The 60,948-nt window shown below is 39.2% G+C and overlaps 4 protein-coding genes and 3 long non-coding RNA genes across 8 annotated transcripts; 1 reads left to right on the top strand and 6 right to left on the bottom strand.

Annotated features, from left to right (window-relative positions):
• Positions 1-321: 321 nt before the first annotated feature.
• Positions 322-3,389, top strand: LOC128635325 (uncharacterized). Its single transcript, XR_008398273.1, has 2 exons — positions 322-442; positions 723-3,389. It is a non-coding gene; the product is annotated as an uncharacterized LOC128635325 (long non-coding RNA).
• On the bottom strand, positions 1,476-8,607 carry LOC108278925 (septin-5). The gene is given in 14 exon segments (XM_053687648.1): positions 1,476-1,728; positions 1,832-2,476; positions 2,580-2,728; positions 4,081-4,177; positions 4,256-4,357; positions 4,464-4,581; positions 5,541-5,675; positions 5,756-5,884; positions 5,886-6,051; positions 6,933-7,029; positions 7,239-7,493; positions 7,589-7,614; positions 7,763-7,819; positions 8,083-8,607. Coding segments are annotated over 13 exon segments (1,365 nt in total). The 5' UTR covers positions 8,105-8,607; the 3' UTR covers positions 1,476-1,728; positions 1,832-2,464.
• A 1,188-nt stretch (positions 8,608-9,795) lies between these two features.
• Positions 9,796-17,588, bottom strand: limk1b (LIM domain kinase 1b). 2 transcript variants are annotated; one of them, XM_017492679.3, is made up of 15 exons: positions 17,281-17,588; positions 15,356-15,494; positions 14,874-14,983; positions 14,505-14,678; positions 14,315-14,420; positions 13,530-13,696; positions 13,192-13,381; positions 12,724-12,810; positions 12,501-12,632; positions 12,316-12,375; positions 11,547-11,612; positions 10,980-11,151; positions 10,815-10,870; positions 10,579-10,736; positions 9,796-10,476 (listed from the first exon to the last, which is right to left on the bottom strand). In XM_017492679.3, the coding sequence occupies exons 1-15, from the start codon at positions 17,322-17,324 to the stop codon at positions 10,317-10,319; spliced, it is 1,821 nt and encodes a 606-aa protein (XP_017348168.1). In that variant the 5' UTR covers positions 17,325-17,588; the 3' UTR covers positions 9,796-10,316. The 2 variants fall into 2 exon arrangements, with proteins under 2 accessions (XP_017348168.1, XP_053543621.1); XM_053687646.1 differs by lacking the exon at positions 12,501-12,632.
• A 1,420-nt stretch (positions 17,589-19,008) lies between these two features.
• elnb (elastin b) lies at positions 19,009-34,828 on the bottom strand (the record flags this gene model as incomplete). The annotated part of the gene is made up of 37 exons (XM_053687976.1): positions 19,009-20,332; positions 20,967-21,023; positions 21,389-21,445; positions 21,999-22,058; positions 22,953-22,994; positions 23,135-23,185; positions 23,276-23,413; positions 24,091-24,144; positions 25,217-25,378; positions 25,513-25,551; positions 25,940-25,978; positions 26,106-26,156; positions 26,645-26,782; positions 26,921-27,337; positions 27,430-27,477; positions 28,699-28,728; positions 29,122-29,205; positions 29,347-29,406; positions 29,500-29,523; positions 29,645-29,707; positions 29,825-29,926; positions 30,028-30,084; positions 30,156-30,269; positions 30,394-30,426; positions 30,522-30,614; positions 31,099-31,140; positions 31,484-31,516; positions 31,641-31,844; positions 31,933-31,965; positions 32,050-32,472; positions 32,575-32,604; positions 32,932-33,222; positions 33,586-33,789; positions 33,987-34,016; positions 34,107-34,328; positions 34,559-34,588; positions 34,690-34,828. Coding segments are annotated over 37 exons (3,741 nt in total), but the record flags the coding sequence as incomplete, so codon positions are not given.
• Positions 34,829-34,865: 37 nt separating this feature from the next.
• LOC128635323 (uncharacterized) lies at positions 34,866-36,112 on the bottom strand. The gene is made up of 5 exons (XR_008398271.1): positions 35,969-36,112; positions 35,851-35,880; positions 35,397-35,648; positions 35,266-35,295; positions 34,866-35,031 (listed from the first exon to the last, which is right to left on the bottom strand). It is a non-coding gene; the product is annotated as an uncharacterized LOC128635323 (long non-coding RNA).
• A 16-nt stretch (positions 36,113-36,128) lies between these two features.
• On the bottom strand, positions 36,129-36,793 carry LOC128635324 (uncharacterized). Its single transcript, XR_008398272.1, has 3 exons — positions 36,657-36,793; positions 36,531-36,557; positions 36,129-36,268 (listed from the first exon to the last, which is right to left on the bottom strand). It is a non-coding gene; the product is annotated as an uncharacterized LOC128635324 (long non-coding RNA).
• A 2-nt stretch (positions 36,794-36,795) lies between these two features.
• Positions 36,796-45,939, bottom strand: LOC128635361 (uncharacterized; the record flags this gene model as incomplete). Its single annotated transcript, XM_053687975.1, has 18 exons — positions 45,722-45,939; positions 43,990-44,244; positions 43,724-43,759; positions 43,380-43,583; positions 42,303-42,329; positions 42,052-42,138; positions 41,791-41,943; positions 41,498-41,524; positions 41,110-41,391; positions 39,965-40,024; positions 38,883-39,314; positions 38,704-38,790; positions 38,574-38,621; positions 38,439-38,489; positions 38,324-38,356; positions 38,157-38,234; positions 37,635-37,676; positions 36,796-36,992 (listed from the first exon to the last, which is right to left on the bottom strand). Coding segments are annotated over exons 1-18 (2,175 nt in total), but the record flags the coding sequence as incomplete, so codon positions are not given.
• Between the last annotated feature and the right edge of the window lie 15,009 nt (positions 45,940-60,948).

Genomic DNA, 60,948 nt, shown 5'->3' with positions numbered 1-60,948 from the left:
CTGACGATTAGTATCATCCAATACGAGGTAAGGGTGCTGTTAGGACATCAGCCTGTAGGAGTGAGAGTTGCTACATTCCAGCCAATGGGATGGCTGAGCCCGCCTCTCAGCTAGCGCGGGAGATAGGAATGTCAGTAGTAGCTGAGTCATCGTAGTGGTGTGTTGATGCTGCTATTACGAGTGTAAAGTGCCACGAAAGAGTCTAAGTTGGAAGGCATGCTAGAGTAATGTGCCGTTCTCTTACACTTGTGAGTTTATATCCGCCATTTTAGATTACTGACCTCGGTATAAACGGCGCTAGCCGCCGCCGCGTCTCGTGTTGCTGTATGCTAGCTGTAAGCTAACGGCTAAGGTGCCTTATCTTTGTTAATAAATTATGTATTTATTAATTGATAAAAACAGGATATTTCATGGTATTCTGTATTTACGACTGCTACCACTGGTAAGTGGAGTAGCTCCGTTGAGATGCATGTTTTACTTATATTTTATGTCTAATGTTAAATTGAGTGAGCTATCCGTTACGCCTTGAGGCCTAGTAACTGTTGAAACCCTGATGTTAGTGAATATTAGCGGATAGCTAGTTTTCATGCCCTACATTCACGCAGTTAAATTATGAAGTGTATAATGAATGTGGTTACTGAGTTATTGATATTAACTCCAGTTACGCTGACCATGTTAATAGTTAGCTGTTAAAGTGATTTTGTGTGACCTCTCTCATGTAGGTCAGGTTTTAATGTCGATTGACCGCAGATACAGTGGAGTCCGACCCGTCGGCGAAGGTTCTGGATTAACCTCGAAGAAACTGTTCCAGTAATGGATGGTGAGCCCCGCCCACTTGATCTAGAACCTGATTGCAGCTAGGAGACTGCAATTTCAGCACGCTGCATCCGAGAGCTTTGATTTATTTTCCCTTGGCTAAAAGGGATCAGATAGAACTGTGCGCACATTGACACTTGTTTCCTTCGGAGGAGGACACTCGGACTGCACTGACTCGGTGCTCGGTGAACCTTCTCACCAGGACTCGAGTTTAGTTAAGTGAGTAGTTCAGTGTGATCTGATTTGAGTACCACTTTGTTTGAAGGATGTTGTGTTAACTTAATAATTGTGTAGTGTACATATACTGTGTTCTTCTGATAATTGTTTAGTGTATAAGTTGGGATTCTAATTTATTTTTTATTTCCTTACTGTTATAATTGTTCCTATTGGTTATTTTATACAATATGTGAAGTTATTATTTATTATTATTATTTCTAGAACATTAGATTATTTTTCTAGAACAGCATACCCTGTCGTGTTGCATTTCCTACATATTTTCAATTTGCCTTTTTAAAAAAAAAAAAAACAAACAAACCCAAAAAACAGTCTTACTATTACTTAAGATTTGATACCTTTTTGCTACAGGTACTATTTTTTAGATGCCATGTTTTATTCAAATGTAGACACGCCGTATGCGCATAAAACAATGTTATTAACTCTTATAACCCAGAAATATTTATTACTTGCTCAAATGTATTCATCACTGACTGAACAAAAACTGGATACTGTATGGTGAAGGATAAATAGTAACATCAGAAATTTACGTGTGAACACGATTAGCATAAACTCAAACAAAGAAGACTTCCTTGGAAATAATGGTCCTGGTAATTGCGTTCTTCCTGACATTTTATTTGTTCTTACAATATTCCCAGAAGTGTGTCTTCCTCCTTCAACATATCCTTAAGATGCATCCTAAATGGACAAAAAGAAAAAAAAAAAACAGTTAAATTAACTACTTGCGCTCTTTATAATGAATCAAAGGCTGAAGGCAGCTTCTGAGAGCATGGTTTCCTACCCGATTAGCAGAGTCTTGGTTCTGGCACATGATCTGAGTACGGTAGTTCTCATACAACGTGTCCTCAGTCACGTCTTTCAGGTCCTGCGTGTGTGTATGTACCAGCATGCTCCTCAGATAGACAGTGTCAGAGTGAGCAGGGTTCTCCACTTCGAGAAGACGTGTGATGAAGAGAATGGAGCCGCTGTAGCAGGATTAAGCATTTCTTTTTATAAAAGATTATAAAGGAGCATACAAAGTTAGGGTCCGAGAACCATCCCATGTCTCCAAACTCATTAGAAATGACAGTATTGTTTTGTTATTGCTTCTAAAACACGCTTGATGAAATTTTTTTGATTAATTATTATATCTATTTTAAAAAAACAATTCACCTCTTGTGTCTTGCCTTAAATCTGATAGAGTGCGTTTATGATACTGTTCAAATATAGTAAAGGGAAAGACACTTTGGTTTTTGAGAAATGGCTGGAAAAGAGTCGCAGGACGACCTGAAAGCAGCAGGAACACCAGTTACACAGTGAACAGTAAGCAATGAAAAGCACCGCAATCAACTTTTTATTTTTATTTATTTTTTTTACACCCCACACTCTGCTGGAACAATAACAATAATAACAAAGCTCCTCCTTCAATATATCCTTAAGATACATCCTAAATGGACAAAAAGAAGAAGAAAAAACAGTTAAATTAACTACTTGCGCTCTTTATAATGAATCAAAGGCTGAAGGCAGCTTCTGAGAGCATGGTTTCCTACCCGATTAGCAGAGTCTTTGTTTTGGCACATGGTCTGAGTACGGTAGTTCTCATACAACGTGTCCTCAGTCACTTCTTTCAGGTCCTGCATGTGTATATGTACCAGCATGCTCCTCAGATAGACAAAGTCAGAGTGAGCAGGGTTCTCCACTTCGAGAGGACATGTGATGAAGAGAAATGGAAAGCAATTTACTTGAGAAAGAAATACATACTATGAGAGATGTCTTACAATACTATTAACTGGAGATGCACCGATGTACCGGCCAATAAAGGCTGTTATTCCCACTATCGGCCGATAGTTTAAAAACGTCCGACGATCAGGGCCGATTATATCCTGTCAACAAAAGAGGGCAGGAAAACACATCATAGGGTCTAATCCCACAACCCCCCAACCCACTCACGCTGAATTAAAGGGCCAGTATGCCGTTGAAAGATTTAAATGAAGTTGAATGACAAAAAAGTAGTATATATTGCACAGAAAAATATATTTGTAGTGTATTTCATATGCAGTTAATGTTAAGGAGTTAATATAATCAAAAAAAGGTTATATTAGGCCAATATAGTACCAGTGTAATGTCACTGATGAACTAGAAATGCTTTTGTTGCGAGTGAATGTGAGCCTAACAGGAGTTTTTTTTTTTTTTTTTTTTTTTTTTTTTTTTTAAGAATTCAATGAGTTAAGAAATCTTAATTTAATCTTCAGAATTGAGTTCATGTGTTAATGTTAATGTGAGTCATGTGTTTTCTGTTGATGAGACCAGTTACTGTGAAACAACTTGCTGAAATGGAGATAATAAAGTTTTTATTTGCATTTCTTTCAGAATTGTGGAATAATTATTCATTTAAAAGAAGGTATAAAAGGCAGAACTATCGGTAATCGTATCGGCCGATATCGCTCTGAATAATCTGTTATCTATCGGCTGATTTAAGGGTGTTTATTCTGTTTCAATTAAACCCTGGTGTCTTTCCACCTATGCGTGTTTCGGTTAGACAGGTGAGAACACCGAAATCGCACTCGGGTGTGGACCAAAATGACCAGCCCTGAATCATCCCGGTTACTGGAAGTAAACGATGAGTATTACGACGCTGCTATTCTGCTAAACTGAGCTGCACGGTGCAAACTATGATACCCGAGACATTTAAAACTAGTCATCTGTATAATTATCTATTCATGCATTTGGTGATTTTCGTGATTTCTACAGGCATTTGGCAAAGGTTTGTTTATCTTTGTCCCGTCCGCGTATTTCTGACCGACCGACGAATGAACAAGTTTTACGAGTAGGTTTTAAACCATACGTGCATCTCAGTCACCTTTCTTTTATATTTTTGGTTCATTTTTAATTATGTGCACTATGAATCCAAACCATACAGCAAAACCAAATGCATCGAATTCTCTCTGATTTAGACTCAGACAAATGGACTAGCTGCTGTGAATGCACCCTGAATGTGTTGTTCCCCCCCCCCCCCGTATAATCACAGATGATCCATCCAGTACCACGTACCTTCCACAACACCCCATGGATAAACACGAGCTCGAACTTTCCTGCCGTTGCTCTCCACTATTGTGTTGCTCCCAACTACTGCGAATGGTATGCATCTCTAAAACAGCACAATGAGAATTAAACTTCTGTGTATATATGACCCCGTAGAGCGCATCATTACACAGGCAAGATGTACCTTAAGGGAAGAATTGTGCTTTCTTAGGAGCTCATCGTCACTTGAGTCACATTCTGGGAAGTCGTAGATCTTGATCTGGTGTCTATCGATCTCATCCACAATCTGAGGGGAGAAAAGGCTAAATATACTAAAATATACTATTAATCATTCTAACAGCCTAGCATCTGCCTTTCTTTGCCAAGAGGAATTTGACATTTATTTTTCTCACCCTGGTTTTCATATACTGAATCTCTGAGCGAGTGAGCGAGTCTGCTTTAGCCAGAACAGGCACTATGTTGACCTTCTTATGAAGTGCCTTCATGAACTGGATATCTATCAGCCTGAGTCTGCCACAACAGAGGAACACCAAGACCACATTAATATTCTCCTCAAATCATCCTGACAAACAAGTGCATCAGCGTCTATGTGCATGGGAGAATATAGAAATCATGCATGTCCTGGGGGGGAAAAAAAGCATGCTCATTTTCAAAGGCTAATACCTAACAATCACCAAAAATACCCAACGGGTACTGGGTTCAGATGGGCTGACATGTCAAACGTGTCGGGGTTTCCCTTGTTTCCCCGAATGAATGTGGTCAAATCGTAAAATGTGCGAGTCATAAACTGTAGGTTATTTATTGACCTTGTTTTTCCGCACTGTTTGTGGACGTGTCGTAAGACATGTAAAGAGTCGAATAGGAGCAACACAAATGGAACTATGGGAATTATGTTGTGGTGATAAAAAATCCAAAATAAATCAATATAATTGAGTATTTTCGCATCTTCAAAGTCGACGCCCTTTTGGCCTAGAATTTCCAGAAATGTATTCTTGGCGTTTTCTCACCCGATTTCTTGAGGAATTTCCCCGAGATGCTTTTTAAACAGTATTAAAGGAGTTCCCACCGACGCCGGATGCTTATCGCCTGCTTTTCGGAATATATTTCGCCCCGGGGTCTTCGGTTTAATAAATAATTTTTTGGTAAATAAAATGTTAGTTTTCTAATGAAAGAAACGAACATATTCGTCGGCACGATTATATTTTTGTCTACGACGCCGATTTCAAACATTTAATCACACACCTTCAGATCAGAAGCTTTTTAAAGATCATGAGAAACATTTCAGTCGAGTGTCCACAAACTTTTGACCGGTAGTGTATATCTAACTTAAGGTACAAAACTAAATTCTGGCCACACTATTAATAAGAGAGTTCACACTATTAATTAATATATTACAGTACATAGTGGTTCAATAAGAAAAGAAAAAAAGAAACATGAAGAGAAAACGCATTGAAAATCAGGATTATTACCCGTGTCCATTAGGCGAGATGAAATACAGGCAGCAATGCACCCGATTGTCCTGAATCTTCTTACGGTTTAGTCGGATGTCTGCCTTTCGGTACTCCTCAAACTGCTGGTTAATATAATCTACCACAGCTTTCCAGCTAAGGGCACAACCACACAACTTCTAGTCACGTTGCTTTATAATAGCGCTTTAGTACTTGGGCTTTAAATTCGAAACTACCTGTCAGTGTTGTCGAGAGCATCTCCAAAACCTGGAGTATCCACAACGTTGAGCCGTAGCTTAACTCCCTTTTCAACAACTTCTACGCTCCTCTTGGTAATTGCTACAGTCTTTTTTATCCTTTCTGTGCACAGACAAAATGTCTTTCCGATCAGTCTTGTGAAACTGCAGCGAAGTTACACACAAATTATCATTATGATTATCCCCACCTTCAGCATTATGAAGAGTCCGCTCCTTGTACAGGTCTGTGAGAAAGAGGCTGTTGATAAGAGTGGACTTGCCCAAGCCAGACTCACCTGCAACCATGAAAGACATTTTCAAACTTGTTTTTACATTATTTTTGCCATCATTGTAACCCTAAATGGGAGTGGTTTTCTCATGAATATTGTGTAGGACAAGAGCAATGCATAATTATACTTCGAACAAGTAAAAGCTCTAACCTCTATAAACTGCTCGCTGTGGACGAATTAATTCCCTGTAATGAATAAGACTATATCGCTAATTTATCTTCAGTAAACCACAGGGGTGTGTGTGTGTGTGTATATATATATATATATATATATATATATAAACTCATTACTCTTAGTAGCTAAAATGTTACCTAAGGCTAAATTAGTGAGAAATGAAAATGCTGGTTTTGTCGCGATAAATGAAACTGTACTGAAAAACGCAGTACATTTGTTAGTACATTCATCTTCACTAACTGTTTTATCCTGGCCAGGGTCATCACCTGGACTTTTTCCAACCTTCGCACTATTCTCCTCTGACCTCTCTCGTCTACAAGGCATTTCTACATGCAGAACCGCTACTCACTTTTGTTTTTGTTTTTCCACACTATTCTGAAGCTTGTCTGGCAGTCAACACTCTTGCCATGGTCACTGACATCACAGATTTTCCCCCATTCTGATCTTTGATGTGAACATTAACTAAAGCACTTGACCAGTACCGACATGATTTTATGAACTGTGCTGCAACAAACATAATTGGCTGACTGGATAATTGCATGAATGAGCAGGTGTACAGGTTTATCGGGCTGTTTTTGGGAGACGGACCCAGAGGAATCTCGTGAAGGCATGAGGAAACTCCATACAGACAGTAAGATGAACTCAGGATAGACCTGGGGACCCTGGAGCTTTGAGGCACCCCATGTTTTTTTTTTTAGTATATGTATACTTGCCTACTACCATCAGCGTGAACTCGAATCCCTTTTTCACTGCTTTTCGTTGGACTTGGCACAGCAGCGCAGCACAACCGACATACTCCTTCCCTTGGTCCTTGGAACAGAATAGAGATGAATAATTAACTCCACACTTAAAACTATTTCCAGCAGGCACACTGTGAGAACTGGAAGTGACCAATACTACATTACAATTTCTCATTTGTTGAATTGTGTGTCATTTATGTGCATTTTTTTGTTTGTTTGGTTGCCCCTTTGTTGGGGGGGGGTAAAAAAAAGTTTGGTGCTTTGTTTGTGTACTAGTACCTCTAAGTGTTTATATGGATTGGAGCATCCACAGGGAGTACATGGACTGTTTAAGAGTGGAAAAGTGTTGTCATCAGTTGGATCCCCCACATGAACCCACTTGTGCATAGGCAAGGGGGACGTATAACGAAGTATGCCCTTGGAGAGGGTCTCCACTTTGCTCTCTGTGCCCTGACTGGCCTCATCAGAACAAGAATCCCTGAAGCCGCTTTCTAATTCACCTTCACTCCTGTCTTTTAATGGAGAGCTTGTATGCTGGAATGAAAGTGTTTAATGTTTCCATTAAACAAGCAGGTGAAGTTGATGAGGTAATGTGTAGGCTATGGGTGTGTAGATTATTCTAAACTCACCATGAACTGATCTCCCAACTCAGCATCTATAGAGGACAAGAACATAATGAGCTCTTCAGCAGTAGGAACTTTAAAATCACATCCCTAACCAACATTTAGGAGCATTTATCCCCAAAGTGACAAACAGTAATTGGTGTGTTTATAAAGATTTAAATTTTCTAATGATTGGGTCACCTGTAACGTTCAGCAGGTAGCTGCTACCTTCAAGATCTGCATCTTCGTCATGTTTATCTAAAAAATAAAAATAAAAAACATAGAAAACACAAAGAAATACTTAGGTCAACGTTTTCATTGCGTTGCTAAGTATTTATCTGGCTATTTAGCAATGTAGCTAGTTGGGTTTTTTTGTTTGTTTGTTTGTCTTAGCTATTTAGCTTCTCTTCTATCGAGCTGTAGAAATTAGTTAGTCCATTTCTAAATTATATTTATAATATTCAAGGACTACACTAATGATTGTGTTGAAAATACAGACATAGGCCTGGAGAGCTACTCACTTTTGTTATCTATTGGATCCATATTTGCACACTAGCTAGCTAGTTAGCCTTGTCTAATCAGTCCGTTAGTCCGAGCTTCTCAAACTGAAATAAAGTTTGTTTGATGTTGGACGTTCGATATCCGCGGAAATTCGGAAATTATGCGAATATCGAACGTCCAACGTCAAACCAACTTGATTCCAGTGCTTCTCGAAGCATCTATTGATTCGTTATGATATGAATTTGAATCGAGTTTTGCAGCGTGAATCATAGAAATAGTTTACGGCCAGTTCCATCATAATCAGAATGAAACGTAACTTGTTTGAAGTATACATAAATAAAATATTTATTTGTATTACAATTTTTAAAAATGTATTACTAGTAGTGATGTGTCGCTCGTGAACGAGTCGGCTCTGTGAACCGGCTCTTTTAGCTGAACGTTGAGAGCCGACTCGCACGTGAGCTAGTTTATAAGATTAAAATAATAATAACAATTATTTGAAGGCAATGACGTTACTGTTTCAAAATGCTTTCCTGATCAGCGCAGACATCTGAGCTGTTTGTTCGTTTGCTCTCTTTGTTTAGATATGGCGCTGAAACCTCTGCTGAATTATGTTTAGGACATACATGACAACCCGTTTGGAAGCCTAAAGAGTCGACTCTTACTGACTCTAAATGAGCTGAGCCAAAGGATCTGACCCATCACTAACTGTCTAAGTGAAGAATTAGTCGGATTTAACTAACTTGTTTTATTGTGATAACACACCCAATGATCAGACGTTCACATACCACTTTAAAAATCTTGTTATTTAATATTTAATAATTCATTTAAAAGACAGTGCACAGTTTGGTTTCATTAAAATAGTTATTTGCATAGTTTGCATCGTTTTATGGACTATTAGGGAAAAGGCCTATGGGACTAGTGTGTGACATTATGGATCATTTCGGGAAATTGGCCAGTAAGCGTAACACCAATAACTGACTGAATCATCTAAAGAAATGTCTAAACATAGACTCCGAACATTATATTTAAGACAGTAAGCTTTACAGTGCAGGGTATAGAGATTGAATTAAAATTTTAAATAGCTCTTGGGGAAAAAAATGCAAGAAAAACAATAGTAGTCCATTTCTTTTTACATACTGGGAAATATGAACGTTATAGAGCTAAAGCGGATGGATGGATGGATGGATGGATGGGAGAATGGTAGGTAGATCTATGGGTGGGTGGGTAGGTAGAAATTATATGACTCTTTATGTTATACAGGATTTATTTTGTCTCTTTGTCCCATCTTTCCTTTTAATACTCCAAGGTGCCCCTGGACTAGTGAAGGAGTTAGCATATCTTTGTGAGAACAGGACAACAAGCAATACCTAGTAACCCCGCAGCTCCAGATTTACTTCGATTAGCCCTCCAATCAGGCAATCTTATATCTGTGCAGGTTTTTACCATAATGTAAGTCTGGATTCTCACTGGCATTGCTGGTAGACGATTTCTTCTTGAACAGAAACACGTTGTCTGCAACAACACCAAGACTATAGCTAATGAGATTACTGTAGATCCAGTGACACATACATGAGTAGCTACTCCAATCAGGTTCCTCCCCAACTGTAGTTCTTGTATTACAGTCTTAAATTACTATTCAATGTAACTGATTAGACAGCTGAAACATATAGTGCGAACTATTTTACTAGGTAGTAAAATAGGAGTAGAATACACAGTAAAGAAATGGTGCATTTCTGAACATTTGAAATCGGTTTTTATTTCAGGATCATAAAATCTTTAAGAATTTTACCATGGTACAAAGTTCAGGGGTTTTAAAAAAATCTTCACTTAAAAATAACAACACATTGTTCATATAAATAAATTATGTGTAGATATTATCTAACATTAAAAAAAAAAAAAAACAGTTAAAACTATACATTAGCCAGGTTGTACCTGGTTTCATGCAATGATTCACATTTTGATAAGTTAATTTTTTTATAAGTTAAAATCCTGTTTACTCCCAGCATTTAGCTTAATTTGATCAGTATATTTCTTTTCTTTTTTTTACTTACTACCTTATATGGCTACAGGCTCCCTTATTATTGCTAAATTCAATTTCTACAGTAAAAAATGGCCATTAAAAGATTGTCCTGAAATGACCACATCCATGAACGAATTGTCCCTTCACAGTTTGTTTTAGCTTGTCCACAGTTTCTTCAAACACAGTGATGAATAATCATCCACAGCGTTGCTCCTGACATGACTCTCGCCTCTATTTTTGTTCAGATTGTAAACCATTTTCATGCTGACGATCGCTGTGGTTTTCCCAAAAAGCTTTCTGCACTTTATCTATTTCTGAGATTAGAGGAAGCCTGATGTCCAGATGCATCAGCAAGCTCTGTAGCCATTCTTCTAGCTTTGCAAATGAGGGCCTAGAACAGAAAGTGGAAAACAAAAAACAAAAAACCAGCAACGGTTAAACTGGTCATCTGCGTGTCTGTATTTTGCAGAAGCGAAATAGATTTGAACCCTACCGTTTTTCAGCTTCTGTGTCACAACAAAGAGCTGCAAGAGGAAAGAAGGCTGATGGACATTCTGCTGGATAGTAGCGCTTTAGAAATTCCTTAACACCTAGTCCATATTCAATAGTGCGTGGGAGATAGTCTGGATCAGCATACACTCTGCCAATAATCTAGTGCAAAGAAACAAATATATGTTTATATTGTATTTTTTTAAATGTATATCTAATTAATATTTAATAATTGGTTACCTCACAGAGAATGATTCCGAAGGAGAAGATATCAACACGTTCATCATAGCTAATACCTTAAAGATAAGAAGAAAAATGACCATGATAAGAAGAAGAAAAATAGAGCTCATGACCATGAAAAATCTGTGCATGTTTTAGTCTGTTTGGTTGGTTGCCATGGCTCACCGCGGATCATCTCGGGCGCCATCCAGTATGGGTTCCCCACCACTGTATATCTTTTTTTCCTATGTGGCTTACTCAGCTTTGATGCTTGCTCAGGAGAAGAATTCTTTGTCTGAGATTTATCCTCCTTCAGGAGTCGGGCTAACCCGAAGTCTGCCACCACGACAGAATGGTTCTGTAAATATAAACCAAGACTATAACGTTCTTAGGAATTCTCACACCAGTCCCAGGACTGGCTCCAAATCCACCGTAACCCTGACCAGGATTAAATGGTTACTGAAGCTGAAAGAATGCATGAATATTTACAATAAACAATTCTTCTGCCACACAATGTAATCTATTAACAGTAAGCTTTGGTTGCTAAGCAACGTAATGGACAACGATTAGGGTATTCTGTACATTTTATACAGTAGCATAAGTGAGATGATTTGTTTGGTTTAAAACCTGGTGCACTAATACAGAACTCAGTTATTGAGGTGCGGTCACAGGTGTGGCTTCGTGGCTCAGCCAATCAGAGCCAATCCATTTTAGAAAAAGAGTTTAAGCTTCATGATTGTTTTGCATCCTCACCTCTCTGACAAGGCAGTTGTGTGAGTTCAGATCTCGATGGATGACGTTCACGGAATGCAGGTATGCCTAAACGAAGAAAACGAGACAGTCTGCACTGATAAGTTGATCCATTTGGTCTTCGTTACTGCCTTTCACAAATTTATTTATTTATTTATTTGTTTGTTTCTTTATTTATTTTCAATGGGTGGCCAGGGAAAACCCTTCATGTTCTACTTTATATTATAGTTCTGAAAACTAAATTAATTCCTATCCTGGAATTTATTTATCTGTTGGATGCATCTCAAACAGAAATAATGTTTTAAAATAATGGTTAAAGTGAAAAGGATGAACATTTTTATTTAAAAAAAATAAAAATCTGATACCACTTTCACACTGTAGCATTTTGGTAGCTGGTATATGATTACAAGCTGAATTGATTTGGCCTATGTAAATTTCACTGTGGCATACATCTTTCTCAGGAAAATAGCCTAGACTTAATGAATTAAAGTTCAAATTAATTAATTGTTTTAATCAATTAAAACATTTCCATGTCATTTTCTTGAAACATATTTGCTGTTTCTTAAAGTTAAGTGTGAAAAAATGTTATAAGGAGAAAACCTTTCTCTATGAAAACCTTTTTTTTTTTTTTTTTTGTCAGTTTGACAGAATTCATCCTCAGTGATACCCAACAACTTTTCCCCAAATTGCCACACACACATCTGCATTATATTGTTGCAATCTGAAATAAATACAAGCACAGGAATCTATGTTTGTCACAATAAGTGCTTACCATTCCTGCAGAAATGTCCTTTGCATAGCTTACTCTGAGTTTCCATGGATGATCACTGCCCTGTTGGATAGTTGATAAAAAATGTATTGCTTATTGGCATTTCACCACACACTTTTTATTGCTTTAGAAATATAATATATGGCCCAAATATTAAAAAAAATCATGGATCAGAAATGTGTTTAGACCATTTTCTGTATGGTTTCCCTCAAAGTCCCTCCTGGCACATACTCCGAGATTAAGTTTACTCGCTTGTCTTTGTAAAGAACTCCAATAAATTTCAGGACATTTGGGTGATCCAGACAGCGCATCACTTTTACCTAGAATGATAGTAAATCAAGTTACACTGAGTGGAAACCCTGTTGAGAAATCAGATATCCGATACATGAACATAATACAACGATCGCAAACCTCCTTGAGAAATGTTGTCTGGGTCTCTTCATCAAAACGAAGAAGTTCCTTCATCACCATGACTTCGCCTGTTTGCTGATGTGTCACCTGATAAACAGAGGTAAAAACTCTGTTAATGTAACTTTATCTTTTGGACTCTTTGTTGTAATTCAGTGTAGCTGGATTTTCTTTAGGGCGCACGGTGGCTTAGTGGTTAGCATGTTCACCGCACACCTCCAGGGTTGGGGGTTCGATTCCCACCGTGGCCCTGTGTGTGCAGAGTTTGCATGTTCTCCCCATGCATGGTAGGCTGATTGGCGTGTCCGTAGTGTATGAATGGGTGTGTGTATGTGATTGTGCCCTGCGATGGATTGGCACCCTGTCCAGGGTGTACCCTGTGCCTGATGCTCCCTGGGATAGTCTCCAGGTTCCCTGTGACCCTGAAAAGGATTAAGTGGTGTAGAAGATGGATGGATGGATTTTCTTTACCTTGATGGCTTGTCCGAAGCAGCCCTTGCCAAGAACCTCCCCGTATATGAGGTCGGAGGGACGGAAAATGCGCTGTGTTTTGTCAACTGGATCGTCACGCAGAGATACGGAGCGATTAAGGTTTCTTCTGTGAGAGGGCAGCAGCAAGTAGCTTTGTGAACAGGGGCTTTTTTCAATGCTGCAACTGCGCCTACACAGGAACAAAGTGACCTCAGAGATTATGAAAAATTATAATCATAGTAGGTAAGTCAGTAAAAGTGTTCCAGGCACTTTTATTTCATAAACATAACATTGACATGTAATAAATGATCATTTTGTTTGACTGTATTCGTTCCTACATAACGTGTTTGGAGCGGTGGCGGATACTGTGGAAGTCTAATTTCCCTGGTTGGTCTGCTTCTTCGTCCAACAGACAAGATTGATCCTCCTGACTAGAAAGGCCATCAGGGTTGTGTTCAACAGTGAGTTTCAGGCAGTGCTCAATGTCACGGATCATCGAATCAATCTGTTAGAGATTAAAACGCAATGTATTATCATGTCCAAGGAATAAAACAAGACGGGTGCGATGTTATAGAAAAATAATCATTGACAGGTTGGTCTTATTTTCCAATAACACCAAATCCTGACGTGTTTTATTCCTCTTATACAACAGCAATTTGCCAATGCTTACAATTAAAAAAAAAATAAAAAATTTAATTAAAGTGTGATGTAGGTTTTATTTGTTTATAGGGGGGAGAACGCTGCTTGTCATGTTACTGAGAAACTGCAAACACTCTGTCCTGAAGGCTTTTCTATATCATAATTTACACCTTTACTTCCGACTGTTACAAAGTGCTGACACTGGAGACTCCTTCCATCAACGTCAAATAAACACTTCTCCTTAGAGAAACCCTCACCATATCAACAACTGTACACATTTTACACATGTTTGTATTGAGCATCCATCACACAAGTGTTTGTTATTATAGAAACAATAGCGTATTAGAATGAGCACATTATTATAATTTGCCTTGTGGCTGGAACTATTGTGATAGGAAAATAATTATCTTCTGACCAATCAGATTAGAGAATTTCGACAGCACTGGGGTATAAGATATATTACACTATGTACATGATATCTTACCTCATTGGGTGGAATGTTTTGGACTGAGAGTCCATTGATTTCAAGGACAGAGTCTCCAACATGAATCATTTCCTTAATTTCAGGACTGGTATTGGACGTATCTAACCTGGAAAAGGTGGATGGTGCAGAATGAGGCATGATAGAGAGAGACGGTTGCTAAAAGCTGCTGCTGTGTAATATGCAGACTCACTGGGATATTTTGATAATGGGGCTGTTTCCATTGACAGGGCACTGATCCACAGCGAATGAGAGACCACTCCTGCTCTCTGCTGAAGGAGGAAATGACACCAGAGCCACGGTGTGAGGAAGCCTGGAACTTGACCCCGGATGCCTCGCTGATGCGAGTTGATAATAACAGTGCTCACTAAAGACGAGGTAAAGAAAGACAGTCACTGGACACATCATGGGAAATATTAAGATGTTAATATTAAAAATGTATATAAACAGTGAATGTCATTTGTTCTTTACATTTAAAAGGTCTATGAACGGCATCCATATCACCCATACACACATTGCGCTCAATTAATTTCTCTATAATGTGTCTTAATTCCAAACAAACCAGTATAATTTGGAATGCTCCACTAAAGTGTATGAATCCCCATCTCCAATGAACATGCTGCATTGTTCACAGATGAAACATTCTGAATGATATTTGCGCTCTCCCGCCACCTACGGAGGAAGGAAGCAGATTTTATTTATTTATTTTTTTTTAAACAAAAACTCAAAGCAAAACACAATGAAAGAGAGGATGTAGAGGTCAAGCATTAGGGAAGGGTGGCGGTGACATCAGCACTTGAAATATGAGCTGGATCTGTACAATGAATGAAAGGATGCGAGAATGAGAATGAGTAGAAAGCTTTGTGTGTCATTTGAGAACAGCTAGGGCCTTAAATGAATGATCCCCACAATAATATTATAGGATCATGATAAACGAGCTCTATACATTCACAACTAAACTATTTCGAGAGTCACTGTGTGTCTTAAGTAATCTTGTGAGAGTATCATTAATTGGATTTTTGTAGCTATATTACATGTTCTTACCATAATGACGCCAGTGGTGATGATCTCTGAGCATCCACAACACTGTTCTCCAAAGCGAGCCCAGTAGTCCTTTTTGCAGAAATACTGTCCATCTCTTTCATAGTACCAGTGAGAGAGTGCAGAATTACACTCGCAGCACCTTCATGTGGTGAAAACACAAGGAGTGAATCGGCAGCAGCTCGTGACCTTACATTTTGGTGCTGCAGGACGGCATTAACAACGACATAGCCTCAAACTAAATGAAGTCGAGAGGCTATCCCAATCGACTTATGCTATAGGCTGCTATCTAGTAAGTTTTCAGAGTAACTCCGTAATAGGCAGTTGAGAATCGACAACATACAGTCATCCAGCGTACCGTCTTGCAGCTTGTTTTGAGCGGTTTTAGAGGAACGTTTGTTCAACTGTGTTTGATACAGCAGGTGTATCATGTCACCAGTGTACTAATATCATAGCCCAACTACATCTGAATCAGGTCACCAGGTCACTGGTGCACACGCTTTTCTGATGTACACACATTATCCACTCCCATAATCCCTCCTTTCCTTCTCCTAATCTTTGCTACATATCTTACAGTAGAAAGGTGGGGCACATCATAGACATACTGTCTGCACTTACACACTGCCTTTGTTTGTTGAAGTATATTACATTTAATTCTGGTTATTTGCTAAAGCAAATCAAGTTCTCAGAGGCCCCTAGGTATTTTTAAAAACCGCGACCTTGACAACCCTGTCATTAACAGTCCGGTCTGCTGCTCCTTCACCGCTGAAAATGTTCATAGAGAGAGCATGCGAGGGCACCATGATTCGTGCCCCAATGGGCCTCTATTAGTGTTTGTTGCAGTTCCCATTTCTGACCACTAGGTGCAATAATAACTCTATGGAGCTAAATGAGGTAGGGAGCAGACTGCAACACAACTGTGCAACATCTAGAAAGGCAAGAAAATCAATACAACATCAGCTTATGTTTGCCAAATAGCACCAGTTTTAAAATAATTGGTCACTCGAAAGTGGTAATTAGCATTTCCACGGAGTCTTAAATGTATGGAATTGTGAGCTGTGCTATTGTTACTATGCTGCTATTCATATGAATGAAAAGGCTTCAGACACAATTATAGATATTTAAGTTCTAACTCATATCATATTTTGCATCTTTGATGATCATTTACGGGTGTTGTCATCAAAACGAACTGTTGACAGCACCAGGGGATGTTTACCAAACTCTGTAACATCTGTACAGGAAATTTCCCCTTCCTATAGATATCGCTTTTTCTTTTGTTTCGTCTCTCTACCAAACAGAAACCCCGGGCATGGCACGGACTCTTTCATCGACTCTTTAGTGCTGCTGCTCTTTAGTGCTTCCGCTCACAGTGGATTGAAAACAGACCGCAGTCTTTTTTTTTCTTGTTGTAATCTCGGGTTGAATGTCATCTGTCTCCTCCCATTTGTACTTCTCTCATGTAAACATTCTTCAAATTTCCCTTCTTCAAAAAAAACAAAAACAAATCCAGAAAACGCCCTTTTTCAAGCAAACTAAAATTACCCACCAGCCCGGCACATGATCAGACATTATTTCTGTTCCGTGTCATGTTTTTGTATCAGAGCAGGCATTTATGGATAAAGAGGTGGGGAGACAACAGCGAGACAAGCTGGATCTGATTAACGTGCGCGATCTGTCTGTACTACACAAACATGCGAAAGAAAAATGTAAACTCTCATAAGCACGTTGTTTAGGTCACAATTTAGGAGTTATAGTAATAATCTGCAGGATGTGACCTGAAGAATGAAAAGTATAAGCCATTTCCTGTTACACAGCATTAATGTAACTGTAAAAAGACAAACATCAGAAGTAGACCATCGCTCATTTGAATGATTTCAAACAGATTTGGTGAGATTTGAGATTTCAAACAGAGTTGTGATTCAGCCTACCTTGCGCTTCTTCTTCTCATGTAACGTTCGTCCTGTTGAGACATGTGTTTCAGTAGTATGAACCGGTTAGTACGCTCTCTCTTTTTGTCTCTCTCTCTCTCCCTCTCTCTCGTTCACACTACATGAAAGGGGAAGTAGAGTAAGTGGGAGGAGAGGAAACACCAGCTGTACGGAAATACTCTCTCTACCGCTCCAAATACATCTGAATTCTACTGAGTATCTGTCTTTCTTTACGAGGTTGCACACCAGATGAATTTGAACGTTCTTGTGTATGCAAGGAGAACTTAATCTGTGCACACACTGACCGTGTCACTGTGTCTGTCCCTAACTTTAGCTGACCCCCTGTATGTCAGATTGCTCTGGTCAGCAGTTAAAAGCGGGGGATAAAGTTACACTCCCTCCTGATAGCTGATATCCTACAGAGAGCTGGAGCATGTAGAGACCTGCTCATAAATCACCAGATTTCCTCCTCCTGTGTGTCAGGGAAGAGGAAAGTAACAGGAATTCAACTCCAGCTGGAACACTGGTCCTTACAGTCCTTAACATGCAAACAATTTAATATGAAGGCATAGAGTCGATCTGCAGATCCCATTTGCAGATGTCTTTTTTTTTTTTTTCTAAAGCAATATAGTTTCCACTCTTTGATACTTTCACTTAGAGTAGCGCCATTTCACAGACATCCTCGTTCATCACATGTCAGCGGTAATCCAGCTTAATCCAGTTCTTCAATTTTTTTTTTTTACTGCACCAATACTTTCGAATTTTTAGATGTAAACGAAGGTTAAGGTTTCCTAAATTGATTGGAAATTGCGTTTTTGATGTCGGATTTAGTGTTGTTTATCTGAATTTAGTGACCGTGCATATTTGCCTTCCTGGACACCAGACGTGCGGTGCTTTAAGATGTCAGAGAGTCATTTTTGCAGGACAGTTATATGTTCAATATGCACGTTAAGATGTACATGAAGTTTGCATGAAGAAATCTTAACTAGAAATTCCGCTTAGTCCGCTCAAATTATGTCATGCAGTGTGGAAGAATTTCATTGACTGGTTTTTGCTGTTTGGAAAATGATATAAAAGTAACCTAAACGTTTTAAAAATGTGTTTTTTCTGATGAAACTACTTGTCAATTCTATTTTCCAGATAAGATCTCATAAATATCTATAATCCCTCTAAAGATGATGATGGTCTTTTAATTGATTTTTAAGACATTTTCTACAACTTAGACTGTGTAATCATATTTAGGAACATGTTTAAGTCATACACTCTTTACCTGAAGTGTTTTTTTAGAAACACCTAATCATCCATGATCAAAATGACATCAAGCTGGTATTTTCAGAATTTTGTGAACAACACTTGCAGCTTGTGTGTTTTTTTTGTCCTATATATTACCACTAAATGAGTTAGTGGGTTGGTATATGGGTTAGTACTGAACACTTTGACAGGCTGGTCTTAATGTGTGATGAAATAGAAGCCTGTTTTAAATCTGCACAATCTTTTCTTCTTGATGAGGGCAAAAGTATAGATGTTTCTCTGCCTGTTTGTGTTGTTTAATGACCACCACTACATCAAGTAATGTGCGATAGGATATATAAAAAAAAGGTGTTCAAAAGAACATTTTGGGTCGCATTAAGATAGTTTGCATTACTTTTCTGAAAAAAAATGCAATCGCTACTGATGAACTCTTAACAAACAAAGCCCAAAGTCACACCGTGGAACGATTTCCGGCAATTAAATTTCCTATCCTTAATATCCTTTATTTTGCTATTTAGTTAAAGGCAAAAATATATATAAAATGCATCACATGAAAAGAGTTTTATATGATTTTCAAAGATTGTAAAAGAAAAAAAAATCAAAAAGTAAACATTGCAAACCTGCTGGTAATGAATAAGATTCGATGATTGAACCGTCATTCCCATTATCGCAGGTTTCTTTTCCAAATACTGATACATGATTCACAAATGTAAAAAATAAAAACAAAAACAAACAAACAAGCAAACAACAACAACAACAAAAAAAAACAACCCAAACACATACAGTGAGAAATCACACAGTAAGAAAATCGCACATCGCTAAGGTTAAATGCATAAGGAACACTAAATCCAAAATGGATTTAATTTAATGGAAGGTAAGTGAAAGAAAGAAAATTCAGATCTCACTATATCAAAAACTACATGAGAGCTAGCTTAAAATCCTGAGGTGCCATGAACTTGTATTCCTCAGTACTTTGATAATATACTTCCTACAGCAGAATGTACTGTTTGTTCATTGAAATGTTAATACACATGGCAAACACAATGACGCTGAGCACATCTGTGTTTAAGAACAGCATCGTGCACTCATGAGGAGGTCGGTTTCAGCTCCCCTTAATACAAAAGAAAATGAAAAATGGCACCATCAAACGAGAGAAAAGCAAGTGTTAAATAGCCTATGTGATGAGGTGGCCTGAACCACTTAGCTTAATGACAACTTGATATTGCTATCACAGTTTGTCTATTACAGTACATAGCAGCAACGTTTCCCCATACAGCATGACTAAATATGCAGTTATGGAAGTGAAAGTGAAGGCTGAAGGACTGAGATTGGCTGAAGTGTAGCCACAGAGTTAAACACATCAGAGATCCTGGTGTTTTCTGTTGGTTGGTAACACTTTTAGATCATTTAGGTGAGATTACAGTGAAAGTAGTGACATGGTGAACATGGTGAACCCTTGGGTGCTGTGATAAAGCCTGTCCTTTAAGTATTAACTGGTGTGTGTAAATTGGACTTGGGGTTTACATTGTGCCACACATGCATGAGTAAGTGCACACTGCATACATCCTTGAATCAAAGTTATGTGTTAAGAAAAAAAAAAAAAGGGGGGATTTGAACACTGAACGTCTGTCTCGTGTTACGAGGTGCACTTTGAGCGGGAATACTTTTACTTTTCTCCCACTAGAAAACGAAAAAGTACATTCGAGATTATGCAGTAGCACCACTTCATGAGGTCACTTCTCATTGCAGGGCTCTCATTTCCTCCTCCTCCCACAGTATTTGCCTTGGCACCCAGCACCTCCTGCAGTCACAAACACAGCCAAAGTGAGCACTTTCTTTAAACGTCTAGTGGTTTGGAAACATGTTATGCAATGGTAAATGCATGATATGCAAAAAACAAACAAACAATATTTTATTATACATTTGGAAATGCTGAGCCTTCAATCAGATGGTACAGTACATGCATTAGGGATGTATTCAAATACCCGGTTAACAATTTGAGATGGAAGTATTTGAATACTGTAATTGCTGTTCGGGTAATTGTCATGCTTTATGTAAAGTGAAACAAAGTATGAAAGGGAAAAGGATTGTCTGGCAGGATTCTGATACAGCGCTGTCATGCTGAGCATCTTAGAGGTGTCTAACATCAGGGCTACTCTCATGATATTTACTTATGTCATATTAAAGGTTTTTTTTTCTCTCTCTCTCGCTTTACATTTAACATGGATATCCATTCATTAAATCCCGTGGATATTTGAATATCACAGTTTAACAATAGAAGGCACATCCCAAACATGCATGCACACACACACACACACACACACACACACACACACACATATATATATATATATATATATATATATATATATATATATATATATATATATATATATATATATATATATTTAAAATAAATGTGCACTATACTATACCTCTGTAGCCTCTAGCACCTAGAGCACCCTGGAGAGCTGCATATTTGGCTGCTTTAGCTGAAATAACAATCATCATCATCATAAAACATTTACATTAAATCTTTTGATTTAATAAAATATGAAGTATGGAAATCTTTTACGGGACCCGACACAGTCAGAATGACTGATGCTCTATTCACTGGCAGTGCAAACACTTTTACATGTACTTTCCATACATCTGGCCCAAACTGGATACCTTGTCTGTGTGTCCACTGCATCATTAAATCATAGCTTGCTATATGTATAAAATATTATTAAATGTTTTTTAAAAATGCCTTACTATTACTACACTATATATATATTTTTACTATTATTTTACTATCTTGCACAAAATCTTGCATTCGTTATATGAATGCATCAGGTGAAACTGAGAAATAACCTACATTGTTGAGGTGTAAGTGGTGCACTTCCAGCTCCTCCTGGTCCAACTCCTCCATAGCCTAGTATAAAGGAAAATGAATGCATTTATGTAGGCCTGTGATTTCTTTTTCAGTTTGGTCATTGGCCAATTACCACCCATTAGCTAACATATCTAACCCTATCTTAACTATCATATGCTGTGTCACAGAGCAGCGTATCACACTCAGAAGAATGCACTATCTGCGCTCTTCCGCATACATAAGCTCGCACAATTGGCTGTTGTCGCTGTCGTGGGGAATGTTTCCCATCTCCCACGTAGGTTCAAGGATAAGCAAGGAAACCAAACTGCTTAGAATGAGCAAGAACTTTATTACCAAGGTAAACCCAAGCAATAAAGGAGGTCGGTCTCGAGAGCGAACAGTGAAGAGTTGTCCATGATGTTAAAAAACCCAAGGGTGTCTGATTATGATTATGATTAACAGGGGAGAGAGGGATTTTGCTGTTCCTCCCACCCGTAGGGCAAAGCATGGAGTTTAGCACGGAAAGATGTTTATTTTTAAATGGTGGTAAAGGAATGAGTTTGCCTTTGCTTTCTCACAGCTGCTTTTAAGGAGTAAAACAGAGCTTCTTTACCTGGGAGTGGCTGCTGGTAGACGCCCGCACCACCACCACCGTATCCTGGCACTCCACTACCTGCAGGAGTAGATGGCTTATTCAACTTGTACCTCATTACAATTCATTATGTATTATATTGGTGTATTTATACTTTACATGCATATTGAAATTGAAAATGTAATACATACTCACATAATTCCACGAAAAAAAAAATACTTTTTCCTCCTTACATTATTATTTAGACCTTTAAAATACAAATCTCGACAGTCTCTTCTTCTCTCATCCACCCAATGAGTGTACTTTATATGTGTGCATTTGACCTCAGTAAAATGTTTCAGTATGCTTCAGTAAGCAAAGACTAAAGACGTATAAAATGCGGTGTCTTGTTTACCTCCCTAGAAGACATCTAAAAACATCATCGAAAATTTACTAACATTAACTAGCTATGGTATATTTAACTAATTCTGCCTGTTTTCTATGCTAATGGCAGGTTAAACTAGCATGGATTCCAGTAATTGGCTATGCAGCAAGTAACATTTTAGCTAATGGTAAATATAGGTTATTTACAGGGCATTTTCCTTCTAACGAATTCCTTAGCAAACTACCTAGTGTTACTCATGCATATGAGCAGCGAACACTACAGAGATTAAATGCTTTGACGCAAAGTGGTGTAGTTGCTTTAAAATAAAAATAATCTTCTAACAATTTTAGTAATAAAGATACTTTCCATATGAAAACATGATGTTCATTTCATCAGTTATTTTTTAATACTACATTATTAAAGTTCAGTACATATAACGCCATTTTTTTGGGGGGGGGATTATTTATTTATTTATTTTTGCCTGAGTACATTTTTGGCTGGATACTTCCACTTTTAACTTGTCGTTAATTTCACTTTCATTTAAAAATAATATCTCTGTATTTTATTTATAATGTAGCTTGCATGAGAAGAAAATAAGAATGCTGTCTTACCTGGCTGGTAACCTTGACCCCCCAAGGCACCTGTGCCATACCCTGTAACAAAGGGGAGATGAAGCAAAATACATGAAAAGAGAAAGGGTTGATCAGTGTGATTTCGGGGTGGGGGGTTAAAATTGTATCTGAAATTTGACCATTAATACTGGATATTGATTATTTTGGGGCACCTGATTTACCAGGCTTCCCAACTCCAGCTCCCAGTCCAGCACCGCCTGGGTAGACGTAACCTAAAAACAAAAAATTGTAATGGCTTGTACATTAAAATGGTGGTTTTACTGATGTTAGACCTGAACAGTTCTTGAAGCTATATAATATACCGCCTCCAACTCCACCTGGCCCACCAGGTCCTCCTCCTATGCCTCCTAGCCCTCCACCTACACCACCGGGACCTCCTCCTAAAGTCCCACCTGTACCTCCAAGTCCTAGGCCTCCTGCTCCACCCAAACTGCCAAATCCTACAAACACAGGAACATGTTACTGAGCACATAATAATGATTATGATTTATCATTTAGCTAAGAAGTGACATTTTCAATTATCCCATTGTATTTATTTTGTTCTTTTTCTAGGTCAAAATTTGAAGCATTGACACATAAGTATGCATATTTATGAAATCAAAAGTACTTGTTTTCATGTTCACACTGAAAGCAGTAAAAAAAAAAAAAAAAAAAAAAAATACCCAGGATTTTTTTTTTGTTTTTTGTGAATCTTGAATTGAGTCTTAAAAAAACAACTGCTCTGCCATCTGTAAGTGGTTGGTTCATACGCAACAAATCATTTGGTGTAATGAGATTTAAACCTAAACGAAATATAATATAGTACCGCAGATTTTAATACCATTTTCAAGTGTCCAAAATGGATTTTAAAGACCTGTTTGTAGTATTTAGCATTTAGAAGATGTGTAATAGTAAGTTAGTCATGTAAGTGTGTATTTTTTTTTCCATGTAACATGCTTGTACAGGTGTCACACATCAAGCATATAAGGAACACCAAGCTACCTTTAATTGTAAAGTTCCACTTTAATTCATCCATATTCAAATTCATACAGCAAATTGTTTCAGAGTAAATATATTATTGACCACAGACAAAGTTGAATCACCATCACAACTGTATGGCTATTCAAACAAGCAGCACCTGATTTCCCAGGTTTCCCAGCTCTTAGTCCTGCTCCGCCTGGGTAGCCCAAACCTGAAAATAAAAAAATATAGAGCTCTTCTACTGCAGATTTGATAATATGAATAGTAAATTAGCAGGATTAGAAGGTGGAAATTTAAAGATACAACTTGTTTAGGCTGGTAATTCATTAATTAGTTGCATAATTCAAGGTATATTAAAGGGATTTAATCCTTAGAACTGGGATTAGGAACTACTCATCTCCTGGGCCTTGTTGATACATAATAATATACACTCACTGACCACTTCATTTATGCAATTATCCAGTCAACCACTCATGTGACAGCAACGCAATGCCTAAATTCATGCAGATACATGAAGTTAATGTTCAGATCAAACATCAGAATGGGGAAAAAATATGACTTTGACCATGGCACGATTGTTGGTGCCAGATGGGCTGGTCTGAGTATCTCAGAAACTGCTGATCTCTTGAGATTTTCCTGCACAACAGTCTCTAGAGTTTACACAGAATGAGGCGGAAAAACAAAAAACATCCGGTGAACAGCAGTTCTGCAGGAAAAAAAAGCTTCCTTGAGCTGACGGGAAGGCTATGGTAACTCTGATAACCACTCTTTAAAACCGTGGTGAGCAGAAAAGCATTTTAGAATGCACGACATGGTGAACCTTGAGGCGGATGGGCTACAACAGCAGGAGACCACATTGGGTTCCTTTCCTGTCAATCAAGGACAAGAATCTGAGACTAGAGTGGGCACAGGCTTGATAATTGAAGATAGGGGGGGAACTACCAGATGACATTTTTCCAGTCTTCACCTGCCCAGTTTCTTTATATATATTAGTCAGCTCTAGAGAGTGGTGTACATGAAAATCTCAGGCAGTCTCTGAAATATTCAAACTAGTCCATCTGTCACGAACAACCATGAAATGGAGAAAGTCACAGAGATCACAATTGTCCCCCATATTAATGTTTGATGTGAACATTAACTGAGGCTCTTCACCTGTATATGCATGACTTCATGCATTGCCTTGCAGCCACACCATGTTGATTGGATAATTACATGAATGAACAGGGGTACAGATGGCTGCTGAGTGTGGGCAGGCTATTACAGTAATATCTGCTGTTATATACCTCCTCCTTGACCACCCAGACCACCTCCAACTGCACCAGGTCCTCCACCAATGCTTCCTTGACCTCCACCAACTCCACCTAAACCAGTGCCAACACCTCCAGGAACTCCTCCAAGTCCTCCTGGGCCTCCCACTCCACCCAATGCTCCAGTTCCCCAGTAGCCTGATGTAAAATAATAATAATAATAATAATAATAATAATAATAATAATAATAATAATAATAATAAAAGAAAATTCCATTTAAATCTTTTCCTGCTTTACAATTGGGATATAAAGTACATATGCTAGTGACATACTTTTGGCTGGCTTTCCCGTTCCAGGGCCATATCCAGGACCTATAAAAAAAAAATAAAAGGGGGAAAAAAGACAATTGTCACTGGCTGCATGAGAGATTGTTATACAATGTAGATTGTATTTTAATGTAGAACACTGTTTTAATTGATCACTGTCTAAAACTACCTACTACCTAATAGACTCATTTAATAATAGGTTAACCAGGTTCAACTTTATACAGTAGCTACCTGCACAGAGCCAACTGCCTCCAAGATCACCAGTCTCCAACATTAACCTCTACCCTACCTCAATGTCTGCCTAGTGCTCCATAAGCTGATGTCATGGTCTGAGTACAAATCATATGAATACATTCCACATTTCTAAATAGTAAAACGAAGGCTAAATATCCTAAATCTTTATTATTGAATTGAGGAGATGAAAACAGCAAACCTTTGCTACCCACAGCAGCTCCACTTGGGAACCTTTGACCTGGAAAATATGAGATTATTTCACAGGAGGCATTTTTAGATGCCTAGATAGCTTCTTTTGAGATGTAATGAAATCATATTATGAAAAAGTAATCATTTTTAGATTTTTGGACAAATCATGAACATACCATTTACTGGAAAAAGGCCGCTGGTCCCTAAACCTCCAACCGTTCCATAACCTAGAATCAGCAAAATTGCTTTTAAAACAGAATCATGTAAAGTAACAAAACTGGCGAAAAACAGAGCATTAAATTTAGATGCTGTAACCATATTTCTTTCCAAAAGAACTAATTTAGGGGTTCATAGCAATGGGGATGAGTACTTGTGCTGTATTTCGTGTAGATTCATGACATATAGGCCAATCCAAGGGAGGTGAACACTTCTGCAAGCTAATTTATATATTGTAATGAATTGAAGTCTGTTAATCTGTTCTGTAGGTGATATATGCTTAATCTGTTTATGAATTTAGATGAATGCCAATAAATGAACATATCTGAGAGCATTTGTTGATGTGTTATTGCTCGCAGAACTGATTTCTTTGTTTCTGGCCCACTTGACATTGAACAAAGAGTAATGTGGCCTGTTACATAAAATGAGTTCAACACCCCTGAGCTAGATAATTCACTTTATGCATATTTGGTATGTGTAGTTTTGCCAGAATTCTGACCTCCAGTTCCTGCTCCTGTACCTCCTGGCAGTAGACTGCCTGTTCCAGGCAAAAAGCCAGTTCCTGTTGTCACTCCAGGCCCTACTCCACCTGGACCTCCAATGCTACCAAGAAGTCCGCCACCTGTACTGAGGTATCCTGAAGCAGAACCATTTTATTTAGACAAGAGACACATTTCATGAAAAGGCATTATTTGACACATATATCGAATGATCATTATATTAACATACATTATATATTTTGTTAAAAGGAGCATAGAGTATTATGTATGAATACCTTTGGGGGGTTTAATTGTACCACCTATAGGGCTGGTACCAACTCCGCCTGGTCCCCCTCCAACTCCACCTGGACCTCCTCCAACTCCGCCTGGTCCCCCTCCAACTCCGCCTGGTCCCCCTCCAACTCCGCCTGGACCTCCTCCAACTCCGCCTGGACCCCCTCCAACTCCACCTGGTCCCCCTCCAACTCCGCCTGGACCTCCTCCAACTCCACCTAGACCCCCTCCAACTCCACCTGGTCCCCCTCCAACTCCGCCTGGACCTCCTCCAACTCCGCCTGGACCTCCTCCAATTAAGCCGGGCCCCCCTCCAACTCCACCTAGTCCACCTTCAACTCCACCCAGTCCAATGCTAGTTCCGCTCGGCTCTTCGCCAGTTCCACCTGGAGTATCACCACGTCCAGGTATGACACCACCTCCAGCAAATACACACATCATAATGTTACAATTCTGGTATCACTAGTACAAGAAGTTCTTGAGCAACCATGTTAAGGGGAATTGGTAATACCTGGAGGTTTCAGAGGTTTGGCTCCTGGTAGACCATCTCTTACTCCACCTGCACAAGATCACATCCAACCACACCTTATAAGATAGTCCTGAACACAGATAACTAGATTTTTAAAAATATTTTTTAACAAAATGATTAGCTATGTATAGCTGTGTACATCCTGGTCACTGGGACATTATGTAATTTGTTGATGATGTTTTGTAAAACTCTGCACTGTGCAAACCTTTTGCCATCGTCAAATTTCTGACACTTAATGGTAAAAACACCATGACATGACAGATAACACTGTTAGTAACTTTTCACTATATTTATTGTTATTGTCTATGAGAATAACAATGACCCAATCAGAAATATTTATGTTCTTAAATGAATAATAACTTATAGCTAAATTAAAACAATCACCTGTGGTTGGCTTGTGCGGTTTTCCACCAACACCAGTACTGACACCAATACCGATACCAACACCAGCACCTTGTGAAAAAATTGATCAACTTTTACATTTTTTTCCCCTCAGACTTTTGTTTAGGTTGTCCATGGTTAGTTTATGGGTAGTTTTGTTAAGGTGATCTTTGATCAAGTTAAATCAAGTTAAAATAATGTTTCAAAGCTGTTAGCTTAACAGCAGCTAACATATTTAGTTAGTTTTTTTGTTTGTTTTATTTACATTTTATATCAGTAGTTTAGGTGCTAGTGGAATACATTTTACAATTTGTTACATAGAATAGCAACTGAAAGGAATTAATCGGGTATCGCTTCTGTTTTTTTAATGCAGTAAACTGGTTAAAAAGGTCAAATATTTCTGTCTTGCCTAAAATTTATTATTGCCTGACATTGAAAGGGAACCTCGAGAAGACTCAAGGAGGCTAAAGTCAAGTTTGTCTTTGTATTAGCATGGCATATTAGTAGAACCGTGCAGCAATGCAGACCCACTCCATTCTCAGGCTTCTTTTTATCCCATGAGAATTAGTAAAGGGTTGTTACTCCATTAAGTTTCAATCGTTACTCATTACAGTACCTGCTCCTGCCTCATCTGTTGGGCTTGGGGATTTAACAGATCCAACACCAATACCAATACCGAGACCTGTTCCAGAACCACCAATACCAATACCAATGCCAATACCTCTGGCAACATTTACACTAGTGCTGCCACCAAAACCAAGACCAATTCCCAAACCAAATCCTGATAAAGAGACCAAAAGGTAATGTGATTTGAGTTAAATATTTACTTTTAAATGGAGTTTTTGACTGTGCTGAAAAAGCAGTACATACCACCTGATGGCTGACCTTGACCAACACCATCTGGAAACAAGTTGGTAAAAAAAAAAAAGAAGAAAAGTTGTGATATCTTGTAATAACTGATTTGATTATTGTATGAAAAATAAATGCAAAACGGGGTGTAGCATTTCATGCATTTCATTCACTGTATCTCCAGAGGGAGACACAGGAACATCTGTAGACCAAGAAACAAACATGTAAAGTTCTTCCAGTGTAAGCATGGGGATAAATGTAGCTTAATATAGCACATGGGTTTGCTGAAGCCATTCCTCTTCCCATATCTGATTCTATTAATACAGGATTACTATAGCTTATGACCAGATTCTTCTTTTTTTTTTTGTATGTAAACAATTACCAATTTAAACTATTCATGAATGAGGACAATGGCGTGTTAAACATTAGCATTCAAAGTCATACCTGGTTTACCACCAGCTAGAATGGGTATTCCTGTCCCAGTAACTCCATCAAGTCCATCCCCATCAATAGAACCACCGGTAACTCCTTTAATTAAAAAAAAATAATAATAAATTAAGCCACCACATACACAACTTCATATGAAAAGCCAAACTTTAAATACGACTAGAAAACACAAGCTGCTTTTAAAACTCACAATATAACTATATCTAAACTTTGAAGATTTACCTTCACCTGGACCACCACCAATAGAACTGCCAGATCCCTCTATAACTCCACCTTGTTCCCCTGAGTAAATGAATTGAGGCATTTCAAGTCAAGTTTTATTGGGTATAACAAGAAAGGTGTTAGAAAACACAGTGGGAAAAAAAAACAACTTACCCAACCTGGGGGCCTTAGTAGCACCTGTGTTCAAAATTAAAAAAACAACACGTATTAAATTCATAAAGAATCAGTTATGCCGAAGTCCCAAATTAACTTAATATTTCACACACATGAGACCCGTGTCAGCAAGTTTGTTACTAACCTGGTACTTGTGTAGTGTCATTACCAGTCCTATCAGCTGATCCACCAGGATGTAGGGGGAAAACTGTAAAGAAAGAGTTACAGCATTATGCATATCAGTGTATTATTTGTGTCTTGCTTCTTGTACTTTCTTTCTATCTTACTAACTTTCTTACTTACTTACTTTCATTAAACATATTACCTCTGTCATCTCCTGTTTGGGTTCTCTGATTTGTGGATGCTGTTGGTATACTGTCTGGAACTCCTGTTCCTCCTATTGCTCCTCCTGTGAAGCCTGGAACTCCTAGGGTCAGATTTAAAACATATTCCTTGTTGGTTTCCTGGTCAGTCAATAAAATGGAGTATGTCGATCAACCCAACACACAAGAGGGAAGACCAACGCACCATATTTGTCTGTCTTCCTTCCACTGACTGGTACCCCTCCTGCCCCACCAATAGTGGCTGAAAATATAGCAATTTGTCAAAATACAAGCCTTTATTTCATTGAGTAGCAATTTTCCAGCAACCATCACCTGCACCAGATGCAGTTCCAGTCCCTATTCCTGTGGTTGTGGTTCCAGATCCAACAACACCAGGCACTAACCCTGCTCCACCTAACACAGTCCCAGTTCCAGCACCAGGTTGACCTATAAAGGAGGGGAGTGATAGTTAATAGTTCAGAGTGAGCAGAGATCAGTTAATGCAATACGATTGTATCCCGTTAATCATTCCATTAAACAACCTTAGAGGTTCTGTAAAAGGAGTTCCTACCATATTTTGGTGGCTTTCCACCTGGTCCGTATCCTGCATATTGTAACAGAGAAAAAGGATACTTATATCAGATTAAACATTATAAAAGCAGGAACACTATCAACATTGGTTTGTTTACAGAAACTTGCCTCCATAGCTTCCAAGACCAGTTCCTAATCCACTGCCAGGAACTCCACCAAAAGCAGATCCAGAGCCAAGACCACCTCCAATGCCCCCAGGCACTGCTCAGTGAGTCAAAAGAAAAACTTCATCTAGATTACACAGTTACCTTTATAACAGTGCTAACATGATGTATTTGCACTGCTATATTAACCTAAATTAACAAAAAAAAATGTTTAGTCCTTTTTTTAAAAAAAAAAAAAAAATAATAATTGTTGTATGCAGATTGGGCAAAGTGAGAAAGCAGTCACTACATTATTAAGAAGGTTACTTAGAAACCTTACATTTACATGTACACTACCAGTCAAAAGTTTAGATGCATTCATTCTTTATTTTTATTCCCCCACACACACATTTTAGAATAATAATAAAGTCATTAAAATGCTGGAATAGCACAAATAGAACTATGGGAATTATGTTGTGATAAAAAAATTCCAAAACAAATCAAAATAATCATTATAATTTCTATACCCTTCTCTGATTGTTTTCAACATAAACATGTTTTAGTGTGAACAAAATGTGGAAACTCAAAGCTGTGTTGCTCACCAGCCTGTCCAGTGCCAAGTCCTCCTCCTGCTCCTAATTGCCCTGTTGCCCCAGGTATACCCAAGGAGTAATAAAACAGTGTAAGTTTTTTGGACCACTTTGGACCTTTTTTTGACTGCCAACATTTGTGAACTTGTGAATGCGTGGTACTTTAGGGAGTATAGAATCTGAAATATACTCTTCATCAAACTATGCCTCAAAAAATGATCCTTTCATGCAAATCTCTATTCTGTTCTGGATATAATTGACCTATGCCTCAGACTAACAACATCGATGTATATGAATGCAAAATTTTCTTAAGTTCTTAAGTTGCTCAGATATAAACATGGTCAGTCTTGCCACCAATTAATCAGTTCAGAAATCATATGTATGTTCAGAAGCATACCATATTTAGCAGCTTTCGAACCTGGTCCATATCCTATAAGAAACAAAACATGTTACCTTCAATAAAAAATGTTTGGAGAAACAATTAAGGTAAGCACAGTACGTACATCTAAACCAATTCAACTGTTCTTTTGAAGCCTTTTCAAACTTGCAATTACCTGCAGCACCTGTAGGCCTTCCTCCGACTCCTGTTCCTCCAGGTACACTGCCTACTCCAAGGCCATATCCTGCCCCAGGAATCAATCCAGTACCCTGGCCGTATCCACCTACAGGTCCTGCTCCAGTTCCATATCCTTGAGCAGGACCTGTGCCTATTCCAAATGGTCCACCTACACCAGATGGAGCAACGCGTCCAGCCTGACCTGCACATTGGATTTACAAAACATTCATAATGCAAACTGGTATTATGTGCTTATAATAATTTCACAAAAATAAAATAAGTTTGCCTACCATATTTAAGTGCCTTTGATCCACTTGGATATGCTACAATTAGGACACAAACAATATATGAAATTGTCAATCTAATAAAATGAGAATGTTTTATGTGTATAACATTTGATGCTTTACCTCCAGTACCTGGACCATATCCTGCAGGAACTCCACCAGGGCCATATCCCGCAGGAACTCCACCAGGGCCATATCCTGCAGGAACTCCACCAGGGCCATATCCCGCAGGAACTCCACCAGGGCCATATCCTGCCGGAACTCCACCAGGGCCATATCCTGCAGGAACTCCACCAGGGCCATATCCTGCAGGAACTCCACCAGGGCCATATCCCGCAGGAACTCCACCAGGGCCATATCCTGCAGGTACTCCACCGGGTCCATAGCCTCCAGCTGGTACACCTCCAGTTCCTACTCCACCTCCTGGTGCCACTCCAGCACCAAGACCACCAGCTGGTACTCCTGGTCCTAATCCACCACCAAGTACCCCTCCTAATCCTCCAGGCAATCCTGTTCCAGCAGTCCCACCTGTTCCACTTGGGAATCCTTTTTTTTTTCAGCAAAAGATAAAATCTGCATGACATTTTCAGCATAAGGATTCAATTAGGGCATTCAAACTAGATTTGTAAGTAATTGAATGTGCCTTACCATATTTGCGAGCTTTGGCCCCAGCATACCCTGAAGAAATTGTGATACAAAAATATAGCACATAGAACACAAAGATTGGGATTTCAAAGTAAAATTGTTTGTGGACATTTTAATGTTTTTCATGATCCTAAACTGAGGAACAATTACTTAATTTTGACTTCTTTGGGTGCTATTATTATATGTTATGCATGCTATCCAGATGCATGTACATTTACATTTACTGAATGTATGCATATAGAAATATGCTTTAACAATATATTGTGCATATGCAGTAAAACAGCTATGCAACAATATATTTTTGTGATTGTTAGAATGAATGTCCAGCATTCTGATATATTTCAACATAGGCTCATTTACCTCCAGGTCCAAGACCACCACCAAGTACTCCTCCAGGTCCAAAGCCACCACCTGGCACACTTCCAGGTCCAAGGCCACCACCTGCCACACCTCCAGGACCAAGCCCACCACCAGGTACAACTCCGGGTCCAATGCCACTACCTGGCACACTACCTGGTCCACCACCAATTGTCCCTCCTGGTCTAAGTCCACTTCCAGGCTGACTTCCAACTCCGCCAAGTCCACCTACTGTCCTTCCTGGTACAACTCCTGAACTAGGTCCTCCTAGGGTACCACCAGCACCTCCTATACCTAAAATAGTGTAAATTAAATTTTCAGGCTACCAAGAAAAAAATTATATCGCCTTTACTAAATTAAATGTCTTATCATATTTACGAGCTTTTGCTTCAGATCCATATCCTGTGGAATTTTAATCAGAAAATAAAGTTGTTTGATGCCACTCCTAATCTATAGTCTCCAGAAAGTTATACCTCATCTTCATCTACTCCAACCCCCTGTGAAGGAATACATGTTCATCTATTGCCTTTTTCTGTTATGGCACTTAAAAAACTTTGGCATATGTGCTAATATGTACAACATAACAGTTGAAATAATATAAAAAGCACAAATTAAAGTAGTAAATTGAATAGTTAGTAAAATATGACAAATTAATACCCCCAGTTCCAGTAGCAGGTCCAAGCCCTCCACCAGGCAGCCCTCCAACACCTCCACCAGGTACCCCACCAGTTCCTCCAACTCCCCCGGCTCCAAGTCCAGTGCCAGCTAGACCACCAGTCCCAAGTCCCCCTGGTAATCCTCCTGGTAATCCTCCAGCCCCACCAGGTAAACCTAAAGCCCCACCAGGACCTCCAAGCTGACCTACAGAACAAAATAATAGTAAAACAATACATGAATATTTTATTGGACAACCTTGTAAAGTTTCTTGCGGTGTGAAATTATGTGCTAAAATAAACATTTTATTATGTATCACTGGATAAATAATCATTATGTTTTAATCCTATAAATAATAAACTATACACACATGAATCCATGTGCATAATTAGTGTAACTCTTACCATATTTTCGTGCTTTGGCTCCAGCATATCCTGAAATTTATAAAACAAACATGTTTCATTACTCAGAAACAAAAATTACCCATTTTAGTTTGTATGATGCAACAACATTTAACAAGTTACCTCCAGGACCAACTCCAAGACCAGAGCCAGGAAGTCCACCAGTTCCAAGTCCAGATCCAGGAAATCCACCAGCTCCAAGACCAGAGCCTGGAAGTCCACCAGCACCCAGTCCAGAGCCAGGAAGTCCACCAGCTCCCAGTCCAGAGCCAGGAAGCACACCGGTCCCAAGTCCTCCTGGTAATCCTCCAGCACCTAAAGCCCCACCGGGACCTCCAAGCTGAGCTACAGAAAAATTTATTGAAGAAGCAATACATGAACATTTTAATGAACAACCTAATAAATTTCCTTGTGGCTCAAGTGAATTTAAGGACTTCAATAAATGTGCTAGGGATTATTGGTTACATTATCACTATGCTTTAAAAGGTATGAATATGAATACTGACTTCTAGACATTATCTTTAATCATTACAGAATGTACATGTATTCATGTACATTATTAATGTAACTTTTACCATATTTTCGTGCTTTGTCTCCAGCATAACCTGAAATTTGTCAAACAAAAACGTATTACTGCTCTGAAACAAAAATAATATATTTTAGTTTATATAATGCAACAATATTCACATTTCATTTAGCAAGTTACCTCCAGGACCAGTTCCAAGTCCAGAGCCAGGAAGTCCACCAGTTCCAACTCCAGAGCCAGGAAGTCCACCAGTTCCAAGTCCAGAGCCAGGGAGCCCACCAGCTCCAAGTCCAGAGCCAGGAAATCCACCAGTTCCAACTCCAGAGCCAGGGAGCCCACCAGTTCCAAGTCCAGAGCCTGGAAGGCTACTAGCTCCAAGTCCAGAGCCAGGAAGTCCACCAGTTCCAACTCCAGAGCCAGGGAGCCCACCAGTTCCAAGTCCAGAGCCTGGAAGGCTACTAGCTCCAAGTCCTCCTGGCAATCCTCCAGCACCTAAAGTCCCACCAGAACCTCCAAGCTGAGCTACAGAATAAAATAATAGTAAAAACAATGCATGAAACTTACATTGGACAACATTGTAGAGTTATTAGGCTCGTGTGAACTTAACGGCTTAAATAAAAGTGATAATGATTATTGGTTAAATAGGTATTACACTTTAAAAGGTATGAACATGACCATATTACAGACTTTTGGATATTACCTCTTATCACTAAAGAACATACATGTTTACACATGCATTATTAATGTGTCTTTTACCATATTTCCGTGCTTTGGCTGCAGCATATCCTGAAAATTTGTAAAATAAAATATCTCATTAGTCACATAGAAAAATAATCTATTTTAGTATATGTAATGCAACAATATTCACATTTCATTTAGCAAGTTACCTCCAGGACCAACTCCAAGACCAGAGCCAGGAAGTCCACCAGTTCCAAGTCCAGATCCAGGAAGTCCACCAGCTCCAAGTCCAGATCCAGGAAGTCCACCAGCTCCAAGTCCAGAGCCGGGGAGCACACCAGTTCCAAGCCCAGAGCCTGGAAGTCCACCAGTTCCAAGTCCAGAGCCAGGGAGCACGCCAGTCCCAAGTCCCCCTGGTAATCCTCCAGCACCTAAAGCCCCACCAGGACCTCCAAGCTGAGCTACAGAACAAAATAATAGTAGAAACAATACATGAATTTTTAATTGGACAACCTTGTAAAGTTTCTTGTGGTTCAAGTGAAATTACGGGCAAAAATAAAAATGTAATTAAGTATCACTGGTTAAATAAGCAATATGTTTTAATCCTATAAATAATAAATGATACATACATGAATCCATGTGCATAATTAATATAACTCTTACCATATTTTCGTGCTTTGGCTCCAGCATATCCTGAAATTTATAAAAGAAAACATGTCTCATTACTCAGAAACATAAATAACCCAGTTTAGTTTATATGATGCAACAACATTTAAGTTACCTCCAGGACCAACTCCAAGACCAGAGCCAGGAAGTCCACCAGTTCCAAGTCCAGATCCAGGAAGTCCACCAGCTCCAAGTCCAGATCCAGGAAGTCCACCAGCTCCAAGTCCAGATCCAGGAAGTCCACCAGCTCCCTGACCAAAGCCTGGAAGTCCACCAGTTCCAAGTCCAGATGCAGGAAGTCCACCAGCTCCAAGTCCGGACCCAGGAAGTCCACCAGCTCCCTGACCAAAGCCTGGACGTCCACCAGCTCCAAGCCCACCAGTTCCAAGTCCAGGTAGCCCACCCACACCAATGCCTGAGTCATAAAAATATAATAACCCTACTGTAAAATAACCCAATAGAGTTGGGTCCCTATGAAACGAATAGTGTAAGAACATTTTTTTTTTTAAACTCTTCATCTTTTAGTAAACAATATCCCGTTAGGAATTGACATTAAATTAGTTTCACCCTCACCCTGTAGCTTTCTGCTTGGGTTTGGACTTTCTTGGAAAATTTTCCACCATTTTATGCACCATATTACTACATATATATATATATATATTTTTTTTTTCCCTTACCATACTTCTGTGCTTTGGCTCCTGCTCCTGGTGAGGGTAAAAACAAGACATTCAATAGCACAGACAATAATACTTCAAGACAATGTCTGATATCATGATATCAAACCACAAGCACCCTTAGCTTACCTCCCGGATAGGTACCAGCACCACTGGGATACAAGCCTCCAGGACCTGCACCAAAACCAGGTACACCACCTGCTCCAGGCACAGCTCCAGGTACACCACCTACTCCAGGAACACCGCCAAACCCAGGTACACCACCTGCTCCAGGCACACCAGGTACACCACCTGCTCCAGGCACAACACCAGGCACACCACCTGCTCCAGGCACACCACCTGCTCCAGGAACAGCACCAGCACCAGGTACACCTCCCGCTCCAGGAACAGCACCAGGAACACCACCTGCTCCAGGAACAGCACCAGGTACACCACCCACTCCAGTTCCTATACCAAGTCTAGCTGCTGGTGGAGACATTAACATTAATATGAGTATTCTAGTACATATTCATTATAATCAGGTTAATACACTATATGGCCCAAAGTATGGACACACCTGATCATCATACCTAAATGTGTGTCTTCCCTAACTACAACATTGGAATCACACACTTGTCTAGAATGCCTTTGTATGCTGTGGCATTAAGATTTTCCTTTACTGGGACTAATGAGCCTACCCCAGTCTTGTTCCAACATGACAATGTCCCTATTCACAAAGCAAGCTCCATAAATTGGCAACATGATTTGCCAATGTTGGTGTGTAAGAACACAAGTGGGATGCAAAGAGACTTGACCTCAGTCTAACTGTACACCTCTTGGATGTGCTGGAACTCCAACTGTGTGCCTTGCCTTCTTGCCCAAAATCAGAGCATTCCCTCAGTAATGCTCTTGTGGCTAAGTGGGCAAATATCCACTGCCACAGTCCAAAATCTACGGGAAAGCCTTCCCAAAAGAGTGAAGGCTGTTATAGGAGCAAAAGGGGGACCAAGGCCTTATGAAATGGGATGTTCAAGGTCCGATAAGGGAGTGATTGTCAGGTGTCCACAAACATTTGGCATTATACTGTAGCTTAGTATGTGATTCAGCCTTTCACCTTGCTGATCTTACCATATTTAGCAGCTTTAGCTTGAGACTTAGCTGAGCCCGGTCCTGAAGGAATAAAGTATAAACATTTTAGAAACAAAATTATTTCTAAAATTATACAAAAGACACATGTGGTATTCATATAAATGTGGTCTGGAATATAGAATCATTCAATCAGGAGATAATCTGTAAAGGGTGTGAGAGTGTCAGAGCTCATTAATTGATATTTTTTGTGGGGATTTTTCAGTGCACTGTTCCTGTCATAGGCTCTGCATCCACTATGAACCTGACCAGGATAAACCACTTACTGAAGATGAACAAATAAATTAATTTTCTCGAGTTGGAGTCAGTATGCAATTGATAGAAGATCTGAATATGAGAGATTTCATGAATCTGCCAGCATAAACAATTTAATTAACTTAAGTAATGTGTACCTAGGCACATGTTTGAATGCTAGTATGTTCTGATTAATTAATTTTGTTTTATGTAATATACAACAGCAGATATCTCAAGGAGACTGGCTACTTCTCCTATGCACAATAATACCTCCAGACTTGGGTGAAATGAGAGGGTATCCACGAAACACTCCTGGTAACTGTTGTCCAGCAAAGCTCCCACGACCGCCTGTAAAATAAAATGTTACATGTCTTGACATGTCTTGTTTATATATATATATATATATATATATATATATATATATATATTGTACTCACCGTTGGCCCCAAGTCCACCTTGACCAAGCTGAGCTACAAATTAAGAGGGGAAAATATTAGAGATTGATACAGAAACAGAAGACTGATCCTATTATCCTAACAGTATAAAGCTCACCAGTCTGAGATCCTGTTGCTACACCTGGCAGAACTCCTTGGCCACCGAAACCTGCGTACAGAAAGTTGGTCTAAATATCTGATGCTAATAAAAGGAAATTTCCTAGATGTCATTAAGCGCTTCAGCGGTATTTACCTTGTCCAGGAACAATACCACCCTGGTACAACCCTGGAACACTAATACCTAATTTAAGATAAGGAAAAAACAGTGTTACATTTGCAAATTTTAATATGATGCCCAATAATAAGTGGTAGAACCACATTACCTGGTACCGGTGCCTTCCCTATCTTGCCAGCTTTGCGCACAGGGCCTGTTCCAGTACTTGGTATTCCAGTTTGTGGCAAAATAGGTGCTAAAGGGCCAAAAATAACAGGGAGACAATGCATAGGTTTCTATTTTCCAAACAAACAAAATATCACAAGAACCATGATTTTTGGGAACTACCTCCACCAGGACCAACTCCAGCTCCACCCGGACCAACTCCAGCTCCACCAGGACCAACTCCAGCTCCACCAGGGCCAAATCCAGCTCCACCTGGACCAATTCCAGCTCCACCAGGGCCAACTCCAGCTCCACCAGGGCCAAAACCAGCTCCACCAGGGCCAACTCCAGTTCCACCAGGGCCAAAACCAGCCCCACCAGGACCAACTCCAGCTCCACCAGGACCAACTCCAGCTCCACCAGGACCAACTCCAGTTCCACCAGGGCCAAATCCAGCTCCACCAGGGCCAAAACCAGCTCCACCAGGACCGACTCCAGTTCCACCAGGGCCAAATCCAGCTCCCCCAGGGCCTACTCCAGTTCCACCAGGGCCGAAACCTGCACCACCAGGTCTGACGCCTACACCACCGGGACCAAATCCAGCTCCACCAAGACCTATTCCACCAGACCATTTTGTGGATTGTATGAATTGTATAAGTTATAAATGTTCACTGCTATGGCTGCTTAAAAGTATACATTTTGTAACTGTAACATGCCTCAAACCTTTAAATGTGTCATGTATTTTCACAAAACAGGGGTGGAGACAGAACAGAAACCAAAACAAAACACACATGGCAAAGAAAACAAAGCCAAGTCAACCCAGATACGCGCTGTCGTGCTACGGGCATCTTAGGCGCACTGAGTATCGACCCCTGTTTTGTGATTGGATGTATCCCTTATGTGTCATCATTGCTCACAGCTGTTTCTGTTTTTCCCTTTGATTAGTTTGTCTATTTATACCCTCATGTTTCTGTATTACATCGCAAAGTATTGTGTTAAGTGCATTGCCGCCTGTGCCGTACCAAGCAGTATTGTTTCCTATCTTGATCTTCTGGTTTTTGATCATGTTTTTATTTTTGGTTTTGTGATTCCGGCTTTTGCCCTGTTTTGCCTGTTTGCGGATTGTCTGACTCTTTGCCCGTTTCTGACTACATTTTTGCCATACATTTTGTCTGCCTGCCTCTAAATAAAGCCTTTTACTGCATGCGTCCATCTGCACTCACCAAATGTGACAAAACGTGTAAAGTCTCAAACTGATCACTTACCTGTTTTTGGTGGTTTCTGTCCTGCACCAGGATAGAGACCTCCAGCACTGCCGTATATTCCTAAAAAGACACAAGCTTATAATTTAGATAGGATATCATTCAAATAACTGGATTTTCAGATACTATATGAGAACATTATGCATTGGCACGGGGTAATGTTTGAATTTTTTTGTTTAATATTTAAGACGAGTAATCTCCCCGTGAAACCTGCCATGAAACATAAGTTTTGACTGTGCTCATGGATTTATGTGGTGTCCGTTCCAACCTTCTTGTTGCCTGATGTAGACAAGAGTAGAATTGATATACTGATGTGGCTACCCAAACACTCTCTAAAGCCATTCATAAGAAATTTGAGAAGGGGCACATTTACCCACGTATTCAAATTCAGCAGTAGGTTCTATTCGAAATATTTGTTTGACATTTGTCTGGGGACCTTAATAAGGCAGAAAGTTAAAACACATTTTATTTTTGTTACACAATACATTCATATTAGAGCTCATTGGCACCTATCACTGTATACCCAATGACATTTTTTAGCAACCCCATTATTTCTTTATAATATTATAATCGTACATGATTTCACTGGTTTTCCACCAGCTCCTATGGAAAGGTGCAATATGTTGATGTATTTAATAATTAAGGTTGTGTTTGCAAGTGTATCTCAAATTATGGAAATTTTCTACATGATTTATATAAACCTAAAATCACATCTTCTACATTTAATGTTTATAGCTTCAACACAAAACAACATAAAGTGGAAATTTATTAGGGGATGGCACATGGTTACTCCAAATGATATTCCCTCAGTGGTGTTTGGATGATAGTAGTGGAGAGAGCTAACATGTAGGTCCACAATTTCCAATAACTGGGAATCAACTGGGTTGAGATCTGGTGACTTTGAAGGCCATAGCATATGAGCACTGTGGATTGAGGCATTGTCATCCTGGATGAGACCACTCTCAACAGGATTATAGAAAAATTTAATCATATGATAACCTTCCCATAATGTGAACCTTCCCTTTAGCAGATTAAGTGGGCCCAATACATACCAGCAAAATGCCCCCACAGCAAAGTAGAGCCCACGTTTTTTCCCTTTAATTTGTCACCTATCTGTATTTTTAAATAAGTAAATTAAGGTTCCTTACCTACTCCCACTCCACCAGGACCATAACCTAAGCCAACTCCTCCAGGAATAACACCCCCTGTTCCTACTCCTGGACCAATTCCAGCTGGGCCAACTCCTCCTGGTCTGACTCCTCCTGGACCAAATCCTCCTAGACCAGTACCACCTGGACCAACTCCTCCTGGTCCAACTCCTCCTGGACCAACTCCTCCTGGTCCAACTCCTGTTCCGACTCCTCCAAGACCACTTGCTCCTGGTCCAAAACTCCCAACACTCTGTCCAGTGCCAAGTCCACCTAAGCCTCCTATAGAAGAAAATTGGCAAATGTGCATTTAAACCAAAATGTTTATCCCCTTCACGTATTTTCTTGAAGAAAAATCACAACACTGTGCCAGTTAAAATGTACTGACCCAGTTTTGGAGGTTTCCCACTGATGCCTATAAAAAAGAAACAAAAAATATGGTATTTGGCTAGGTTGCTAGGAACTTGCTTTAAAATGCATATATTAGTATTTTGGAACCATAGTAGCAGAAGTAAAAACAATATTGCATGATATCATCCTAAGACTTTTCATTGCCAACACCTCAACTAAAACCAATGAGTTGTTTTTCTTTAGTTTTACAGAATTCTATTAACTATTCATAAAGTGTACACTTAGTGTTCACTCTAGTTAGGGGCTAAGTACTTGTTTATTATGTCTAACCTCGTCCAAGTCCACCAGGGCCAACACCACCAGTTCCAAGTCCACCAGGCCCAACACCACCAGTTCCAAGACCCCCTGGACCAATCCCTCCAGGTCCAAATCCTGCTCCAAGAGTACCAGGCACCCCAGCACCAAGACCTAGTCCTCCAGCACCTAATCCAGTACCAAGCCCAACCAAATATTCTCTTTTTTACTATGGAAAAGTAATGATGTTCAATTTATTGACTTTCATTGTTATAACAATAAAAGCACCAAACTCACCAGGCCCTGCACCTCCAGGCACAAGTCCTCCTAGTCCACCACCTCCAAGAGCACCAGTTCCAAGTCCCTGAGCACCATATCCTGCCCCTAGGAAAGTATACATTTATTGACACATTTACTAGAGTACAATTGTTGTAAATATGAGCAAATAATGAATACAGAATATCTGCTGAAAAGTTGATGTCTTGCATACTCTATATAAGGAAATATTATCCATATAATTACTACAGAATGGCTGACTCCAATCTCACCTGTTTTTGGAGGCTTGCCAGCAGCTCCTGGTTTAAAAAATAAAGCTTGAGCCATTAAACAACTGTAGCAATGAACAAGGAAAACAATTAAGAAATAAATAAGTGTGTCATATGACAGTATAGTATAATTGGCTCGGTCTGAACGTTATTCAAGTTTTTATACCTAACCAGGTACAACAAATAACACATTAGTTGCGAGAGAGAAAAAATTTTGATTGGCTTGGGGTCCATTTGATCTTCTTTGGAAACTGTCATAGTGTACTAAAATAATTCTATAGTGTAAGTGCAACTGTTATCACATTTATCATTATCATTTCTGGTTGACAGAGTTATGTACAGTTGTTGTGTCAGTTAATCTTAGCAGCTTTAGTAATTTGTGACCTACTCAGATTGCATTGCATTATGGCCTAAACACGAATCTCAGAAATTTATATACAGTATAACAATGCAGAATTTACCTTAGATAAGATGATTTTTTAAATTGCTTATAAGCTACATATCATTCAGTTGCATTACCAGTATCTAGCTACTGTTCATGATTTTCTCAACACACATTATCAAAGCGCTTACAATAACATCAGTGTATATGTTATTTGTATGTTTTGCACCAGCATCTTAAAGCATTCCTGTTATGTAATGCTTTACAAGAAGAGTTAAATTGCTGCTGATATTTTTTCATGGGATCTGACCTGACCTGATCATGGATCTGATCTGACTTGATCTGATCCAAGTCCAATGGCAATGCCATTCAGTTCTGACACCTCTGGGAACAGGACTTCCAGGACTAATAGCTCCTGATTCAATGCCCCCTGGACCAAACCTACAAGATCCAGAGTCAGTACCTACACTACTAACAGGTCTAGAACCATTACTACACTACTAAAAGATCCAGAGCTAGTACCCACACTACTAACAGATCCAGAGCAAGTACCCACCCTACTAGGCCCACCATATCATGTAATTTAGTATATTACCCTCAACACATGGGGTGTTTGGGGGGATTTACAGAAGAGTCCCTCAGAAGAGATAGTTTACAGTGAAATTTTATGTAACTTGTTTAACAGAAGTGCCACAAACCTGCTCCAAGTCCTCCAGTGCCAAAGCCACCAACTCCTATTCCACCAGTTCCAAGACCACCAGTGACTGGTCCACCTGTTCCAGGACCTGTACCATAACCACCTGGTCCTACTCCTCCTGTATAAGTACCAGGAACAAATTGTCCAGTTCCAAGTCCTGGCCCACCAGTACCAGTACCAAATGCAGTCCCTGCTGTACCGGGACCTACATCATAACCCCAAAAAAAATGTGTGTCCTGCTTAGATGTAACTTCCTTAAATTGCCTTTAAATAACAAATGTATATTTAAAAAATAATGTATAGTAATGTAATAGTTAAGTGTAAAGAATGTAGGTTGTCACTCACCAGCTGTCTTCCCTGGCTTATAACCAAGAAACCTACCTGGAATTAAAATACATTGAAATGGAGGGAAACAATATTTAGTTTTAAAGAATATAGGACTTTCTACCGATGTATAAATGTTAGAATTTTTTTTAATCACATACAGTATATGCCTAAAACTTAAACGAGACTTTTGATCAACATTAATGTGCCAAACATAATTGTTTTAATTAATTGAGCTAGAAAATTAATACTAGCGCATCTTGTGTTTATTAAAAGGAAATATTTACCACCTCCTGCTCCAGGACTGGTGCCAACTCCTGGTCCAGTTCCCAGTGCACCTCCAGGACCAGCACCAAGACCACTCCCTGGAAGGACTCCGGTCCCTATACCTCCAGGACCAAGTCCTGTGCCTACGCCTACCCCAGGTCTAATTCCAGTACCAAGTCCAGCTCCAGCACCTTGTCCAAAACCAGGACCAATGCCAGCCCCTATTCCAGGCCCAGCTCCTCCTCCTCCTCCTCCTGCAGCTGGTATGTAGACTCCTGCAACAGAAGACAAGAACCTTTCAGTGGAATAGTTACCTAAATTATTTGGAGTGATGAATGAATGAATGAGAACAGGAAATTGCCCAAGGACACTTCGGCATGTGGAGTCATGTGGGCCGGGAATTGAACCGCCATCCCTACGATTAATGGACAACCCGCTCTACCACCTGTCCCACAGCCGCACATTCTTCCAGTTACCTGATTACACACTATTACTAATAACAAGAATTTACCTTCTGCCATAAGAGTACTATCCTCCTCAGTTTCATAGAACTTTAAACACTCAATGTTACATGCACTTTGAAAAAAGAGTGTCCTGTAATTAACATTATAATGATTAATCTTTATCAAATTATGAAAATTACAGCCTACGTCTAGGTTGCTTACAAAGTTAGAATTTAACATCTATGGGAGCAGGTCTTCTCATCTACTGTACAGTCTTAGAAAAAATCCTCTTTCTAGAGTTCCTTAATGGTTCCTTGGATACTTAAGGGTCTATAGCTTCCAGAAATGGTTGTAATTGGAATATTCTCTGAGTGAGAAGCACTCAGGTTCCACGAAGAACCTTTCAGGATCGCTCCTCCAGAGGGACAACTGAAGAATCCTTAAGGGTTCTTATGTAAACCTTTTAGTTATCTAATAGTAATGATTTCTAATAGATGCTTAATGTAGTGTATGAGATCTCTAAACAGCATAACTGTAAATAAACAATTAAAAGTGCCTTCTCCTATACATTTTCTACTGGTAGCAATATACACAGATGTCATCCATTTTAACATCTGTTAAAATTCAGGCATTCAGACAGAACCACTTGAACTACTTGAAATATAAATTGCATAAACAAAATGCAAAGATTCAGTATTAGTTCAGTGGGCTTACGAGTCTTTTAAGAGCCTTGACTCTAGTTTGTAGAAATGCACTAAAATAATGATTGAAAATGCTGAAAAAATAAAAATGAATTTGAAAACGATTTAGGTGGTGCGTTCATAATCTTGAATGTGATTACAGGGGAAGGTGATTTTTTAATTTTGTATTAATTTCCTCCAACTCAATGTTCTTTTGCAGGATGTAGAGTCTGTGATCTGAATGTCAATAATGTCTCAACTAAAGCCATACTTTATTTCTGACGTTCGTTTTGCTTATGTTAACTTAAGCTCAGTCTATGACTATTGGCTGAATCTGAAAGACAAAAGCAATGTAGATTAAACTTAAAAGTCCTCAATAACTTTTACCTAAGAACCTATGAAACTGAGCTAGATTAGATCAGTTTCTGCCAAACACACACTAATTATAATGATAAACATTGGATCACTGTCTATAATAATGATTGGAGGGGGTTAGGGTCAGGCTCTAAAATAGGTATTTTAGAGCATCTGGAAGGTTTCATAGAGAGAGAGAGAGAGAGAGAGAGAGAGAGAGAGAGAGAGAGAGAGAGAGAGAGAGAGACTTAATCAGAAAGCAGGAGACATCTTACCTCCTTGAAGTGAGGGTCTACACAGAGCCAGCAGGACAAATCCATGGAAGAGCAGCAGAGTTTTGCCCCTCGCCATCCTGCTCTGTAATAACCCTTTCCTTTAGCAACCTAGGGGTTTTATTCTCCCTCAAAAGCTCATAGCTTTGAAAAAGGAGGGAAATTGGAGTGGGATGTCCATCTGTGTGTGTGTGTGTGTGTGTGTGTGTGTGTGTATTCATGATGGGGGGTTGGACAAAGGTAAGGGTATGATTCACTAAATAATTACTACACCCAACACTGTCTATGTGTATTTCACTTTTTTTTCCCCTCTTTACTCCACCTCTGTGGCCCCAACAATGATTTGTGCTTGGGAAACACATTACTGGATAGAAGGGGAAAAAAAGGAGACGCAGAGAAGAGAAGTAGAGAGGTTAAGAGAGAGTAAGATCACATCCCACCAAAACAAAATCTCCTGAATGCTAAATATTCTCTCTAATTTGAAGAATATGCTAATTTTCTTTACCTCATTGCTCCAGAGATGTACCAAAGCAGAATATTTGGTAAGCAATTTATCAACAGGTCTAGACACTCTTATGCAGCTTTGCTGAGGGTATTAATAATTATTAGTTGTGTTCAAATACTTCTATTCAATTCTATGCAGCGTATTGAAAATTTCCTGAATGCATGAAATCGCCTGGTATGACTGGTTCAGTGCGTTTTGCAGTGAATCTAAGGGGTTTCCTGGAAAGGTATCCCTTTTTTTTTTTTTTTTTTTTTTACTCCTTTAGTTAAGTTTAGTTTTGTTTTGTTTTTTTGTGATCCAGCTCTCCTTCTTTGGGCTGGGAACCTTCTGCCAGAACACAAGCTGTGTTTTTAGGCTGTTGGCAAGAATAAAGATTAGGTCATTCCTACATTGATAGACATTTTGAAATTGAACGTAAAACCGCATATATGCAGAGAGAGAGAGAGAGAGAGAGAGAGAGAGAGAGAGAGAGAGAACATGTATCTTGTTGAGGAACAAATATCACCTTGTGGGGACGTTTGGCTGGTCTCTATAAGGACAATTATTAATTAAAACAACCAAAAACTTTCCATTTGGTTACTAAGTTTAGGTCTATATTTGGTTGTAGGAATAAAATTAATGAGCTGCATTAATAATTATCTCCATCCTCACAAGGACAAACATCTTAGAGAAACACCTTGTTATCCAAACGACATAGAAGACATTAGGCATGTTCTTCATTAAAGATCCTAATGCCCAACAAAAATAATCTAACCAGAGCTGTAATGATGTAACCAATTACAATTCAATCACAAGATGCTTTTCATCACAAGAAATTGTTTTGTTCTGTGGTCCAAAGCAAACCTTTTCGAACCTTTCTTCCTTCCAAAATGAACCAACATACCATGTTAGCACTACATACTGTAGTGGAATTACAGACGTCCGAATGTCCATAAGTTCACAAAGATGACTCATCTCAGTCGACTGGTTGCATTGGTAACGTGCATAGCAACAATACGCTGCATTTGGGAAAAGAGGATAAAAGATCATTCAAAACTCTACATGAAAATTCTTATCTTTAAAAAACACACTAACATCCAAATCCAGACCGTTTTAAAACAAGTTGTCTGGCTTCGTGTGAGAACTGATAAGTTTAGTCAGTTAGTTATTGGCCATTGAGTGAAATGACTTCGCCAATGTCTAATGTGCCTTTAATAAAGCAGTGGATTTGAAATGGAGTCGGGCTGAGGCTTGCTCAATGCTGTAATTCCTTAACGCAAAACAGTGTAATACCTTAATTGGACACAAAAGCTGCTTTTATTGCCTTGCGTGAAACATGATTGAAACCATTTTTATGTACAGTTTGATGGAGCAGCATAGTTATGCGATGAAATAATTGCAGAATAAAAAACAACAGGGGGAAAAAGGGTCTGCAGAGGAGATATACATTTCTCTCCCAGGCTGATAAGCTGCAGTGTGTATGTAGAGAAAAAAAGAAGAAAAAACTGAAAAAAGGCAGGTTTGGAAGTGAGGCCAAAGCTGTGGAACCACCATTATAACATTATCAATTTGGTTAAAAGTGCAATATGTTTAAAAACTCAGTGATTCTGTTGTGTCCAGCAAAGAAAAGAGAAAAAGAAACAGTTAGACTTGTTGTAATTACTGCACCTCGATATCTACTGTATCCTATAGTTTAATTATAATAATCATACACGTTGTCAAATCACCTCATGAGGACCAACCAAATGCCCCCACATGGTCAAAGCTCTCAGATATGGAGATGTTTGGTCCCAACCAAGATATATAAACATACACACACACACACACTTTGATGTTGTGTGCCCAGTGCCCTGCTCTCTTTGCCAACTCAGAGAGGCATATCACAGTTATGAATAAAACTGTTGATTGAAATGCGCCTATTTTCAGTTTACCTAATGTCTACCTTACGTTTACCTAATGTCTGCTGTCTATATAAGGATCTGCACGCTGCCTGCTTACACTCCAACAGACTACTCTCACCATTTAACAAGGCTAGGGGAATGTGGATTGTTTTTCAACAGAATATCAGAATTGGGTCTCGGGGCCCCTTTAGATAAGTTGCCATAAATATACCCTTCCTCAGGTCACATCTAGAGCGAAATTCAGCCAGGAAATCCAGAACACACACGCGAATGGGCTATGCAACTGTCGTAAATACGTGGCGGTCCGGGAAAACCAATCGGATGAATCCTGCAAACAGGCAAAAATTACTCTCGCATGGCGCGACGGAAAAGCGTTCACGCTTCTGTTCAGAGATTGCAAGTTTGAACTCTGAAGACGCTGCAGCCATAAATGGCTGGGAGTCAAGCGAGCAAATCTTTTTTTAAATACTACGTAAAAATGTTAACATCAGATCAGTCGATTTGTAATTATTTAAAAAGAAATTCTAAAACGAAATCATGATATCCAAAATATGACAGAAAAGCACACTGTTATATAAAATTTTAGCAACGTTTATCGATATTATATCATCGTATCACCCAGCCATACTGCCAAAGACTAATACATGACCCCCAGCCTCCAGGAAACCCTGCCGAGTAATAGCTTCATTATTTCAGTGTAAGTCTTAGGAACAGATTCACTTATTTTTAGTTTTATAATAGTGCCGTATTCTTTTTAAAATCAGATTGAAATCTTTTCAATTCCATAGTGAAAACAGAATATAGAGGGAACTCCAAAACTGAGAATATACACAGCTTTCTTCAATTAACAACAACAACAACAACAACAACAACAAAAAACACAATCCATAGCTTCATGAAATAATACAGAAATAAAGGCATGGCAGGGTAAAAGAGTGTTGTTTGGCAAATCAATCCCAAACACAGGGCACATGTGAGAACAGGGCTAGACATTATTTGGTCTGCACAAACATATTTTTTATGAGTTTTATGATGTAAGAGTTGTAGGGCTGAAAGAAAAAAAACAAACGTAACCGAGAGCATTACAGAATACTGTGCGCGTCCTGTAGTTGCACGTGTAGCGCGAATGACGTGTGAATATTTTACAATGACATGCAGTAAAAATCTAAACGCTGGTCTTTGCAGTCCGACCCCGTTTTCAATTGTGTATAAAGCCAAGCTTAGCTTAGGATTTCACGAGATCCGTGAAATAAAACTGATGTAAGAAGGTCTTTATTGAATGAATGTAAAAAAATATATATTTACATTTACCAAAAAAAAAAAAACCCACATACTTAGCTAAATAGCCCGTCTAACTGTCTTTGCGTAAGGAGTGTGTTCTTTATTATAAGCACACTGAAGGGACTGTGAAAACAACATTAAGCGGTCTGACGTCACATGAGTTATGCCGTGTGATGTCATCTCCTACGATCCTACGAGCCTCCTTCCCATGACTCACTAGCCTCGAGTAGCTGGTGTGGGTCGAAGCATTAATACAATAACAATGCCCTAAACACGTAGAGGAGAGTACCAGAGCTTATCGAAATGTCAGGTAAACCAAGGATGGCAGGTGAATTACAAAAAATATATTTTTACTTCTTCTCGATTATCCTTGACGGATTGAAAGCTTTGCGTCTTTCCACCTCAGTCCAGAGTACAAATCATGATTTGTTTTTCGTTTCCCAGTCTCGCAGTGTTCAAATTATAATTTCAATATTTTGTTCTAGTCGACATCTTGATGAACACACCGTACAGATAACTGAGTGTTATAATCACTACGAGCCTCCACTGTCTATATGGATACTAGTAATGCTTAGGGCAGGTAGGTGACTTGGTTTTTTCTAACTTTGCAACACCATATTATTGTTTTTATAGGAACTTTATTTGGCCTCTGTGTCATACTCGTTGCCATCCTCCAATCCTGAGCCCAATTCTTTGAGTAATAAGCAAACACACAGACTAAGAGATTTGTAGACATAATGTAGAGTGCCCTAATTCTGTGAACCAGTAAATGAACTTGATCTAAAATGAATTTTCGGAGCTATTAGTACAGGGTCACCATAAAACAGTCACTGACCTAGACAAACATAAGGTTTCCAACACCAACAGGAAGTAAGAAAAAGAAATCAGCAAAGATCTGAGGTTTGTCCATGCCAGCTTGTTGTAATTGAATACTTCATTGGATCACAAATGGTTTGCATTCTGAGTTCCTGAAGACAGCAGTTGTAAAAGGATGATGTCAGGTCTGTCTCGGCTGAGACTTTGTGGGGAGGGAAGAGGGCAGGGTGAGAATGGAAAGAGGAATCAGGGAACACAGGCACACGGTGAGATAACCCTCTGCCAGGAGTCGTCTCTGAGAGCAAAACCAAGGTCATCCAGGTCAAGACGTGAGCCTCTGTAAAAAGAATAGTCTTCTAAGCACTCTTAATGTTCTGCTTTTAGAATAGTGCACCAAACTTGAATGTTTCATTGTTATCTAAATTAAGTTTTCATATGCATGTCACATGGCCCAGGTGCACAGTGGTGAATCGGGTACCGGTGCCACTTCACATCTCCAGGGTCCCTGGTTTAATCCTGCTTTGTGATGAATCCTGATCTGTTAATTTACCCATAATGTAAATTGGGTCAATGTTGAATTTTGAATGCAGCGCCAATGCGTCAAATCCAAGTGCTCCATGCTGTCTAAAGTGATGTCGCCTGTAGGCAGAGTGTCACCGCTCTCGCCATAGGGAAACAATGGCTTGTCTGGCACAAAGTGGTCATTAGGAGGCCTAAAGGCTTTTTTTTTTTTTTTTAATGATTATTCTTTTCTGGAAACAAAAAGGTACAGTTAAGAATGTTTGTTTAACTACTTGATGCTCTGATTTCCATTTAAGTAGTATCTCAAATAAAAAATATCATTTAACATCCGCAACATAGCACGAGCAAGACAAATGCTGATCCCTTCATGATTCTTATAACCTCTAGATTTACGTATACAGTATAGACTACAGTATTTGTGTTCATCCGGTTCGGATATACGAAGGCAGGTGAAGCATGGGGTAAAACCAAATGTGGACGTATAAACCTACAAATCAAACATGAAACCTTCATCCTAGTGACCTTGGATATGTTCTCTCTACTAAACTACCAGACTTTCAACTGACTTCAACTTCAATATCAAACTAAAACTCTGATTACAACGGTCTTGATCATGACATCGATCACTGAAGCAGTCCAGCATCCAACAAAGCAAAGAAACACACACACAAGCAATGGATATCCTGATATAAATCATACATATCATTATGGTGTCGAATAAGAGTGTGTGTGTGTGTGGGGTAAATATATCTCATGCAACGGTCATGAGAACACTTTGTATCTACAGCGTTGGAGCTTGCAGAATCACTGAGCAAACATTGGAAATTTTATCAGGAGAGGGGGGGAAAAATCATTCAAGGCTCTGGGCAATGACTGTGCTCTCTGAGGTTTTACCATACATAGAATTAGCTTTTATCTGAGATGGCAGTGGATATAAATAGTGAATTTAGAGTGTCTCATTTACTGAGAACCGATAGCTCAATAGTGCAACTTTGGCAGAACATTATGTTAGCTATCACTGTTCATTTTCGATTCGGTTCAATGTTGATACTGTGGCGTTGGTGAGGAAAGGAGCTTGCGACTGGTGAACACACACGTACAGCACACAACGGTAGGCTTGTTGGAAGGGATGGGAAATATTTCAGTAATTACACTTTATTCATTACTAGTACTTAAATAGGCCTACTATTTTTGAAACGTTTCTACAATAATAATAAATATTATTCAAACCGAATACTCTTACTCAAGTGCATTAACGAGAGAAACAAAATGCTTTTCACTCATTACATTTTTATTTTGACCTTCGACATACTCATTTGCTAGCTAGTTTTATTTTCGTTGCTAATGCCACCTCATTAATTCCAACAACATTTTTAGACCTAAGCTAGCCAACCAAATTCTAGGTTTATCTGAATTAGTAGACTATTTAATACATATTTAATGGGATACTTTACATACAAATTAATGTCGAATGCAACTTTACTCTATGGAGCTTTGGATAAAACTCTCTGCTAATCGAATAGATGTTTGTATGAATATGTCTGCACTTGTGGCTGTGTTTTAATACACAAATCAAATACTGAACCAATTTGTGAACCATTACTTTAAACCACAGGGTCCCTCCCCCTCAGACAAGCCAGCATATATACACCAATGTGCACCTATCCAAATTTATCCCATAGCATATAACAAAGACGTTCAGACAGATTGCATTTGATGCTTTACAGCTGTTCAGACACTTCACTGCAAACATCGATAGTGCTAACTCTTGTCACGGTAACAATTACACAATATGTTTTTCAAATATCCACTTTCTCCTTAATTCAGTCCAGCATTTGCTTTCCCATGCTAAGTCAAGATATATGGGTAAGCCTCAGCTATGTTATCTACTGTTTGGAGCCGGCCATTGGAATGACTTCATTAGTCGGAACCAAAATTGTCTATGGTATTTGAATGGGATATTCGTTTAACATGAGCTCTCACACTTGGTCATCAAGAACGGACAACACATACTGTTTATTACAACACATACCATATGTATATACATATACAAGCAATGATACAAAGGAGACATCTTAACAATACAGAACCAGTTTAATACATATACAGTATAACACAAAGCAAATTTGTTGAGATAATGAAGAATTTTGGAGGTCAGGGCTGGTCAGGGAACAAAGCCTACAATGACTGATGAGATCACTACGGAAGCTGAATAAAAGGTTTGAGAGGCATGCACCAGAGACACTCCTCAGTGCATCCATGTTTAAAAGGTTATATTTTGCAAAGATGTCCCATGGACACCAGAGTCAGGATGTACCCTCAGAGACGCTCTAGCCAGATGTGTCCAGAAATGCTTAGGGAAGGCCTAAGCATTTCAGCGCCTTAAAATTACGCATGTGTAATTTGATGTACTTCTTGACAGAATGGCTACTCAAATTGCACTTAAACTTTGTGCAATTACTGTAGTAATACTCACACTGTATTCTTCAGTTGTGGTGTCTACCAAAGAGAGCCAAACTAGCTCACTCATCAGTTAAGGAGCTTGCAGAGTCTTTTTCCAATCTTCAGCTGTCCATTCTGGGTGATTCTGTGCCCAATATAGCTTTGGATTCCAGTTCATGTCTGACAGGAGTGGAATCTGATGTCGTCTTGTGCTGTTGTAGCCAATCTGGCTTAAATTTTGATGTACTGACATGCTTTTCTGCTCACCACGGTTATAAAAAGTTGTTATTTGAGTTACCGTAGCCTTCCTGTAAGCTTGAACCAGTCTGGCCATTCTCCTCTGACCTCTCTCATTAGCACGATGTTGAGGGTTTTTTTTTGTACCATTCTTGTTTGTATAAAACTCAGGAAATCCGCAGTTTCTGAAATACTCAAACCAGCCCGTCTGGCACCGACAACCATGTCACGGTCAAATTCACAGACATCACAGGGAATTTTCTCCTTTCTGATGTTGACCCGTATCTCCATGACTCGCATATGCATTGAGCTGCTGCCGCCACATGATTGGCTGATCGCATAATTACATGAGTGAGCACATGTACAGATGTTCTTGAGAAAGTGTTCAGCAAAAGTATGTTTGGACACCTTATGAAGACCTTATACAAGGACTTAACCACCAACATAATTAATTAATCAATCGATCATGTTGGATTTCTCCACATATTTCGGACGTCCAACATGCCACTGATTGCAACCACGACCTAAGGATTAAGTGGACATGGTTTACGCAGTAACAAGTTACATCCAATTAGCATGACTAAGCCATCAGTATGAGTCAGAAAGCAGGTCTACAAATTAGCTAAATTAGTCTGTGAACATTAAAACAGAAATGTTGTCATGATGCGGGAATCTTATTAGATGGTGTCATGGTATTACTAGAAGAAATAAAAGTACATGAGAATAATTAGGAATTTCCTGATGACAATATTGGCTCAACAGTGAGTTACACTAGCATTTCAACATTCAGCTCTAGCGCTACAGGTTTTCTTAGTGCTTTATCACTTATCACAGGTTTAATATCTAGTCTGATTTAGCAGTGAGAATCTGCCATCTGTCTGTCTGGCTGTGGTCCACCAGCTGAGTGGTATTTTTTTTAAGCGCCATGTTGTTCTAGTTTGCAGCTGTTTTATGTGAAGAGAGTTGGAAATGAAGTCTCTGCAATACCAAATGTGATTACACAGAACACACCGTGATTGATCGGGTTGATACGAGAGAATAACTAGACGCAATGAGACTTGAAACTTAACTAAGAAAGAAACTAACGTATAGGAGAACGTAGTTTAGTATAGAATAGGACTAATACCAGATGTGCGACCAGGGAGGAGCTGGAGCGGAAGTGAAGCAGGAAATAAGTACTACTGTTAAACAGCATGTGAAAAATGTAAAAGCATCTCCAGGGCTGAGACCAAGGCTGGGGATAGCTCAATGACAAGGACTGAACCTCTCACAAGGTAAAGTGTTCAGACAGGGACAAGGTCAAAGACTGGAATGGACAATTGTACTGGAAAATAAGACAAAATTAGGCCTAAGAAAAACTAGGTACGATGACAACAAGCAAACTAGAGTAAATATATCATTTAAGACTTCACACAACACACAAATACAGTGGTATGCGCACTATATATACTGTATACTTGCTAACAAGATGTGATCGAGACTAACAATAAGGGACAGATGCAGAATCAGGATTATATTCAAGACAGCGCTAGATGAGACAGGAAACAGGGACTGTGGAAAACCAGGAAATAGCAAACAGGAAGTAAAACATGACGCCTGTGTGTCAAGGCCTACATTTGTGACCTCAGTCTGCGGGGCAATAGACTGGCATATTCAAGACGAAAACCTTCCAACATTCTTTCTAGCTTCAGCGCAGACATTCCAGATTTTAGCCGTATGTAGCAGACTCTCTAATAATCTGGCCATTCTGTGCCAGAGGACAAAATGATTCCCTTATTGCACACATGCATAATTCATTCCTTGAATGATCTCACTCTGTTTTCTCACTGAGCCCATATTGACCTTCATCTATAACAAAGATCACTGAAATGAAATACAGCGACAAATAAATGGGGCACTAGAGAGGAAAAGGAGTACTCCCTGCTGCATTTCAGAGGAAAACATGTTGACAGAAAATATGTTGTAAAGACAGACTAATGACAGAATGAACCGAGTATTTACATTCTTTTGTTTTTATAGCCAGGGCTCTGCAAGAGAGCACTAATTGTGAGAGTGTTTGCTCATCGTGGCTTGAAGCGTAGTGTAGATGGACTATTGGGGGAACTATTGGAAAATTCTGCTATCATGGATATTAGAATGATGAAACATAATCTCTTATTTTTTTCTCTATATAGTGTAAAACACAAGAATATGTGAGGTGGTTGGAAGTAGCTAGAGCTGAATGCTGGAAAAGAACCGAAGATTAAAAACTGGGTTTTACCAAAAATTTAGTTTTTCTGCCATTAATATACAGTACTTATACAATAACAGTCCTCTCTACTTTAAGAAAACGTCAAAAGATTTGACCCAAATAACGTGGAAATAACGTCTTTTATCGAGGCTACCATCTAACCTTGCCTTGGCATCACATTGTTTAACAAACACGGCGTCCGTCTGCCTAGAGATGTCTAAAACTGTGCAAGCCAAGTGTGATTTCCTCATGATTCGATCGATTCGGTTTCTGCCCCGAGAACGGCTGACAAAATGTCCACTATGTTCCCGCACTGTCACGTCATCATTGAAAGACAGAAGAGTGCTTAAACACTCTGTACAAATCACAGCGAACAAAGTGTTAAAATGTTTAAATGCCCTTATTAAAAAAAACATTAATAAGAAGCCAACAAAATGAATTAACTGAATAAATCAGAGATTATTTCCACATAGTAAGCATGAGCAGAAATCACCTGAGTGACCTTTACCTCAGGTGATGAGTCAGAGAGTGAAGCTGATGATGTTAATAATTAAAGCGCTATAAACGATTAGCATTTCCCATTGTAAACTAAATAATAACCAGGGTTTAAAACTTGCGGTAGCTTTACTTGTGACTGAGATGCATGCAAAAAATCAACAAACCGGTCTTGTGGTCTCGAGTCATATGACTCGGACTTAACCTGGTCTCGAGTCACAGATTCGCTGACTTACAGCTTGACTCGACATAATCAAAGAAGACTTGCGACCGGACCGGACCGGACCGGACACTTGATACATTGGATACGTTGAAATCTTCATTTCCGAGGACCACATTCAACCAGACAGCCGTCCAACTTGCACTAGACAACAAGATTGAAAGGCCGCTCATTCACAAATGACAGAGGCACTTTTGCAGAACCCATGATCCCAAAGATAGTAGCCTTTACCAACAAAGATGATGTTGTTTGAGACAACAAAATGGTTGCAACATGTAGAACCCGCAGTTCAAGAATATCAGACGCAGAGGCAAAAACTTCACATTTCATTCGTCATTTGAAGTTGCACAAAAAAGCAAATCCCGAGGCAAAGCCAAATCGAAGTGCGACAGATGAGAAGGTACTCTTAGTGAAAGTATTCAGCTTTCATAGTCATAGTTATGCGTCTCTCAAATATCCATATATTTCCATTGAGTTGTGTTTGTCTAAAAATTGATGAACACCGATGTTAAAAACTCTGCATGATTTCTGCATAGATGCCCTATGGTAATTATTACTCTGGCCTTAAATTTGATCAAGAGCACATTAGCACTTGTTTAGGATTAGAAACCTAAAGTTTAAGGACTTGTGACTTACCTATCGTGACTTGAGACTTATTTGTGACTCGCAAAACAATGTCTTGGGCTCACCTTCGTTCAGTTCAGGAAAACTTCCATAGTAAGGACTACCTCAAAACAAACTTTATAAAGTGTATTCGGATTTTAATATTCATCCTAGTTTGAGTTACTGTAAAAGGATTTCTATTCCACTCCTCATGCAATGGATGAAATAAAATGGGTTTTTGTTTGTTTTTTTTTTTGCTGTTTTTTTTGAAAGCTTAGTAAACATTCATATTTTTAAAAAATCACTGAAATGATCATATTGTTCACACATTTTAGCTTTTTAAGCTGGGGTTCGTTTTGAAGAAACATAGAGTCAAGTGACTGGTGAAGTCATTGGTGGGGTAAATGGTGTCCCTGTTAACAGCTAGGTCAGTTTAAAAAGTGTCAGCTTTGAGGGGGATAATAATAACGCTCATGCCCACAATATGCTCCTATGAAAGGGTAGATTATTTCTACAGAAAATTCAACATTATGATGTTTAAATGGTGTTATTCGGATGTGAATATTTATCCTGTTTTGAGCTACTATAAAAGGATTTCTATTCAGCTGTTCGACAAGAAACGTGACACACGGTTAAACGGCACGCCCCAGGGTCCGGACCCGAAATATATCAGGGTTATGGAAATGTTTTACAGCCATACAGGCAAGGCAAAGTAGAAGATTATGCTTTCCGAGGGAGGCCCAGAGAGTAGAGTTTCTGATGGAAACACCCTGTTGCAACACTTCAAGGTCAGAGATATCGGCCAACGAGGATGACATCAGTACCCTCAAAATAACAGTGTTTCATTTTGTATTTTTCTGACCACAATATACCTCTAAACTCTTGTTAATATAATTGTAATTGTAAAAATAAATCAATAAATTTCAATTCACTTCGATGTCATGGAAAAACTTCTTCATTGTTTTTTTAATGAAAGGCTATACAGTACATCTTAGTGTTCGGTGTAGAGATGATATCTGGGCTTTTTCAGCTGACAGGTTATTTTCACAAATACATATTTGTGACGTAATTGTTTGTGAGCACAGAACCTTTTTAGCCTAAATACACACACTCCTGTGGTTATACACATTTTGAGGAGCTTCACTGCTTAGGATCAGTGCCGTACTGAAAACTGGGCTTGCGTAAACAACACCATGTGAGATGGACTGTAGAGGAAGCCACTCTGAGATATGTCCTCGCAACACGCCTCACTGCCTTCCAGCCGGCCTACTCCCCGTGTAGCATACGTTATGTGTGCGTCAGTGTGTACCTTTCAGTACGCTCGTCTCCATACCTCGTTTCAAGTACCTTCCAAGATAGCAAAACTGTGAGATCTTCGTTCTTGGCGGAATGTGTAATCCAGCAAGCTGAGTTCTCACATTTGACATATTGCACACAGTGTAGCCTTGTTCTGGTCACGTAATCATGCTGAGGCCAGATGTAGCATGCATACTTGTATAGGAAACAGTGTGTGTGTATATATATATATATATATATATATATATATATATATATATATGTGTTTGGGTCACCTCGCTGCAATACAGCAGGGCCTGTTGTTGTAAAGTGTGACATAGGAGGAAACCTTTATAAACCATGACCCACATGGTGAGTAATTTCACCAAATAATATTCTGGTGAGAGAAATATTATTCAAGTAATTAAGAAATGATTTATGCTCTTCTGCTTGGTGATTTTTGTTTCCCAACTGACCTCATGTTGTTCTGGGCACGTCTATGACATCGCCTTATAAAAGACACCTGCTGGGACCGACGTAAACACGGCTCACGAATGAACAGATTATTTCTTAACATCCATTTAATGCCATGTAACAGTGGACACAAATCCATCACATAGGCTTTATTTGTTCGTCTTAATAGAAACTTAAACTAAAAGCTACAAACCCCCGGCGCAAGAAACTGCCCTAAAGATATCACTCCACCTTAAACCTTTAAGCTGTCTACCCTTTCTATACTGTACTTCCTGTGCTATCTGCATAAACCAACCGGCCATAAGCACATGGAAATGATCTAATTCTGTTAGCATGTTTGCCTCGCACCTTCGTGGTTGTGGGTTCGATTCCCGTCTCCGCCATATGTGTGCGTAGCTTGCATGTTCCCCTCGTGCTTTGGGGGTTTCCTCCTCCAGGCCGAAGACATGCGTTGTAGGCTGACTGGCATTTCCAAATTGTCCCTAGTGCATAAATGTGTATACGATTGTGCCCTGCGATGTGTTGGCACCCCGTCCAGGGTGTCCCCTTCCTTTTGTCCCGTGTCCCCTCTGATAGGTTGTAGGCTCCCCGCAACCCTTTGTAGGATAGGCGGTATAGATAATGGATGGATGGCTATACCAAGTTATACGTAGAGTTGGAAAATAATTGAGTAATTGACTATACTTGAGTATATCAATAATCGTTCCAATTCGCCATCTGTATGTAATTAGCGTTAAAGCTATCCTTCGCAAAGTCCAGGTTATATTAGCATTGATTCCAGTAGCTGAAGTAAATTGTCTAGGCAGAAATTCAAACTCTAACTAATGGTAAATATTGGCTATTTAAAGGATATTTTTATTCTGATTAATTCATTAGCGAACCACATAGCGCTAGTCATGCACAGAATGACGTTTTCAGGCAAAACCCTGTAGCCGCTTTGAAATGAAAGTCTTCTAACTGTTTTAAATATTAAAGTATTAACAGTTAGTTTTCACACGAACGCATGACATGAACTTCATTTCAAAGTTTAAAACATTTACGTTTCACTTTTTAATACTTGGAAATATTTAAAAGTAGCAACATTTTACTTTTTGGGGGCTGGATACTTCCACTGTTATCTCATTTTGACACATTATTGACACATACTTCCAATTAAGTGTAATTCCTCAGTACATTTCACAACCCTGGGGATATAGAACTGCCTTTTTTTTTTTTCAAAGCAACATATACCGGGCTGGCTAAGCTCTCCATTTCCTTATCCTGCTTTTGCTATCTTATCACACATTTGCCTCCCTGCTTCAGACATGCTGAAAGAACAACAGTCTGGTCAGATTTGACAGACGGCCATATGGGAGTGTTAGAAACTATTTGAAGGCGTCAGCTAAATAGAATTAACGAGCAACACAAACACAAACAAATATTTTATGGCCAGAGTTGGCCTTAAGCGAAAATGGGTCCTAGCAGCATCTTTTTACTCTTACTCAACAAAAATTGTCCTTATAGGTTACAAGAACAACCATATCATATATGTGTGAGTGATAAATAAATACGATTTAGTGTAAATAAATAAATAAATAAATAAATAAATAAGGTGTGGGGCGGGGGTAGAATAAGTGAACACGTGTGTACATCATGTTAATTCTCCTTGCACTCTAATAAATAAAGTGCACAACATTAAAATAATCATTCATGCTGTAATACTTTACTATGCATTATACATGTGGATGATTTCAGACTGTATTTGGCTTTACAGTGACAAACAAGACATTTATTTCATCCGAATGTAGAGAAATGCGGCAGGCAAGCTACCTAATTGACTAAATTTAGCGTTAGACTCAACCCACAAACCACAAACAACCAGCGAATCTAATAAGAACAGCACCATTGAGTCGACAGATGTAAAACAACATAGGCGTATACAAAGACGTCAAGCCACCAATCGATTATGAGCTCACAAATATGGCCCTATCAGTCTTAATTTGCATGCTTACATTATAAGCATGGGGTAAAATGTTATAATATGACTTGAGTGTCACGGTCATCTCCAGAATTATTGGCACCCTTGGTAAAGATGAGTAAAACTCGTCTTTATGTAGTTTAATAGCACACTGAGGTGATGTGCTAGATAAATCTTTGTGTTTATTTGTGTGAAGTGACACACAGGCCAAATTCATTTAGGCGTTTATCAACATGGGGAAGGTTAGCGAATACACAAATGCAATGAGAAAAAAAAGTGTCTGGACTTTCATT

Source organism: Ictalurus punctatus, chromosome 18 (genome assembly GCF_001660625.3).
Source record: "Ictalurus punctatus breed USDA103 chromosome 18, Coco_2.0, whole genome shotgun sequence".
Taxonomy (NCBI): domain Eukaryota; kingdom Metazoa; phylum Chordata; class Actinopteri; order Siluriformes; family Ictaluridae; genus Ictalurus; species Ictalurus punctatus.
Note: the sequence above shows the minus strand (reverse complement) of the source record. Positions and strands in the feature narration are given on the sequence as shown.

Excerpts from the sequence above, each read along its gene's own strand:
- limk1b (XM_017492679.3), bottom strand. The coding sequence starts at position 17,324 with ATGTCTCAACAGGACGAACGTTACATGAGAAGAAGAAGCGCAAG. Across the intron at positions 14,421-14,504 it reads CCCATTATCAAAATATCCCA|GTTAGATACGTCCAATACCA; the intron begins GTGAGTCTGCAT and ends CACCTTTTCCAG. Across the intron at positions 10,477-10,578 it reads GACACAGAAGCTGAAAAACG|GCCCTCATTTGCAAAGCTAG; the intron begins GTAGGGTTCAAA and ends TTTCTGTTCTAG.